Consider the following 64,030-nt stretch of genomic DNA (forward strand, 5'->3'; position numbering starts at 1 on the left):
ATAATTACTTCAAAGACTTCCGAAATCCCCCAACATTCTAGCTATTCCCATATGTTCCCCTAACAAATAATATACCTTTGGGCTGGAGAGATGGCTCAGTAGTTAAGAGCACTGTCTGCTCTTCCTCAAAGGTCATGAGTTCAATTCCCGGTGACCACATGGTGGCTCACAACCATCTATAATGTGAACTGATTCCTTCTTCTGGCAGATGTAAATGCAGATAAAACACTCATATACATAAAATAAATAAATCTTTTTAAAAAACAAATAGCACATCTTTATATTGCTTTTCTTTCTACTTTACTATCATTAAACTATGACATATTTTAAAACAGGTATGATCCTGAGCCTATAGTTAAAGCTGCTGAATGTGAAGAACTTTTATAGACAAGATGAGGTAAAAAGAGAGAGAGTGAGACAGAGAGACAAAGAGACAGAGAGACAGAGACAGAGACTCAGTATTCTGGGCTAAATGTTTCTCTCATAATAAATCAGTCTTTCAAAACTCTTGGTGACCTGTTTCTCTTTTTAAAAAAAAAAAAAACTCTTACAAAGGCAAGTTATATCAATGGAATAATAACAAGACTTTCCAATTGCAAAGATTCTTGCCTGAAGCCAAGTTTATCAGCTTGTCACTCTCATTTGCAATGTAAATGAGAGAGGGGTACATTGCTCATGTCTTATTGTTCTAAAACATACCCCATTGGTCACACATCATCTCTTTTGTGCTCTATCTATACTCCTATGCAGGCTTCCAAGCAGCTGTAGTAAAGAGAAAAAAAAAGCTTCAAGTATTGTGGTCTCTTCTTGCCTCACACTCCTTTACAATGTTCAATTTCTTACAGACACTGCAACACTAGTAAAGTACTGTTCTCAATGAGCCTAATGACTGAAAAAAAAAAAAAAAACCTCTTGCAATTCTTCAGAAACATTCAGCATTTGATGGCTTGATGAAATGGTTCAGTGGGTAGGTGACTTGCTGCCAAGACTGATGACCCAAGTTTAATCCCTGTGATAAACTCCTTAAAGTTGTCCTCTGACATCCACATGTGCACCATGACATACATATGCACACATGGAAATAACTGTAATAATGTTAATAAATAGGACCTTTCAGTGTTTCAGAAAGCCTAATAACAAGACAGAAATAACAAATGTGTGTGCATACACGTTGCTTAGATTTATCCCCATATAAGGCCTGAGAAAAGGCACCAAACTCACAAGTTTGTTGACAGATTCTGAAACTGCATCTATGACTTTTTCTATGTTTAGTTACACATTTAAATGCCAATCAAATAATAATCAGATAACAGAACAATAACTTAATAAAATTTAAGCCAAAAACAAAAATATGCTTAGTCTTCTGCTGGATGGAAGCTGATTAGGCTTTCTGAAACACTGAAAGTCACCTAACCTCTGAGCCATTTCACCAAGCCATCAAACATTGAATGTTTTTGAAGAATCACAAGAATTCTTTTCACTCATTAGACTAATCCTTCCATTGGCTTTATTTCTAAATATTTTAAATGTATATATAATTCTATATATAAATTTACTAGTATAAATCCTTCTCCCTGATGCTTTCGCAGGTCATCTCAGGCTCTACTAATTTCTTCCTTATAGGAATTTACAGTTCCTACCACTTCCTAGCATATGTTTTACTCCCATTTGACCACCAGTCCAATTTAGTACCTGTTTTCCTAAGTACTTTGAGGACAACTATCTATATTTAAGTAGGTATACAAACATAGTTTTGGGAATGGTGTGGTTTCTGAACAAAGGCTCACAGTGTTTTGAGTTTCCTGCTTTTAGTTCTTTGACCCACATGTCCTCTCTAGCCTAAAACTCCCTTTAATCCCGTCAGCACATGTACCATCCTCCCAACTATTCTGACATCACCATTACCTTTTCAATTGAGAGCCTACATGTATTACGAGACAAAAAATCCCTGCCTTTCTTGCTTTTTCTTAATCTGTTGTACCTGTCTCCACCATTCCTCCTTTGAACTCTGAAAATCTAAATTACATTTCTGTCTCAACAATTTCCACAAAGCTTTTCTTGTGAATAGCACCCTACACTGACCAATCTCATTCTTTCCCTCATTTTTCTAAGATGGCCACCCAGAAGTCAGCAAAGGAAATTCTCCACCCACTTAGGGGCATTTAGACCAGGGATTAGAAGAGGGGTGGTGGCTAAAAGCAAAGCAGCTAAAGACCCCCCAGGAGATACCCTTGGCGACAGGAGGAAAAGCCAAAAGAAGAGGGCAGCACCAGCTGGATACATTGGGCCTGTGCAGGCCACAGTCACAGGAAGTGCGTCCCCGCCCTGGCCTCAGACCGGAAGTGGGCGTTGCCGGGGTCTGGCTGTGAGGCGAAGTCGTCAGTGGGGAAAGCGTCTGGACTGAGGTAGGAACGAGAAAAGGCGGTAGGGTCTTGGCTTGGGTCAGCCCTTGGAAGCAGTTTGAGAGTGAGATACCTTCAAAGTAGTGTCTTACCTCACTCCCCAGCCTTAGCCCCGAACACCGACTGCGTCGGCGGCCGTCTACTCGACGGGCTGCCTAGCATCTTTACCTTGTTTTCAAGGTAACCTCCACCCCCTTGCCTGGTCCTTTTTGCTTGAATTTCCTCAAATATGGGGGGCTTTTTTGTAAAGGGAGAGAGATTACTACTTTACTGAGACTTGAGACTATTTTCAGAATTTAAAGTAGCTTCAGATTCTCACTTTGTCCAGTTCACTGCCGCCTAGTATGGGGAAAGGAATCAAGTCACCTGGTAACATTTTGATGGGGAAGATAAGAGACAGCTGAGTGATGGTTCTATGAATTCCAGAGTCCTTGTAATCAGTCTGTTCGCTAGGAAAGAATAGGTCAGCTCTCTTAAGTTGCTGAATATCTCACTCATCACTGTTTTATATAGCTTAAATTAAAAAAAAAAAAGTAATACTTGATTCTTCCTTCCAAACCTTTCTTATTTTTAAAAAAGTATGACATAACTGTAGTAGCGGTTCCATAAGGTCAGGATAGTTTAATCCAAACATGAAGAATAATTTATAGCTTCTCTGGTGATTTTCATTAACAAATGGGCTCTGCAGCAAAGTACTAAGCTAGAGTTTAGAGTTTAGCTGATTACCTGCATTTCCTAACAAAGGTTCTAATGCTGCTTATGTCATAGAATGGAGGAAGGACTGTAGAATTGTGTGAGAAGCCAAAGGAAAGCTTGCTTAGAGACAACAGCTTGTGTGTGCATCCAGTTTTCAGAAGATTCCTGTGGGAGAGGTTATATACAAAATTAGTTTTCCCGTAATAATAAGTGAACTAAATCAGTGTTAGTAGAGATTTCCAGTAAAAGAGAATTCAAACTCTGGGACATTTTCTCTTTTAATCTTTTTCATGTCTGTTTGTTTTCTTAGGTGTTCTCTGTGACTTCTTTGGGTTTTTTGGTTGGTTGGTTTTGTTTTGTTTTGTTTTGATTTGATTTGATTTGTGAGACATGGTTTCTCTGTGTAGCCTGGGCTGTCCTGGAACTCAGTCTGTAGACCAGGCTGGCCTCTAACTTAGATCTGCCTACCCCAACCTCAGCCTCCCGAGTGCTGGGATTGAAGGCATACACCACCACACTTAGCTCTCTGTAACCTCTTAAATCCTAACATTCATGTATGTTCCCTCGGTATAGTGAGGGACTCCAGTATACTGACTGGAGCAGTACTCATCTTGCCATTGTGTGATAGGAACAGAGTAAAACATCTCTGGAAAGGGAGAACAATGGGCTAGAGAGACAGCTCAGTGGTTAAGAGCACTGTCTGCTCTTCCAGAGGTTCTGAGTTCAGTTCTCAGCAACCACATGGTAGCTCCCAAACATCTATAATGTGATCTGATGCCCTCTTCTGGCATGCAGGTTTATATGCAGATAGAGCTCTCACAGACATAAAATATTTTTTTAAAAGGAAAAACATCAGTGTGACATTTTCTGATCATGATTAAGAAAAGTCATTAAGATTTATTTTTTGCCAGGCACAACTGTAATCCCAGCACTCTGGGAAGCCAGAGACCGGTGGATCTGTGTGAGTTCCAGGACAGCCTGGTCTATAAAGTGGGTCCAGGACAGCCAAGGCTACACAGAGAAACCCTATCTTGAACTGCCCCCCCCCCAAAATTTTTTTTTCTTTTTTTTATTTTATGTGTTTATGTGCATTTATAAGAGTGCAGCATGGGCATACAATGCCCACAGAGGCCAGAAGAAGGCATTTGAACCCCTGAAACTGGAGTTACAGGCAGCTGTAAGCTATGTAGGTGCTGGGAAACCCAGATCCTCTGTAAGAGCAGTCAGGGCTTGTAACCACTTAGCCATCTTTCCAGCTGGAAAGAAGAGCTTTAAAGTAGTTTATCCAGATGTTTAAATAATGGTATTTTAATGACCTCGACTTGACCCCTATTACTAATGTTAAATAGTATCAAACCCTAATAACAAATAAACAGAGTTGTAATATCACTTAAAATATATATGTTGTCACCTGAATATAGTTTGTCAGTAGTCATGTTTGACCTAGCTGTTTGTGGGCCCTAAAGTTTATTCCAAGAATGTGAGTTATGAGGTGATGCTAAAATTAGTCATAGAAATAAAGAATGCCTTAAAGAAGAGAAGTGTTTAGGAAAGAAGGTTGTGTCCTAAGGGTTTGCTTTATTGAACTTGGGCAGCTTCAGTTCCAGGAGTGACTCGTGGGCCGCCTTTTGATGCATCTCATTTCTGATTCTCTGAACCATGCTTTTTTCTCCAGCACTTGAACAGGACTTCTTTGCCATCAGCATGGAAGACACTTACAGTATGTACTACTTTCTCCTTTTAAAAAAATAATACATCAGTCATGTATAGTTTGATGCCTGACTAGAGTGTGTATGTTGTGAAAAATTCAGATTCCTCCCTGAAATTCTGAGAAAGGTCTTTGTGATGTTGAGGTACAAAATGTTCAAATTTTAAGTACAACACTTTAGTCTACAGCCATATTACCTTGAGGAAATGGTCTGAAACAAGATACTTTAAACTTAAGTAATTAGATGTGAGAACCAACTGTAATGGTATACATAAATCCTGGCTCATAGGAGCTGAGTCACAAGGATCACAGCCAGCATGGGCTTCACAGTCAAGAACATCAAAAGACAACAGGTCAGCGAAAGGGCTCAGACAAGCCATACAGGCCTGGCAGCTGTAGTTTGAGTTTCAGAAGTCATATAAAAGTAGGAGAGAAAACTAATGCTGTAAAGTTGTCCTCTGACCTACACACACGCATACACACACTATACACAGAATAAAAAATACAATATTTTTAAATACTGGGGATATAGCCCAGTGGTAGAATACTTGTATAGCATTCTTAAGACTCATAATTTTGTCATCAACACCAAGATATACATTAGATAGATAGATAAATAGATAGATAAATAGACAGACAGACACAGTGATTGATTAGATTGGTGACTAAGATAGGTAGATAGATAGACAGACATAATGATTAGATTGGTGACTAAGATAGGTTGATTGATTGATTGATAATTCTTTTAGAACAGTAAATTAGAGCTGACCTACATTGCCAGACCAAGAAAGCATTCATGGTAGTCCTCAAGATCAACTTTGACACATGTTCTATATGGGCTGACAGTATGTGTGAATTATAAGATACCTCCATTCTGCCAACTGCCAACATTTGCTAGTGATGGAATGGATTAAATGAAGGAAACTGATAAGAATTTCATCTGTGAATGTTCCCTGGGTGTTCTGAGCTTCAGAAATAAGAAAAGATTGCTGGCTAAGAGCTCAGTTGGCATAATAAGCGTGCCTGTCCTCTAGGACTTTTCTTCCCTATTTGTTCTGTCCTTCAGATCACCTTTCAGGCTGATTTGCATCACAACCATGGTTAGCAATTTATTCCATGTTTACCACTCTTCCAGTGAAACTGTCAGTTTCAGTTCCCCTGTGGTTTCTGATTTTCATTGCAGTCTCCTGTTTTATAAGCTTTTTATCAAAGGTGAATTATTTATCTTACTTTTATTCTTCAGGGGTTTCTAGAGTGTTTTATTAGGTTACCTTTTGTTCTCAGGATGTACTTAACCATTTAATTTTCCTTCCTTTGCCAGTCTTGTTAAGATTTGGGGCACAGCCTGGGCAGCTTAGACAGCCTAAAGGCAGCTTTGAATAACATGGTACAGATTCAGGGTTTTCTAGACATTATAGTCTGTGTTTACAGTTGTCTTAGCTGTGTGAGGTTCTGTCTTTGCAGTTTATTTTTATTTTAGCTGCTCAGTTTGGTAGTCATGAGATTAAGGATTGCTTTTTTCTCATCTGTGTTCCAAAACATGAAAAGTAAAATCACCTACCTGACAAAAGTAATGAGATCATTGTCAAGGAAACTAGGGTGGCCAATAGAACATACAGAAATAAAGCAGAGAACAGAGTGGGGGAAAGCTCAATTTATTAATACTTCATAGAATATTCAGTTGAAGCAATATTGATATCAATTTGTTAACTAGAAATAGACAAGGATGCTAATGAGATTATTTTCAACTTCTCCTATGGCCAGCTGGATTGGGTGAGTGGAGTTCGAAAGTACAATGGTCCACAGTGTTTATACTGGTATATTAACAATCCATTCCAACTTTAGTGGGTTGGGAAAGTGTGGTTGGAGTAGCTGGAGAATAGAAATAGCTCCAAATTGTTATTTTTAAGAAAGGAAAAGGGGCGGGCTGGAGAGATGGCTCAGAGGTTCAGAGTACTGACTGTTGTTCTTCCAAAGGTCCTGAGTTCAATTCCCAGCAGCCACATGGTGGCCCATAACCATCTATAATGATACATGATGCCCTCTTCTGGTGTGTAGGCACACATGTAGGCAGAATACTGTATAAATAATAAATAAATAAATCTTATAAAAACAAAGAAAAGGAAAAAATACTGTGGATGTCATTTAATAATTTTGTTTTATAATAAGAAAGAAAACCATATTCAGTCAAATGAATGAAACCGCAGTACACCATTGCGGGTTGTACCCACAAGAGTCAGTGATAACACAATTTTATTGTCTCATAGTTCCATTTCACTTTTAATCTTTTACTCACACTTTTTTTTGTTTTGGTTTGGTTTTGGGTTTGTTTTGTTAGTTTTGTTTTCTTCGAGACAGGGTTTCTTTGTGTAGTCCTGGCTGTCCTGCAATTCACTCTGTAGACCAGGCTGCCTTCAAACTCAGAGATCCACATGCCTCAACCTCCTAAATGCTGGGAGTAAAGGCGTGTGCTTCCAGCACCAGGCCAGTCTAACTGTTCTTTAGACTGCCTTGTTCTTATTTGTGGATGTATTGAAAACACTATGTGAAAGACTACTGCAATTTTACAAGGCCCTGTTATACTTTATACTTACTGTGGTTTTTCTCTTTCAGTCGACTCCCTGGACCCTGAAAAGTTATTACAGTGCCCCTATGATAAAAATCACCAGATCAGGGCCTGCAGGTTTCCTTATCATCTTATCAAGTGCAGAAAGGTAGGGTATTGTTTTTGTTATTTTCCCTTTAATGCCATCTTGAGTTCTCCTGAAGAACCAAGCTTCAGAAGCAACAAATCATTTAATATACATATTTTAACTGAATGCCAGACTATTTGGCAAGTCTGCCTTTGTTAAGTTTAATGTGTTTGTTTTATTCTTAGAAATATATAAAATTCTTATCTTTTATTTTCTTCCTCCTAACTAGCAACAAGACATTGCTTATAAACAGTGTTTATAGACAGTGTCTCTAGAGTCTTATCTTTTAGAAAACGAAGAAATCACTAATTTTTTTCCTTGTAATGAGAAATCCCTCTTACCTTATAAATCTGATGTGTTCGTTATTTCTTTTTAAACTATTTTTAGATTTATTTTATGCGTACGAGCATTTTGATTAAATGTGTATGTGCACCGTGTGTGTGCCTAGTGCCTGTGGAAGTCTGAAGAGTGGGTTAGATCCCTGGGACTGGAGTTAAAGGGTTATTATTATTAAAGGTTATGAGCACCCATATGGGTGCAATGAAACAAACCTGGGTCCTCTGAAAATGCAGCAAGTGTTTTTAACCCATGGACTATCTCTGCAGTCCCTCTATTACATTTTTTTTTCTGATCCACCACTGCCCCAGCACATCTTTTTTCTTAATTTTTATTTTTATTTTTTTCTTCACAATTTATTCATTATATATCCCAATTGTAGCCCCATCCCTCAACTCTCCCATAGTCCCACACTCCCTCCCTCTTCCCCACATCCCCTTCCCCTAGTCCACTGAAAGGGGGAGTTCTCCACCATTGCCATCTGCCCATAGCTTGTTAAGTCTCATCAGGACTGCCTGGATCCTCTTCCTCCATGGCCTGGCAAGGCTGCATCATTAGGGGTAAATTTCTTTTTTTAACTTTCTATTCTTTGGGAGATTCACACCATATAGCCCAGTCATACTCACCACCTCTCATCCACCCTTCTCACCCTTTACCCTTGCAAACCCTCCCCAAAATAAAACACATACAAACAAAATAAATAAATAAATAAGTAAACAAAACAAAGTATAGAAAACATCTTGTTGTGGAAGCTACAGTGTGTCACAGTGAGTCCTACAACATACCCTTCCGTCCATACGGCTTTAATAACAAATGTTCATTGCAACATCTTTTTATTTTTCATTTTTTTATTCATTCATTTATTTATTTTAGTTTTGCTTTTTTCAAGACAGAATTTTTCTATGAAGGTTTAGCTGTCCTGACTCACTTTGTAGCTGGCCTCGAACTTCACAGAGATCCACCTGCCTCTGCCTCCCTGAGTAAGGAGATACAGGTATACACCACAGTACCCAGTATTCTTATTTTTTTAAGATATTTTTTATGTGTATATCTGTCTGCCTGTGTGAGTTTATATGCACAGTGTGCACACGGGTGCCCATAAGGGCCAGAAGAGGGCATCAGAGCCCTAGTAACTGGAGTAAGCAGGCAGTTCTTAGCCACCATGTAGGTACTGGAACTGTACCTAGGTCAGTGGCAAGAGCAGTAAGCACTGTTAACCACTGAGCCATCTCTATTTTTTTAATTAGCATTTTCTTTCTAGTTACTTCTTTATAGACTTAGCGAATGTAACCTATTCTAGTTCTTTGTTAGTTAAAAAGTACTCGTACAGGGTTGTTAGAATACTGATGTTGGGGGCTGGAGAGATGGCTTAGCAGATAAGAGCACTGTCTGTTCTTCCAGAGGTCCTAAGTTCAATTCCCAGGAACAACATGGTGGCTCACAACCATCTATACTGGAATCTGATGCCCTCTTCTTCATGCAGGTACACATGCAGATAGAACACTCATACATAAAGTAAATAAATAAAATCTTAAAACAAAAAGAATACTGATGTCAAGGCTGTAGAGATGGCTCAGAGGTAAGAACAATTGCTGCTCTCCCAGAGGTCCTAAGTTCAGTTCCCACTACCCATATCAGTCATCTCACTGCCTGTGACTCCAAATATAGGAAATGCAGTGCCCTTTTCTGGCCCTCCACAGGCCACAGACACCTGTACTCATGTGCACATGTGTGCAAGCGCACACATACACACTATCAAAGTAAGATCTTTTTAAAATTTAAGATTTACATTTTATGTATATGTGTTTTGCCTGATGTACACCACATGCATACTTGGTGACTGAGACAGCTTTGTGAAAGAGCATCAGGTCTCCTTGGAACTGAAGTTATATATAGTTGTAACCTACCATGAGGGCACTGGGATTGAATCCACATCCTCTGCAAGAGCAGCTGTGCTCTTAACCTCTGAGCAGTCTCTTTAAAGAATACCATTGTCAGATACAGATACCAAAAGTTTAGTATTTAATCCAAATTACATATATTTATTACCTTAAATAATCGAGTCAGTCTCTAGCACCACATAAAAGCATGCCTATAATCCCAGCACTAAAGAGGTAGGGGCAGGAGAATCAGAAGTTCAAGGTTACCCTCAACTATATAGCACATTGGATGCCTAGGCTACATAAGACTGTCTCAAAACAAGGAAGCACACAAACCAAACAGTCATGGTGACACACGCCTGTAATCCAGACAGTTGTAATTAGAAAGTTGAGGCAGGATGGTCATGAGGTCAAGGACAGTTAAACTATAAAGTGACCTCCTGGAATACATAAGATCCTGTTTGGGGGCTGGAGCTATGGCCCAGAGGTTAAGAGTTCTGGTTATACTTCCAAAGGTCCTGAGTTTAATCCCCAGAAACCACATGTGGCTCATAACCATCTATAATGAGATCTGGTGCCTTCTTCTGGCCTGCAGGCACACATGCAAGCAGAATACTGTATAAATAATAAATCTAAAAAAAAAAAAAAAAAAGTTACCCTGTCTCAAAAAACTGAGGGGTGGGGGTGGAGAGATAACTCAGTGGTTAAGAGCACTTGTTCTTGCAGAAGGCCTAGGTTGGATTTCCAGCACCCACATGGTGGCTCACAGCCATCTGTAACTCCAGTTGCAGAGAATCTGACCCACTCTCCTGACAAGGCACAGATATGATGCATATACATTCATGCAAGCAAAACATCCATGTTTATAAATATATCGAAGTATTAGCTGGGCATGGTGGATTATGCCTTTAATCCTAGCACTCAGGAGGCAGAGATAATCTGTGATTTCAAGGCCAGCCTGGTCTAACAGTAAGTGCCACGGTAGCCAGGGCTACATAGATCCTGCTTCAAAAAAGAGGAGGGCTAGAAAGATGACCAACAGTTAAGAGCACCTCTGTTGCTTTTCCAGCGCACCCAAATTTACATCAGATGTCTTAGAGCTCCAGGAGAATACCTCATACACATTTAAAATAATTAAATAAAATATTTTAAGCTGGTTGTCCTAAGTAGGTATGGTGGTACATGCCTATGATCCTACCACTTGCAAAGCTAAGGCAGGAGGATTGCCATGAATTCAAGTCCATTCAGGGCTTTATAGTAAAACCCTCCCTCCAAAAAGCTTTGCATTCAATGTCTAAATGCCTTATATAAATAATGGAGAGTGTATCTCATAAATTTTATTTTTCTTTCTTTTTTTTTTTGAGGGGGGGAGGGGGCCAGGGGCTAGCCCTGGGGATTGAATCTAAGGCCTCTTACCACTGAGCTGTGTTGCCAGCCCTTAATTTGAAACAGATCTCACTAAGTTGCCCAAGGTTGAACTGTAGCCCAGGCCAACTTTGAACTTTCCATCCTTCTGCCTTAGCCTCCTTGTAGCTGATATCTTAGGCCTGAGCCACAGGCTGCTTTTGTTTGTGCTTGCTGGCTTGCTTGGCGTTTTGGAGGGGGCGGGCACTTCAGTTTTTGAAGTAGGACTTCTTGTAGCCAAGGCTGGTCTCAATTTGCTAGTTAAGGAGGACCTTTACCTGCAGGTCTCTCTCTGCCTTCCCTTCCCAAGTGCTGGGCTTGAAAGTCTGTCCCACTCTGCCCGGCTACAGAGTGCATATGTGCATATGGTATATGTAGTGGATGCGCATGTGTGTGCACCAGAGGAGGCGAGAAGAGGGCATAGAGTGCTCTCAGATGTCACTCAGCCTTGTTCCTTTGAGACAGGGTCTCTTCCTGAACCTGGGGTTTATGGTTTTTGTTTTTGGTTTTGTTTTTGGTTTTGTTTGTTGGTGGTGGTTTTGTTTTTTTGCTTTTGTCAACTAGACCGGCAGTCAGCAAACTACCTTCTGTCTTTGCTCCCTACCAGTGCTGGCATTACAGGCATGCAAGACAACACCCAGCTCATTACTGGGTGCAGGGATCCAAACTAAGGTCCTTATGATGGGCCAGACCCATACAGGTTTCTTAGTCCTGCATTTTTCCAGCCTGCTTCTCACTAGTTTTACATCTTGAGTTTTGTTTGTAATTCACCGTTAAAACTTTGTTTATTGAAAGTTTTTCTCATATATTTTGATCATGTTCTCCAACCTTCCTACCCACCCAACTTTATGTTCTTTTTCTCTTTAAAACAATAACAAAACATTTTAGTATATGTTTGCACATATGTGTGTGCCACAGTGTACATGTGAAATAGAACAACCTGCAAGAATCAAGCCTCTTCCACCATGTAGGTCCTGGATATTAAACTCAGGTTGTTAGACTTGAGCCATCTCTTTACCCCTCTTTTTTGTTTTTTCTTTAATGTGTGTATGTGTGTGTACCCACAGAGACCAGAAGAGTGTCAGATTGCCTAGAGCTGGAGTTACAGACAGTTGTCAGGTTTCCAGTCAGTGTTCTTAACTCCTGAGCCATCTCTCTAGATCTCTCTAGGCCCTTTTTATTTTCTTTTTAATTTCTTACTTGCTGGTACGTTTGCCATGACATTTTGGTGATAATAAATCCTTTGTTTAGGTTTAAAACAAGGTACTGGCTTACAAAGTAAATATCATTTGGGCTTTTACTAAGTGAAATAGCTGAAATAAAAGTTAAGCTGCTCCCCAGCCAGTGGTGATGCATGCCTTTGATTTCAGCCTTTGGGAGACAGAGGCAGTCTGGTCTACAGAGCAGAGTTCCAGGACAGCACCAGCTCCACAGAGAAACCTTGTCTCAAAAAATAAAAAGTTAAGTTGTTCAGGGCCTCATTTCAGGCATCGTTACTTTAAATCAGTGTCCCTGTGTTGTTCTGAAAAATCATTAGCTTATCTCTGCAGCTCCCTTACAACAGCTATTTCCCAGCACTGTCGCATTGCGAAAGCCAGGCACTGCTGCAGTGCCCATTGTTGGTCCTGAGTGTCAGCTTTCAAAGACACCCAGAGAGCTCCAGCACTTCAGGCTGTGCTTTCTGATAAACAGGGAGAAGAGATGGTTCATATTGACTGCTTTGCTTTTTATAAGCCACTAAAATCCCATTGTGTACTGTTATCCCTACAGTCATAAACAAAAGGTTTGCATTTTTGAAGATACTGAGATAGTAGCTGCATGGTCTGTATGGGTGATAAATAAATCCCTCTTAGGTTTCTGTGATGACTGTCTCTACCATGGCTGAGTGTACCCACCATAGCTGTGACATAAACTTGCAGAAAGAGTTCAGGGAGCCATTTATAGAAAAAGGCTGGGCTAGTTTTCTTGAATTTTATGAGATCCCAAGAATTGATGGATCCCTAAATTTTGATTCCACAGAATCATCCTGATGTCGCAAACAAATTGGCTACTTGTCCCTTCAATGCTCGGCACCAGGTTCCCCGGGCTGAAATCAGTCATCATATCTCAAGCTGTGATGACAAGAGCTGTATTGAGCAGGATGTGGGTAAGCCTGACTAACTACTACAGTATCCCAGGACTTGGGGTTAGCCAGTCAGTTTGGAATCACAATACATCATTGGCTTGCTTTCTGGCTTTTGCCATTCAGAAGAACATTTTTCTGCCTTTGAGATGATGATGTGGCTATGTCATTGTAGCAGTGGGTTGTTAGTGTCTGTATAAGTCAGACTGTTTTCTCTTCTGAACAGCCTGATTGATTTTATTACAATAAATCATCTAAAATGATTTTAGGAGATGGAGCTCAGTGGGTCGAGTACTGACCTTGCATGGATAAAGCACTGAGTTCCATATCCTGTACCACAAAAATCATGGGCATAGTGGCATTGACTCGTAATCACAGTACTCAAGAAGATCTGAAGTTTAAGGTCAACTTTGAGTCTGAAGCCAGCCAGAAACATTAGACCTTGTCTCAGTAAATAGATAATCCTGCTATTGTCATGAGTAAGGTAACAGTCTTTGTGTCTGTTTCTTGTCCTGTCAGCTTTCATCCTATCCATATTTAGAAACAGAGACTCAATAAGCCAGTAGAATACCCTGAAGTCTTTAAAGGCCTTAAATACCCTAAGCAGAATAACCCAGCAGGTTCACTACCCCACCCTCTATGTAGCAAATCTCTGTTGTCTTACAGTCAACCAAACCAGGAACCTTGGACAAGAGACTCTGGCTGAGAGCACATGGCAGTGCCCTCCTTGTGATGAAGACTGGGATAAAGGTGAGATGCCTCTACATTTTTTTCTTTACATGTTTAAATCTCAAATCATTTGCTTAAGATAGAAGGAAGATTTTCTTTTTTATGAACATGCCATGTTGTTCAGAATGCCTTATTTTTATTGGGTCCCAAAATGAGCACATTTGTATCACTGTGCTGATACTTAGAACAGCCCATCTCCCTTGATTGCAAGAAGCGCTTCTTTACATCTGTTTTCCCCATAAATTGTGTTGCACCATCTATGCACATTTATTATTATTAATGGCTCTGGTGTTTATATCCTTCACTGTTAAATTCCTGCTTCTGTATCACTTGGGTGGGGCACTCAATCAATTTTTACTTACACCCCCCAAAACTTAGCTGTATTATTTCCCATCTGACAAGTTCAACTAACATGGATTGGTGTTTTATCTAGTAGTATCACAAATTATTTTGCTTCCTTTGGCAGATTTATGGGAACAAACTAGCACCCCATTTGTCTGGGGCACAGCCAGTTTCTGTGGCAACAACAGGTAAATTCAGTGGTCTTACACTCATCACTACCTCCCCAAATCCAAGTGTGTGACAAAAACTAATAGAACTGAGCGTGGTGGTGCTTGTCTTTAATCCCAGCACTCCGGACAGGGGCAGGAGGATCTCTTGAGTTTGAAACCAGCCTGGTCTAATAAGTGAGTTTCAGGACAACCAAGGCTACACAGAGAAACCCTGTCGGATGGATGGATGGATGGATGGATGGATGGATGGATGGATGGCTAGTCAGTCAGTCAGTCTTGGGTGTGAGACACCATGACCAAGGCAACTGTTATAAAGAACAATATTTAATTGGGGGTGGCTTACAGTTTCAGAGGCTTAGTCCATTATCGTCATGGCAGGAAGCATGGCAGTATTGAGGCAGACATAATGCTGGAGGAGCCAAGAATTCTTCATTTCGATCCAAAGGCAGCCAGGAAGAGACTGAAATTTTACACTGGCTGGAGCTTAAGCCTAGGAAACCTCAAAGCACCCCCGCCCCGCAGTGACACCCCCCCTCCAACAAGGCCATACTATACTCCTATAGTGCCATTCTCTGTGGACCAAGCATTCAAACACAGCAATCTATAGGGGCCAAACCTATTCAAAGGATCACGTAAATAAATAAATAATAATGCAGGCCACCATCTTTCCTTGATGAAGATTCTTGGTAACAAATATTGTTTGGAGAGGGGTTCTTATTTGTGTGTGTGTGTCTGTCTGTCTGTTTGTGTGTTCTTTGGAGGCCAGAAGAGGTTGTCAGATACCCTTGAGCTGGAGAAATAGGCAGTTTTGAGTCACCTGACGTGGGAACTGGGAAGCAAGCTGCAGTACTCTGTAAGAGCAGCAAGTGCTCTTAATTGTTAAGCCTTACTTGTTCTTTGATTCATAAAGACATGGACTTAAAACTTCAACTATAATAATACTGCTTTATAATCTAATAAGAAAAGCAATAGTGCCTTATATTTCAATTCTTATATTTCTTGGTGTTCCTGTATTCCAATTGTTTGGGGTTTTGTTTTACTAGGTTTGTGTTATTTCAAGACTGAAAAAAAGTTATCCAGTTATACCACTTAGACTGTTGTAATCCTAGATAACCAATGCTTGGGGTATGGAACAAACCTTATGGCTGGTGAGACAGGTTAGTGAGTACAGGCATTTGCAGCCAAGCCTGACCACCCGACTTTGGTCTCCAAGGCCCACATAGTGAAAGAAGAGAACAGATTCATGAAAGTTGTTCTCTGACCTCTGTATACATGCTGTTAGGTGCACAATCTTTCACAAACTGCCACACAAATATGTTTTTCAAAATTAAAAGAGGACTGGAGGCCATGTGGTGGCACATGCTTTTAATCCCAGCACTTTGAAGACAGAGGCAGGTAGATCTCTGAGTTTGTGGCCAGCCTGGTCTTCAGAGCAAGTTCCAGGACATCCAGGGATGCACAGAGAAACCTTCTGTCTCAAAAGGTAGGGATGACTTGAGGGGTTAAGAGCATTTGTTGCTCTTTGAAAGACCTGAATTTGGTTCCCAGTACCCACATCAGACAACCCACAACTGCTTATAACTAGCTCCATGACATCCATATCCTCTTCTAGGCTCTGTGGACACCCACACACATGTGCACATACACTTGTAAATTTTTTTAAATCCTGAAAGTTCTTTGAGATTAGGAAATCCAGAGTGTGTATCTAATGAGTAAGAAAGAAAATAAATCTCTTTTTAGTACTTATATTTTGTATCCAATTTAGAATTGTAAGATTTTGCATTGCACCAACTTTCAAACCATAGAAGATCAAGTTTCAAATGCAAATGATACTATTTCAGGGTTATAGAATGAAGGAATAAAATGGTATACTTTTCTTTTTCCCAAAATCAAATACCTAATTTTGTATTTTATTTTTATTGTTTTTAATTATGTGTATGTAGATATGTGCACATGAGTGGTAGTGCCCAGAGGCCAGAGGTGTCCAATCTCCTGGCGGTGGAACTACATACAGGTGGTTGTGAACCGCTTCATGTAGGTGTTGGAAATCAAACTCAGGTCCTCTGGAAGAGCAGTACATGCTCTTAACTGCTGAGCCATCTCTCCAGCACTCATAAAATGCTTTAAATTGTAGGGGCTCGGTACTTAGAGAATTGGCTGCTTTTCTGGAGGACTCAGGTTGGATTCTCAGAACCACATACTGTCTCCCAGTTGTCAGTAACTCCAGCGCCAGAGTAATCCAACACCCTCCACTGCCCTTTGTAGGCATTAGACACACAAGTGTTGCATAGACATACATGTGGACAAAACATCCATACACATGAAAATGATAATTTATGAAGAGATCTGTTGCCGCTGAGCATGGTGGGACACATCTTTAATCCCAGCACTCACACTCAGGAGGCAAAGGCTGTTAAATAGTGAGTTCCAGCCAAGAATAGACAGACCCTGTCTTGTTTGGACAAGTGGGATTTTATCACAATACCGACCAGTAGATGGCATTAAAGTTTGTCTCAGTTTCTATAAAATGTAAATGTAAGGAGCTGAGGAAATGGCTCAGTGGTTAAGAGCACTGACTTCTCTTCCAGAGAACCCAGGTTTGAATCTCAGCACCCACATGACAGCTCATGGCTCTCTGTAACTCTAGTTCCAGGGGAATCCAACACTCTCATGCTAACACACATGCAGGCAAAGCACCAGTGCACATAAAAAAATTTTAAATGACTCTTTTTAAAATGTAAATGTAAAACTCCATCTTTTGTTGTTTTGGTTTTGATATTTTTGTTTTGTTTTGTTTTGTTTGAGACAGAGATTCTCTATGTAACCCTGGCTATCCTGGAATTGGCTTTATAGATCAGGCTAGCCTTGAACTCAGATCTGCCTGCCTCTGCTTCTTCGTGCTGAGTGTTGGGATTAAAGGTGTGTGCCACCACACTCATAACTCCATCTTAATGTACATATAGAATTAGGAACATTCCAGAGAAATGGTAATCAGTGTAATTGTAAGAATGGTTTGGTTTGGTTTGGCTTTTGTTTTTTCAAGACAGAGTTTCTCTGTAGTCCTGGCTATCCTGGAACTCGTTCTGTAAACCAGGCCTCAAACTCACAAAGATCCACCTGCCTCTGCTTTCCAAGAGTTGGGATTAAAGCGTGCACCACCACTGCCAGCAGGAATATTTTGATAGACTTATGTTCATATTTCAGATGAGTGGTGGTAGTTTACCCACTTAAAAACATTTTGATTGCCATATGTATGTGTGTGCCTGCCTGCCTAAGAATATTGGTATGATGGCATCAGATTATTCCCTTTTCTTTTTCAGTCCTGCAAACAACATAGTTATGGAACATAAGAGTAACCTGGCTTCAGGCATGCGAGTTCCCAAGTCTCTGCCCTATGTTCTGCCATGGAAAAACAGTAAGTGAAATAAATGTCAAAGTATTCTTGCTCTCTTCATTGTGACAGAAACAATTGGTTTGATTAATTAGATAGCGTTCAGCCTGATGCTAAAGTAAGTATGACTCTGTAAATTTTGTGTTCAAAGCACCTCACTTACCTCAGGCTACTCCTAGGCCTGGTTGCAAACAAGAAATTAAGAATAACTTGAAACTACTGCTCTTCTAGAGGATCTGAGTTTGGTTTCCAGCATCCAAGTCAAGAGATTCACAACATCCTATGAACACGATTTACAGGTGATCCAACTTCTCTGGCGCCTGTTCTCATATTACATACTGCCACACTAAGACACATGTGCATTATGCATTAAAGTAATTTTAAAAATAAAAAAATAATAAAAATATTTTAAAAGATGAGATACAAGTATACAGAAACAAAACAGGTATTTTCCTGCCATGGAGTAATCACTGGTATCAAAGTACTCTAAGTAGATGTCAGGTCCATTAAAGGGGCTAAGACAAGGTCATCTCATTATCAAGTCATTAATTTAAAAATCAGAAGATCAGAAAAAACTGTATTTCAGGAACCTAAAAGAAAATGGGTAGAGAAGGAGAAAACAGTGCTAAGAACAGCATAGGGAATGGAATTCAGATATATTCTGTAAACATTTGAGCCTATACTGGGCAAATAGGTATTAAGTTCACATAATTCTTCCCTGTTTAAAAAAAAAAATCCACAATTGGGGGGTTGCAAAGATGGCTCAGTTAAGAATACTTGCTGCTCTTGCAGAGAACCCAAGTTAGGTTCCCAGCACCCACACACCAGCTCACAATTACCTGTAACTGCATTTCCAGGGAACCAAATAATCTCTTTTCACCTCCACAGACACCAGACACACATGTGGTACACATATGTATATACAGACCATACACATAAATTTTTTTAATTAAAAAAAAATAGCAGTAAGGTCTGCTCATGCCCTTCATGTGCCATTTCCCAGGATCCAGCAATTCCCGCAACCCCATAGGCAGCAGCCATCAGAGACTACCAGTTCCTTTCCTCCTGGGTCCCTCTGGGCAAACCCAGCAGTGGTGAGGTCTGTCCCATGCCCTCTGCACACCATTTTTGGGTCCTAGATCTACCTTTAATCCCAGAGGCTGTCAGCAATCAGGGCCTACCAGCCAGGTCCTTGCAGGCAATCCAGCAGTGGTATAGTCTTCATCCTGTTCTCCATAGGCTAGTTCCCAGGCCCCAGCCATACCTGCAATCTCAGAGGCCTACTGCTATCAGGGACCACCAGGCCTGCCAACACCAAGAACAACCAGATGGCTAAATGCCAGCATAAGAACATGCTCAACAAAACTGGTGGGCAGTATAGCACCACCAGAACCCAGCTATCCTACTACAACAAGCCCTGGACAGCCTAAGAAACCTAAAGTACAAGAAAATGGCCATAAATCTAATATTATGAAGATGATAGAGGCCTTTAAAGAGGAAATTAATAAATCCCTCAAAGAAATACAAGAAAATGCCATCAAACAGGTGAAGGAAATGAATAAATCCCTTAAATATAGAAAAATACAAGCAAATAAGAGAAGGAAATGAATAAAACTAACTGTTCAAGACCTGAAAATGGAAATAGAAGCAATAAAGAAACACAAACTGAGGCAGTCCTGGCGATGGAAAAGCTACAAAAGAGAACAGGAACTACAGATGTAAGCATCGCCAACAGAATACAAGAGATGGAAGAGAGACTCTCAGGCACAGAAGATTCAATTGAAAAAAAAAATCAATACATCAGTCAAAGAAAATGTTAAATCTAAAAAGTTTCTAACACAAAACATCCAGGAATTTTGGCCCACTATGAAAAAAGCCAAACCTTAGAATAACAGTAACAGAAGAAGATTCCCAGCTCAAAGGCCCAGAAAATATCTTCAACAAAATCGTAAACAAAAGTTCCCTAACTTACAGAAAGAAATGCTTATAAATATACAAGAAGCTTCCAGAACACCAAAGAGGTTGGGCCAAAAAAGAAAATCTTCCCATCACATAATAATCAAAACACTAAATCTACAGAACAAAGAAAACTAGAATCTTCAAGGGATAAGGGAAAAGTACCATATAAAGGCAGGCCTATTAAAATTACCCAGACTTCTCAACAGAGACTTTAAAAGTTAGAAGGACCTGAGCAAATACTTTGCAGACCCTAAGAGAGCACAGATGTCAGCCCAAACTACTATATCCATCAAAACTTTGAATCACCATAGATGGAGAAAACATGACAAAACCAAGTTTAAACAATCTTTCCACTAACTCAGCCCTACCGAGGACTCTAGAAGTAAAAGTCCCAACACACACTAACTGCACCCAAGAAAACACAGGAAATAATTTCACACAAGCAAAACCCAAAATATATCAACATCAAAATTACAGCAATCAACAGTCATTGGTCATTAATATCTCTCAACAGCAGTGGACTCAGCTCCTCACAGGCTAGCCAAGTAGATGTGAAAACAAAATCCATCATTGTGCTGCATAAAAGAAACACACCTCAGCAACAAAGATAAGCATTACCTCAGAATAAAGGGATGGGAAAAATTTTCCAAGCAAACTGACCCAAGAAACAAGCAGGTGTAGCCATTCTATTATCTAATAAAATAGACTTTCAACTAAAAATAATCAGAAGAGATGGGGAAGGACACTTCATATTCATCAAAGGAAAAGTCCACCTAGAGGACATCTCACTTTTGAATATCCATGTCCCAAATGCAAGGTCACCCACATTCTTAAAAGAAACATTACTAAAGCTTAAATCACACATTAATAATGGGAGACTTCAGCAGCCCACTCTCACCAATGGACAGATCAGTGAGATGGAAATTAAACAGAGAAATAATGAAACTGACTGGCTTTTTAATTAAATGGACCTAACAGATATCTACAGAACATTTCACCCAAACACAAAAGAATATGCCTTCTTCTTAGCAACACACAGAGCCTTCTCCGAAGTTGGCCATATACTCAGTCACAAAGCAAGCCTCAGCACCTTGAACGCTTGTTCAAGATTGAAATAATCCCTTGTACCTTATCAAACCACCATGGACTAAAGCTGGACATCAGCAACAACAGAAAGCCTACAAACTGAAATGGGGAGGTGGTGCATGCCTATGATCCCAAGACTCTGTGAGTCCAAAGCCAGCCTGTTTTGGTCTACAAAGTAAGTCCGGGACAGCCAAGGCTACACAGAGAGACCCTATCTTGGAAGAAAAAAAAAAAAAAAAAGCTTACAAACTCATGGAAACTAAACAGCTCTCTACTCAGTGACCATTGAGTTAAGGAAGAAATAAAGAAAAAAATTAAAGCCCTTTTAGAATTCAATGAAAATGAGCATACCCAGACTTATGGGATACAGTGAAAACAGTGCTAAGAGGAAAGTTCATAACACTCAGCACCTTCATAAAGAAATTGAAGAGATCTCATACAAGCAACTTTACAGCACATCTGAAAGCTCTCGAACAAAAAGAAGCAAGGACACCAAAGAGGAGTAAATGGCAGGAAATAATCCAGCTAAGGGCCAAAATCAATAAACTTGGAAACAGAATACAAAGAATCAACCAAGAGCTGGTTCTTTGAGAAAAATCAACAAGATAGACAAACCCTTACACAAACTAATTAAAAGGCAGAGAGAGTGTCCAAATTAACAAAATCAGAAATGAAAAGGGAAAAATAAATAACAGCCACTGAGGAAATCCAAAGAATCATTAGGTCCTCCTTCAAAAGCCTGTCTTCCACAAAACTGGAAAATCTAAATGAACAATTTTTTTTTTTGATAGGCTCCACTTACCAAAGTTAAGTCAAGATCAGGTTAACAATTTAAATAGTTTTATAATCCCTAAGGAAATAGAAGCAGTCATTAAAAGTCTCCCAACCAACAAAAGCCCAGGGCCAGATAATTTTAGGGCAGAATTCTACCAGAAAAGCTAACATGAATACTCCACAAACTATTCCACAAAATAGAAACAAAACGAACATTGCCAAACTCATTCTGTGAGGCCACAGTCATCCTGATATGTAAACCACACAAAGATTCAACCAAGAAAGAGAATTTCATATCAATATCCCTCATGGACATTGATGCAAAAATTACTCAACAAAATACTCGCAGACCGAATCCAAGAATACATAAAAAACATGATCAAGTAGGCTTCATCCTTGGGATGCAGGGATGGCTCAACATATGAAAATCCATCAATGTAATCAACCATATAAACAAACTGAAAGGAAAAAAAACCCACATGATCATTTCATTAGATGCTGAAAAAGCCTTTGACAAAATCCAACACCCCCTCTTCATGATAAAATCTTGGAAAGGTTAGGGAGACAAGGCCCATACCTAAACATAATAAAGACAAAAAACAGCAAGTCAATAGCCAACATCAAATTAAATGAAGAGAAACTTAAAACAATTCCATGAAAACCAAGGGCAAGACAAGGCTGTCCATTTTCTGTATCTCTTCAGCATAGTTCTTGAAGTTCTAGCTAGAGCAATAAGACAAAGGAGAACAAGGTGATACAAATTGGAAAGAAGTCAAATTATCTGTATTCACAAGTGATATGATAGTAAACATATGTGACCTCGAAATTCTACCAGAGAACTCCTACAGCTGATAAACACTTTCAGCAAAGTAGCTGAATACAAAATTTAAAAAATCAGTAGCCCCACTTTATACAAATGATAAACAGGCTGAGAACAAAATTAGGAAAACAGCACCTTTTACCATTTTCACCATATCCACAAATAATATAAAATATTATAACTAACCAAGCAAGTGAAAGACCTATATGACAAAAACTTCAAGTCTCTGAAGAAAGAAATTGAAGAAGATAACAGAAAATGGAAAGATCTCCCATGCTCATGGATCAGTAGGATTAACATATTTAAAATGGCCATCTTACCAATAGAAATCTACAGAGTCAATGCAATTCCCATCAGAATTCCAACACAATTCTTTACAGACCTTGAAAGAGCGATTTTCAACTACATATGGAAAAATTAAAAACCCAGGGTAGCAAAACAATCCTGTAGAAGAAAAGAACTTCTGGAGTTATCACCATCCCTGATTTCAAGTTTCTCTACAAAGCAATAGTAATTAAAAACCACATGGTATTGGCATAAAAACCAGACAAGTTGATCAATGGAATCAAATTGAAGACCTAGAAAATAAACCCACAAACCTACAGACACTTGATTTTTGACAAAGAAGCCAAAACCATACAGTGGAAAAAAAGAAAGAGCATCTTTGACAAATAATGCTGGTCTAACTGGATGTCTGCATATAGAAGAATTCAAGTAGTTCCATATTTATCACCCTGCACAAAACTTAACTCCAGGTGGATCAAAGACCTCAACATAAAGTTGAATACACTAAATCTAATAGAAGAAAAAGTGGGAAATAGCCTTAAACTCATTGGTACAGGAGACAACTTCCTGAACAAAACACCAACAGGTCAACAGTTAAAAAATAGGACCTCATGAAACTGAAAAGCTTCTGTAAAGCAAAGGACACTGTCAGTAGAACAAAGGACACTGTCAGCAGTCTGTACATTGGGAAAAGATCTTCAAACCTATATCTGACAGAGGGCTAATATTCAAAATATATAAAGACCTCAAGAAATTAAACACCAATAAACCAAATAATCCAATTTAAAAATGGGGTACAAAGCCAAAGAGAGAATAATAAACAGGAATATCTTATGGCTGAGAAGCACTTAAAGAAATGGTCAGCGTCTTTAGTCAGGGAAATGCAAATCAAAATGACTCAGATTCCATCTTACACCAGTCAGAATGGCTAAGATCAAAAACTCCAAGTGACAGCAGGTGTGGTGAGAATGTGGAGCAAGAGGAACACTCCTCCATTGCTGGTAAGAGTAAAAACTTGTACAACAACTTTGGAAATCAATCTTGTGCTTTCTCAGAAAATTGGGAATAGTTTTATAGTTCTACCTCAAGATGTAGCTATACCTCTCCTAGGCATATGCCTAAAAGATGCTCCACCATACCACAAGGACATTTGCTCAACTATGTTCATAGCAGCTTTATTCATAATATTCAGAAACTGGAAACAATGAAAGAATGGATAAAGAAAATGTGGTACATTTACACAATGGAATACTGCTTAGCTATTAAAATCAAGGACATCATTAAATTTACAGGTAAATGGATGGAACTAGAAAATATCCTGAGTAGGTAACCCAGACTCAGAAAGACACACATGGTATGTACTCACTTATAAGTGGATATAAGCCATATAATATAGGATAACCATACTATAATCCACAGACCCAAAAAAGCTAAGTAAGAAGGAAGGAAAGATGCTTGAATCTCACTCAGAAAAAGAAATAAAATAGATATCAGAAGTGGATGAAGAGAGAGAACTGGGTGGGAGAGAATGTGCAGGGGAGAACAAGTGGGAAGAGCAGGGCTATGAGAAAGAAGGGAAACAGATGAGGGTACATCTCTAGGACAAGCTAGAGACCTGTGATGGAGTAGGCTCCTGTAAGGATATGGTGGTGTGACTCCTATCAGTATGTGTGTGGGGGGGGGAGATATGGAGACTGAAGTGGCCACCTCCTGTGTCCAGGCAGGACTTCCATTGAAAGGAAGGGGACACCAACCCACACACAAAATTTTCAACCCAAAATTTACCTTGCCTACAAGATATGCAGGAATAAAGATGGAGCAGAGATTGAGAGAATGGCCAAACAATGACTGGCCCAACTTGAAACCCACCCCCTGGGAGAAAGCCAACCCCTGAACACTATTGATGCTTGCACACAGGACCTGCCTAGCATAACTGTCCTCTAAGAGGCAGCAGTGATTCAAAACAGATGCTGAGACCCACAGCCAAACATTAGATGGAGCTCAGAGAATCTTGTGGAAGAGTTGGGGGAAGGATAGAAGGACCCAGAAGGCATTCCACAAAAGACCAACAGAGTCAACTAATCTATGCACATGAGGGCTCACAGAGACCGACCACCAACCAAAGAGCAGGCATGGACTGGACCTAGGACCCCTACACATATGTAGCTGATGGGCAGCTTGCTCTACATGAGGATCCCCTAACAACTGGAACTGGGGCCATCTCTCACATGGACTCTGTCACCTGCTTTTGGACCACTGGCCTTCAGCTGGGCTGCCGTGTCTGACTCAGTGGACGAGGATCCTCTTAGTCCTGATGAGACCTGATGTGCCAGGGAAGGGGGCCAGGCTTCCCTTTTCTGAGGAGAAGGGGAGGGGGAAAACAGAGAAAGAGGGTGGACGGGTAGGAGGGAGAGGAGAGGAGGGGGGCCCTCGATCTGGATGTAAAGTAAATAAGTAAAATTCTTATAAAAAGAAAGAAATTTCTATATTGAGAATACCCAAGATAGGGTCCAGGAGATGGCTCATCAGGTACAAGCACTTACCATGTAAATCTGACAACCTGCTTTTGATTCTTGAGCACATGGGAAAAAGGGAAAAAGCTCCTTCTCCTACATCATATATACATACATATGTATACAACATATACACACATAATAATTATTGTTCAAGATTTAATGAAACAGATACCTAAGAAAGTATGATCTTTATTTAATCCAGACTTTCTAATATTACTCCTGCATCCAAACTTCCTTGAATTCTCTTTATTTCAGTCTCTGTTACTTTTTGAATTAAATTTTGAGTAAGTAGAAAGGATTCATCTTAACGAGGCTAGAGACATGGCTCTGCAGTTAAGAGCACCTGCCGCTCTGGCAGTGTTTTGGTTCCCAGCACCTACATCAAGCAGCTCACACCTGCCTATAATTCTAGTTCCAGGGGACCTAATGCCCTCCTCTATGTTCCATGGGCACCTGCAAACAGGTGGTGCACATAAACTCACATAGGCACACATGCATACACATAAATCTTTTTTAAAAAACAAAGTAGTAAAACAATTTAATTTAAATATTTTCATTTCCCAAAAGTGAGATCACTAAATAATCACCAAAAGGCTTGATATAGCCAGCCATGATAGCACATACCTGTAATCCCAGCACTTGAGAAGCAGAGACGGTAAGATCAGGATTTCAGCCTGTGAGATTGTCTCAGAAAAAGAAAAAAATGGGCAAAAGACTTTTCTTTTTCCATGATTCTCAATGAAATCCCATCACTAATTTTGAATTCTGCTTTAAGATTACTACCCCATATATACTAGGAATAAGTATTGTATTTATGCCAGGCAATAGTGGCATAAATTTAATTTCAGCACTTGGGAGGCAGAGGCAGGCGGATCTCCAAATTAGAAGCCAGCCTGCTCTACAGAGTGACTTGCTTGACAGCTAGGGCTACACAGAGAAACCCTGGATTGGAAAAAAAAAAAAAAAAAAAAGGAATTTGTGTTAAATAAGAGCTGAGGGTAGAATGAGTTTCGTTGACATGATGAATTTATTTTGAAATGTTTGTTCTTACAGATGGAAATGCACAGTAACTGAACATCTTTCTCAAGTAAGTATTTGTTTCATTTCACTATCTTTTCAGATGGTAGCAAGATTTAACTGGACATAAAGCAATTTGAGTCCAATTTTCTGTCAGATTATGATACCAAAATAAAGCTTTGTATGTGTTTTTTATGTATATAGCCTCTATTATCGTTTTACAGGCTAATAAGCATTTACTACTTAAATTAGAATTCTGTTACCATGCTAAGGTCTTTTCCCTAATGTTAGTACACATTGCCTGTTTTGTTTTGTTTTTTACATCAAAGTTGCATTCTAAATTTGCCCTGCCTCTAATAGTGGACTGAGATTAATCAAACAGCTCTGCTTCACTGCTCTGCAATTCTTTCTCTGTGCTGGACAGTTTAGTCATCATTTTTTAAAAATCTATACTCTTTAATTGAGCATTTAAAATTTTGGGGTCTCAAGAGTCTTGCACTGTTGATATTATCTAGTAGGGTTTTTTTTTTGTGCAGAAACTCACAAAAATCTCCTTTTTCCAGATGAAACCTTTCCTGGAGGTTCTTCTGTGGTAGAGCTAAGCTTGGCTGCCTTGCCTGAGGTTGCCTACCCCTACTTCTGGTGGGATAGGACTTTAGGAAGGCTGGGATAGGATTCTGTCCTTCAGTGGATAGTTTTCAAATGAATGAATAATTGATCCCCATCTAAACAGTGAAGTACATGAATCTGTGGTGGGGTTTGTTTTGTACCCTACCTAATGTTTCTTCTGCAAAAAAAGTGGAAAAGCTAAGTGGAAACACCCAGCCAGCCATAATGTCACAGTTTTTAATCCCAGCGCTCAAGCGAGTCAGAAGCAGGAGGATCTCTTGAGTTCAAGGCCAGCCTGATCTACATAGCAAGCTCCAGTACAGTCAGGACTACATAGATACCTGTCTCAGAAAAAAAAAAAAAAAAAAAGTAAGTTCCAGGAGTGGTGATACACACCTTTATCTCAGCACTAGCGAGGCAGAAGCAGGTGGATCTCTGTGAGTTCAAGGGCTTTGTCTACATAGTGAGTTCCAAGACAGCCAGAGGTACATAGTGAGACCCTGTCTCAAAAAAAAAAAGAAGGAAAGAAAGGTCTACAAAGCAAGTTCCGGACAGCCAGGGCTATTACACAGAGAAACCCTGCTTGAAAAATCAGAGGGGAAAAAAGGTTTTAAATGTTAAAAAATAATAATAGAAAAAAGGAAACACCCTTTAGTCATTAGCAATAAGATTAATAAGTTTCTTCTAGCAATTGGCCACTTTTAGTAGGTTTTGACCCCCCTCTGAGACATAATTTCTCTGTATAGCCCTGGCTGCTCTGTAGACCAGGCTAGCCTCAGACTCAAAGCTCTAAGGTGTGTGACACCATACTCAGCTTGGTAGGTTCTGACTTTAAGTTGTTAACTATATCTGGAAACAAGAAAATGAAATTTGGCCCCAGAAGAAAGATACACTGAGGTGAATCAGAAGGAATACACTGAATATACCTGGATAAATGGTGAACTTTGAATTATTATCTTAATATGTTGCATAAGATGTCTGATGATCATATAGTATATCTAGTATATGCAATATATCTAGTAAATGAGAAAGGCAGCTCTATAATGAAAACCTGGAAGAAGCTTCTCATAAGATGAAGACAAGGTATTTCCTCCCACTCAGCACCCCCTTCCCTTTGAGACAAGGTCTGTTGTTGTTCATGTAAACTTAGCTGTCCTGGGACTATACCAAGCTGACCTCCAACTCATGGAACTCCCTCTTCCTCTGTCTCCTGAGTGCTAGGTTAAAGGCACGTGGTATCACACCTGGCTTGTACTTGGCTTTTTAACTTCACTTTTACACAGTGATGAAATTTTTTCTTTTTTAAAAAATATTTATCATGTATATGAATGCTAGCTCTATTTGCATGTACACCCAAATGCCAGAAGAGGGAATCAGATCACACTGTAGATATGACCACCATGTAGTTGTTGGGAATTGAACTCAGGACCTCTGGAAGACCAGACAGTACTCTTAACCACTGAGCCATTCTCTTCAGCCCGAATTTCTTTTTCTGTATAAATGCCTTTCTTATTTAAGACAGCATCTAGATTATGTAGGCCAAGGCTGACCTCAAACTCAAGGTTCTCCTGCCTCATTCAGCCTTCATGGGAACTGGGGTTACAGTTATACACAACCACACACAGTTCTTCCTTGGTCCTCTTAATAAAAAGCAGCATTGTTTTTATGAAACCTGTTGCAAATTTTTCAAGATTTTGGTTTTGGTGTTTTGTTGTTGTTTTGTTTTTTGTTGTTTTCATTGTTGTTGGTTTTTCAAGACAAGGTTTCTCTGTGTAGCCATGGCTTTCCTGGAACTCCCACTACCTCCTGAATGCCGGGATTAAAGGCATGGGCTACCACTGCCCAGCTCAAACTTTTAATAAAAGAAATAGATATAAAAGATATAAAAGAAATAGAAGACATGATTTCCCTTAAGGACCAAGTATGAAAAGCTGGGTGCGATAGCACAAACCAGTAATCCCAGCACTTGGGAAGTGAAGACAAGAGGACCCAGGACTTCAAGATCAGCCTGAGCTATGTAGTTTAAGGACAACCTAGTTTTTATGAAACTCTCTCAGACAAGGGAAGGTGGTGAAAGGGTAAAGGTACTTTGCTTCCAAACCTGAGGGCCTGAGCTTGGTCCTTGGGAGCCACATGATAGAAGAAAGAACCAACTCCCAAAAATTGTCCTCTATGCTCTGTGTAAGCATACACACACACAAATAGAATTTTTAAGTTTTTATTAGATTTATTACTTTGTGAATGTTTTGCCTGCATGTAAATATGTCTACCATATACATGCTTGGTGCCCAGGAAGGTCAGAAGAGGGCATCAGATTCCCCAGAAATGGAGTTACGGATGGTTGTGAACCACCTTGTGAGTGTTGGGAATCGAACCTGGGTTCTCTACAAAAGCAACAAATGCTCTTTAACTGCTGAGCCATCTTTCCAGCCTGGATGGATGTAATTTTTAAAAGTTTTTATACATACATACACTCATACATATCAATATTGTTGAATTAATGAGTAATAGAGTATTTAAGAGGAAAAATAACAGTAAGTTTATTAGAATTCATTCAAGAATTGTTCAAAGTACTTGATTGGCAGAGAGTCAGTTCTCATTTATGAAACTGCTGATGTAAGAAATGTTCAAAGATGGCTGTGAGGAATGTCATCAATTCACTTAGCCAGTCTCCATGTACATGTACAGGGCCAGCAGGCACTCCACGTCCTGCCATTACAACAGTGAATCTCTGGAACAGCCTTGTAAGATCTTGAGGGTTACAGTTGTGTTGATGTTGTTAGATGTAGTTGGTACTTCTGTCACTGGAAGGAAGTAAAACTTTTTCTCATTTCCTTGCAGATGCCAGACTGTGGAAGACTCTTGCTTATTCCTGCTACCCAAGGGTTCTTCTTTTTTCTCTTTATCTAATTATAGAACAGTAAACTGTCTGTGACTTTCAAACTGGCAAGTACTTTTTTTTAACTGCTGAGACTGACTCCTCAATTATTTGGTGCCAGAACCTTCTATATTTATTGCTGAAGTAGACTGCTTGATACTTTGGTTAAATACCTGCTGCCCCAAATAAATCACTTCACATTCTAGTTAATGAAGCATAATGATGTGAAGCTACCATACAAGGTTCAGCTAACATAGACAGAAAACTTGGGTTAGAAAAAGTATGCATTTGTGTTCTCTGGCATATGTGGACCAAATTCTTTTAGGCGTTTAAAAAACATTCGGGAAGTAGAGGCAGGAGCATCTCTGAATTAAGGCCAGCCTGATCTTCAGAGCAAGTTCCAAGACAGCCAGGGATACACAGAAAACCCCTGTATGGGATGGGGACAAAAACTGGGCTTTTTCTGAACATCTGTTCATCCAATTCTTTGAGATGGCAATAGGTTATATACAGCAAAACTCCTCATTTAGCTATCTTGCTGCTTGAATGTTTCCAGCAGAGGATGGGTTTTTGGGTTTGTTTTTTTTTTTTTTTTTTTTTTAATCTCCCTGTGTTCTAGCTAGAAAATGTACTATGAAGCTAGCTGTGGATTCTATAGGAACAAAGGGAGGCTCAGATGGATAATTGGAGAAGGCATAGGCTTTCCACCTGTCAAATTTGATTTGGCTTGGGAGTGTAAAGCTGCAGTCACTGCCTTGCAATGCCTTGCAATTTAGATTTCTAAAATGCACAAAGCTCTGGTTATCCGAGCACCTTGTAGGCTCTTAAAAGGAAACGTTAATCTCATTTTACTTCTGAGAGTTTTGGGTTTGTTGTTGTTGTTCTGTCTGGTAATGGTTGTATTTTTTTTTTTTTTAAGACAGGGTTCCTCTGTGTAGCCCTGGCTGGTCTGGAACTCATTTTGTAGACCAGGCTGGCCTCAAACTCACAGAGGTCTGCCTGCTTCTGCCTCCCAAGTGCTGGGATTAAAGATACAGGCTACCACCTCCTGTAAACTGAACTTCTATTTGCCTGCTTCAGTTGTTGTCTGGGAGACTTACTGCCTACTTCTGTTAACCTAGGTCTAGTCTTGGCAACTTCGAGCCTCCATTCAATCTAACCTAGGCCTAGAATGTTTTCAGCCTCTGAGACTTAGTGCTTAATAAACTCACTCATCCCTGTTCTTTCTGAGCTCTGGGCTGGCTGGTTCTACTCAGCTGTTCTGGCTCAAACTTTTCTCCCAGCTGACTTACTCAATCTGGCTTTTCTCCTTAGTGTATTACAGATGGTTGTTAGCCACCAGGTGGTTGCTAGGAATTTAACTCAGGACCTCTGGAAGAGCAGCCAGTGCTCTTAACTTCTGAGCCATCTCTCCAGCCTCACTGACAAATAATTCTAAGTGCTCTTGTAGGCTTGTTTGCATGTAACAGATGAGGAGCGTGAGTGTCTCCTGAGGACTTGCTGCTTCCAAAACTTTTACATAATGCACTTTTCTCTCCTAATGAACAGAACTTCATTCTATTTCCAACCTCTGAAAATTTTTTAAGGTCAGCACCAGCATAGTAGTATTTCTTCCTATGAAGTGAATAACTATAAATTTATTATATAAATATATAATAATGTTTATTTATTTATTCACTTCCTGTGAAGTAAATAACTATAATATTTCTTCTGTAGAGGATGGTAATGCATTGAGAAGTAATGAGAACCACCCATGTGCCCTTAGAGTCTAGAGATATGTTTGCTCACTAGTGCAAGCCCAATTTAAAAGTATTCACATTAGTAGGAAGTGTAACTCCTTTGATTTTATTGTTTTGGTGACTGTAAAACAAAAGTGCACACTACACTCCAGCTAGGAACTCTGAACTAGTTTTGGAAAATAACAGATATGAGTTTAATTACAATATAGTTGAACAAAGAAATTCAAAAGAAAATAGTTCCAGCTGTAGGGGCTTATGTAAACCAGCCTTGGCAGGCTGAGGCAGGAAGATTGCCCTCATGCTTGAGCCCAACCTGAGCTACATAATGAGTTCTGAAACAAAAGCAAAGAGAAGGGAAGAAAAGGAAAAAGAGGAGGGCTAAACAGTAACTTTTCTGTATAAGAAAGCTTTTTGTATAATTCTTCAAAATAAAATTTTGAAAAATACTAGCTTGTGGGCTGAATATGTGGCTTCTTTGGTAGAGTGCTTGCTTAGCATGCCAAAACTCTAGTTAGATGCCCAGCACTGCATACTTGTGTTTTGTTTTTGTGATTTGGGGCCTTGCTATGTAAGCTTCAAACTCTCTGTTTCTGTGCCAACTCTCCCAGGTATAAGATTACAGCAGAAGTACACACCACCATCAGCCCGTGTATACTGTTCTGACTTGATTTGGCTTTTTGATGCAGTATCTCACTTCTCAGTACATGTATCACATGGTACATGTGACCCTATCTCAAAAAAAGGGGAGGGATCTAGTTTGCATTTTGAAATTTTTCTTTTGTTTTGAGTTTTATTGATCTGTGTTTGTCTGTATGTATATGCCACATGTATGCAGACAGCCAGTGAGGCCAGAAAAGGGCATTGGATCCCATGAAGCTGGAGTTGCAGATGGTTAGAAGCCACCCAGTACAGCTGCTGTGTCCATTGTTCTCAGCAAGTGCTGTCTCCAGCCCTGGAGTTTGCTGTCTTAGAAGACTCTTCACTCCTTAAAACTTGTTCTGTGCATAGCGCTTGATGTAGAGGAATGCTGCATGTGTTAATTTGGGCAGTTCACAAAATAGTCACGCTTACTGTTTTGTTTTTGGTATCAGTAGCCTACATTTTATCTTTCTTTTTTCCTTTGAGATTGTATTTTACATTTCTCCCTTCCATATACTCCTCCCCACTCAACTTCAAATTCATGGCATGTTTTTTTCATCAGCAGTTACTGCATGCATATATATGTGTTTGTATATACCTAACCTGGTGAGTCCATATGATGTTGCTTTTTTTGTATGGTTTCAGGACTGACAGTTTGGCATTAGACAACCAATTGGTGTGTTCTTCACTGAGGAAAAAACACCTCTCCTACTCCCAGCTTTATTTAGTTGCTGTAGTTCTTTATGTGGGGTTGAGATCTCCTGGGCTTTTCCCCTATGCAGTTGGTACATTCATTGGTATCCTCCTTGTTCAGCATATGTTTTCAAAGTCATGTTGGTGAGACTTTACAGGTATAGTTTCTGATGTCATTTTCCTTAGCAAACTAATAATTAAAACTACCTTCCTGCCTGGTTTCACAGGCTGTAACAGACTACTTATAGTTTTTATTGGGCTAGAATTCACACATCTAGTTTTGTTTGTTGGAAATGTTTGGAGATCCCAAAAACTGGTCCAAAGAATTGGCTCTTATCTTTACTGCTAATCAGTGTGTATCTCTGGGACCTTCTTGCCTCAGAATATCCTTGTCAGAGGATAATGTGAAGAATGGGAAGAAGGCAAATAGTTAAATATTTTGCCTCAATTTTCATTAAAAACATGTTATGATTAAAATTAGAGTGGGGCTGGAAAAGATGGCTCAGTGGTTAAGAACACCAACAGCTCTTAGAGAGGACCTGGATTCAAGTTCCAGCACCCACATGACAATTGCCACCTACAAGTCCAGTCTCAGGATCTGAGGTCCTCTTCTGCCTGCCTTAGGCACTGAATGCACACAGTATACAGACAAACATGCAATCAAAATACCCATACATGTAAGACTTTTAAACAAAATGTTCTTAAAAATTCATAGCTGTTTAAAATAGTTTATAAAAGTTAGAAGTATTTTAACAGCTTACCTAAAGGGCTAGACTCGAGGTTCTGCTCTTTGATCTTACGCAGAGTTTTGTGTTCTGCTGCAGTCAGGGCATTTGCTTTCTCAAAGGCTTTCTCTGAAGGGTTCTAAAAGTGCCATTGTGATTTGCAAATGTTCTCTGCAGGAATAAACAAGTACAGATGATAAGTGATACTTAGCTCTCCTGGTAGCTGTACCTGAGCTGAAGAGGGAATATATTTAAATTTAACTTGAAATTATTCCCTGAAGTAGTACCCTCTCACTGGAGAGGCAGACAGTAGTCGCAATATCTACTACACAGGCAGAAGCTGAAAGGAGACATTTTACTTTTTTAGAGACAGGATCTCATATATCTAAGGCTTGCCTCTCAAATTCAGCGGTAGCCAGTGATGACCTTCAGCTTTTGATCTTCCTCTTGCCTCTACCTTTCAAGTGCTAGGATTACAAATGTTTATCACCACACCCAGCTACTTTTACCATTCTGTTCTGCTTTATTTTGTTTTGTTGGGTTTTTTGTTTTGTTTTGTTTTGTTTGAGACTGAATTTCTCTCTATGTAGCCCTGACTGTCCTGGAACTCACTCTAGAGCAGGCTGGCCTTAAACTCACAGAGATCCACTTGCCTCTGACTCCCAAGTACTGGAATTGAAGGAGTGCGCTACTACTGCCCAGCTACTTCTACCAATCTTCAGAAGGTAAATTATGATTATGGCAATGCATAAACTGTATGAGGGGATGCTAAATATCAAACCCCAGGCTCTGAGCATGCTAGGCAAGCATTCTACCACTGAGTATACTCCCAGCCCTATGTACTGCTTGTATATTTCCTTGCTTACTAGTTCTTGAGGAATTAATTAGATGACTTGGTTTTTTGTTTGTTTCTTTAGTTAGAGCCCTCTGTGTAAGCCTCAAATTCTCCAACTTCTGCATCAGCCTCTCCCAGTTGTGGGATCATAGCAGAAATGTGCACCGTCAGCTCCTATGTGGTATTTGTTTGGGTTCTGATTTTAAATAGTACACTAGTGTGTACCCCAGACTGGCCTAAAAATCTTTATATATCCCAAGATGGCCTCTAACTGTCTTGAACATTTTGTGTCTAGTTCTGGAGTCCTACCTATATTGGTATGTATAACCATATCCAGTCACATACCAAGATCTGGCAAACCTGTGTATAAACACAGTGTTGTCCATTTACATGGCAGTTCTGCCTGCTACAGCTCTTACATTGCAGGAACAGCACCCTCAGTCACAACCCTAGAGAACTGAGATTGGTCAGCAGAGTTGTGTTTTGTTTACATTATTTAAAGGCTGTTTTAAGCTGGGTGTAATCTACATACATGCATGCTCAGCATTTTGGAAGTGATATAATAATTTTTAATATGGGGGGAGAGGCAGTGAGACAGGTTTCCTATGTGTAGCTGTGGCTGTCCTGGAACTTGCTATGTAGCAAGTTCTTTTAAAGTAAAAATAGGAACCAGGACTGAAGCTCAGTTGGTAAAGCGCTTACTTAGCATGTGCTAAACACTGCTTCAGTCACCAGCATCTCACGGTGATGCCGGTAGTCACAGTACTTCTCTACTCTGTTTTTGACATGTTTTAGCACAGTTTAAAAAAAAAAAAAAAAAGTCCTGAAGGATATACATTTGTCAGAGGTGGCAGGGAGTCAGAAGCTAAAGGTCATTCTTGGCTACATAGTAAGTAGTTCTGGCTGTCCTAGAACTTGCTGTGTAGACCAGCCTAGCCTGGAACTCAAAAAGATCTGCCTACCTCTGCTACCTCTCCCAACAGACTCCATTCCCAACTCCCAAAATTAAAGGTGTTTGCCCACATCTAGTTGAGACTCTGTTTCTAAACTGTCACTCCAAGTATGCTTTTCTAGTTCATCTGTTGTGGTTCTGTTTGCTCAGACTTGGCTTGGAGCAGTTCTTCAACAGTTCTTGTATCGGTTGTCTCCGGATCGTCATAACAGAGGTATACATTGAAAAGAATGGGAAATCTAGATCAAGATAAGAAGCTCCTTTGAGATGTCCTTTTATTGATTGGAGGTTTTTGTAACAGGAGTTGCTTTAGCTTTCCCAAGTGTCTGAAAAATAAGCATTGCTATGGTCTACCTGGTATATAACTGTGATGGAGATAGAGCCTGCATGCATGTGAAGCATGATGTTTTTAAAAGCAAAGAGAATGATGAACAGGTCTGAGTAGTGGTTCTCTTTTAAGGAGCCAGCATGGTGGGATTAAGGAAAAATGCAGATTGTTATTATCCTATCTGTTTGATAAATTCCAGTGGGGGGGATTCCTTGGGATTTTATTGTTTTCTCAGGGCTGGGGCTTGAATCTACTCTGTCCCTAGCCCTTTTCAGTGTTTATTATGCTTCATGGAAGATGTACTAAGTACTACAGGAGTGTTTTTTAAATGTTAAAATAGAATATTTGCTGGAGACAAACATCACCTAGGTGAAAAGCTTAAATTTGATCTTTGCTAAGAATATAGTTTCTTAATAGTGAGTTACATCAGAACTTCAGATTTCTAGTAGCTAACTGCTTTGGGCTTCTGTACCATTCTGCTTCCTTAATTTTTGATTCTGCACTCAATTTCCCTCTCAAGCTGTTTTTCTCTGAGCTCATTTCTATGTCTGTCTACTTAGATTCCATTATCAATTACTCCTTAATTCCCTTGACCCCTTTGTACCTTTACTGTCTGCTTCACTAATTCCGAAGGCAAGAGAAGGCCTAGCTCTTCTATCTATTTCTCATAGGATTGGCATAGAAAATACCAATGCCCCACCTGACACACCACTGCTGAGATATGATTTCTAATCTCAGACTCATTCCTGTTTGGCTTCTCACCATTGCAGCCTTGTTTTGTTTTGTTTTGTTTTGTTTTGTTTTGTTTTGTTTTGTTTGAGATAGAGTCTCGCTATGTAGCCTCGAAATTTAAGGGCAGTCTTCCTGCCTCAGCCTGAATGCTAGGATTGTTATGTGTGAACTAACATGTCAGTGCTTTCTTCAGACCAGAGAAATAGTTTCAAGCGTGACATTTCCTATCACAAGCATTATAGAAAACAACTGAGGGAGTAGACCGCTGAACACAAATATAAATGACACATTAAAGAAGGTCCAGGGACTGGAGAGATGACAGCTGTTAAAAGCACTCTTTGAGCCCCTGTAGGGTGGCACATGCCTTTAAATCCAGCACTTGGGAGGCATAGGCAGGTGGATATCTGAGTTTAAAGCCACACAGTCTATAGAGGGAATTCCAGGAGAGCCAAAGATACTTAAAGAAATCTGTCTCGAAAAACCAAAACTCAACAACCATCTGTTAACCCCAGTTCCAGGGGAAACTGATGCCGTCTTGGGGCCTCCCCACACCAGGCACACATATGGTTTGCACACATGCATGCAGCAACCACTCATACACATAATAAATATAAATAAATATTAAAAAAAAATAAGACAGCTCATCAGGTAACCAAAATTAGGTCTCCAGTACCCATATGATAGCAAAAAAAAGACATAAATTCCAGTCTAGTCTTGGTGGCACATGCTTTTGATCCCAGCTGGACGCAAATATAAATGACACATTAAAGAAGGGCCAGGGGGCCGGAGAGATGACAGCTATTAAAAGCACTCTTTGAGCCCCTGTAGGGTGGCACATGCCTTTGATCCCAGCACTTGGAAGGCAGAGGCAGTTGGATCTCTGGGTTTGAGGCCAGCCTGGTCTACATAGTGAGTTTCAGGACAGCCAGGGCTACCGAGGGAAACCCTGTCAAAAAAAAAAAAAAAAAAAAAAAAGCAGGTGTAGAGGTGCACTCCTGTAAGCCTAGCACTTGAGAGGTAAAGGCAAAAAGAAGTTCAAGGCCAATCTGAACTGTATGAACCCTGTCTAAAAAAATTGTTTCATATTTTACTTTACCCAAAAGTAAAAGCTTTTTTAGCATTTAGTATGTGGCAAATACTGCACAAAATTTTATCCACTTAGTAGATTTAGTACAACACATTTAGTTAAATTGGATACTCTTGGGTTTTTGTTTTTTTTTTGAGGGGGGGTTGTTTTGCTTGTTTGTTTTTTTGTTTGTTTGTTTTTAAAGATTTATTTATTTTATGTAGATTAGTGTTCTGTCTGCATGTATACATGCACACCAGAAAAGGGCATCACATCCCTGTGTAGATGGTTGGGAGCCACCAGATGGGTACTGGGAATTGAAATCAGGTCCTCTGGAAGAGCAGACAGTGCTCTTAACCTCTGAGCCATCTCTCCAGCCCTTTGTATTGGTTTTTCGAGACAGGGTTTCTCTGTGTAGTTGTGGCTGTCATGGACTCGTTTTGTAGACCAGGCTGGACTCAAACTCATAGAGATCTTCCTGCCTCTGCCTCTGCCTCTGCCTCCACATCCGCCTCCACCTACCCAAGTGCTAGGATTACAGGCATGCACCACCTAGCCTAAATTGGGTACTCTTAGATCCCCATTGGTAGATAAGGAAAGTGAGGATCACAGAATTCACAAGATTTAGTCAGAGTTGCTTGGTTAGTGTATAGAGAAAACAAAATTGTAATCATTGTCTACAGTTCCAAAAGCCAGTACTCCTTTTTTTTTTTTTTTTTTTTTAAATCACGGGTCATTCACTTGTATCCCAGCCATAGCCTCCTCCCTCTTTCCCTTCCAATCCCACCCTCCCTTCTTCATCTCCTCCCTGCCCTCTTCCAAGTCCATTGATCGGTGAGGTCCTCCTTCTCTTCCATCTGACCTAGCCTATCAGGTATTTTCAGGACTGGCTGCAATGTCCTTATCTGTGGCCTAGCAAGGCTGCTTCTCCCTCTGGGGGGGAGGGGGAGATCAATGAGCCAGTCACTAAGTTCATGTCAGAAATAATCCTTGTTCCCCATACTAAGGAACCCACTTGGATACTGAGCTGCCATGGGCTATATCCGAGCAGGGGTTTTAGGTTATCTCCATGCATGGTCTCTTAACCCCACTACATATTACACTTTTCCCACCCTGGTCATGGTCTAACCATGGAGAACTCAGTGTTCCTAAAGAGTTCTTTAATGACCATGCTGTCAGGAGCTAGAGAGTTGGCTCGCTTGTTAAGAGCACTTGTTAGTACAGAGGAAATGAGTTTGATTCCCAGCACCCACATGGAGGCTAACCACCTTCTAGGGAACCAGGCATGTGCACAGACATCAGTACTCCTACACATTAAGATAAATCTAATGACCATACCATCCACAGGTCTTGTTTTCTAAAATATACTTGTTCCTGATGCTTTCTACCTGGTCTAATATCTTCAAATTCCAGCTCAAATGTTATTGCCTCATTTACTTCCAAACTCACTCTCAGTCTACATTCTTATCTATTCATGCTTTTTTGTTTTTGTTTTTAATGTAGCTGTTGGCTGGCCTGGAACTCGCAGAGCTCCATCAGCCTCTGCTGTCCAAGTGCTAGGATTGGAAGTCTGTACCACCACACTCGGGCTTATATATACTTTAGCAACATTTATTGAGTTGTGTGTAATTCACTTCTAAATGCCTGTGTCAGCCACTGTTTAGAAGCAAACAGAAACCACACTTGACATTTTAAGGACAAAAAGGAAGAATTGGGGTATTTGACAGAACCATCTGCGTAGCTAGCTGTATGTTGTACCTTTTAGGAATAACACTCAGGACACCACCAGGCTAAGCCACCGAGAGCCTGCAGCCCCTGGTGCCTGGGGAGATGACAACATAGCTACAACCCACAGAATACTTGCCATCGTGGTTTTTTACATAGTTACTAGTGCAGACTTGAGAGCTGGTCATTATCAGATTAATGTATTTGATAAGGGTAAAAGGAAGGTTGGTATTCAGTGTATTGGGCATTCAAGTTTGCTTTCAGATATGTGGGTTCTCAGTGTTTTGAAAGATGAACTAGAAGTCTAGGATGTCAAATGTGGTAGCGTACGTCTTTAATCCAGCACGCCAGAGGTGGGATCGAGTGGTCTTAAGAGTTTGAGGCTAGCCTGATCTACATAGCAAGATCAAGGACAGCCAGCCTTATATAGACCCTGTTTCAAATAAATTAATATAATTATTTAATTTAATCTAATTAATTAATTATTTTAATTAATGGATCAGTGGCTCAGCAGTTAAGAGCAATGGCTGCTTTTCCAAAGGACCTAGCTTTGTCTCCTAGCATCCACATCATGGCTAATGGCTGTAATTCCATGCCTTCATTTGACTTCCAGGGAAGCAGGGGCAGATCTGTCACTATGTCAGGTCAGATACAGACTTCTAAATCACAGAGAAGCTTCTGTGTTCCCTAATTGTCCAATTTGGGGTTCTTGTTAATCTGTTCCCAGGAGTTTAGGAAGGTGATTCTTTGAAGAACCATCACTAATTTAAGAGCTGTAAGGCTCATCAAAAAAAAGGAGAGAGAGAAGAAACAAGTGAGGTCTGTTATAACAATGTGCTATGCTATCAGCTAGGCCAGAGACTAAATGAGGCTTCTTTCTGCTGGGTCCCCGCAGCCCCCTCTAGGCTATTTGAGGCGCTTGTTATGCTTTTGGCCTAGTTTTTTCTGTCAAGACTTACCCTTCATTCTCTTCTGTGAAATGAATTGCATTTCCAAACATTATTTACACATGAACTTTCCAGATAGTAGCCAAGGGTTTGTTTGCCAGTACTGTGCATTTTGTTGTTTCTCTCAAAATAAGAGACACCAGAAAACACTGGTGTTGGAAGTTGTTTGTGGTCTTTTTCTCCTCTGCTAAAATGCTTGCTTCTTGTGCTGCAAAGCTTGATATTGACTCCAGTTTCGTCTCTGGATCTTTCCCCTCTCTACTTTCTGCTTTGTACAAGCCTCCCCCGAAAACTGCAAAATCACCAGCGCCTGTGTGTCAGTTCATGTTGCCTTCAGCTAAACCTTTGCACAGAAATGTTACAGGATAGGAAATAAATTAACACGTAATACACTCTCCTGAGTGCCTATACACAGCCCAGGGCTGCCTGTCCTTGCTACAGGAAAATAACTGAGAGGGTTTAGTTCTTGGGCAAAAATGATACCAACCCCACTGTGAGAGCTATGGCTGCAAAGTGGGATATGCACATGAAGATGTGTTTTAGTTATAGCCCTCTCCTCAGGCCTTTTATAGTCAGAGACCGTGTTCTGGAAACATATTCAGCTATCTATCACCTCCATCATAATTGCTGTGGATGCTTATTTTAAGATGCATATTCCTGGGCTTATGTCCAGATCCTGAATTAGAGTATGTGGAAGCCGCACACAGGAATCCGCTTCTCACAGTATACAGCTCATGGTATAGCCAAAAGGCTTTCTAAAGTCACTACAAAAAGACTTTTTAGGAGTTCACAAGATAATTACAGCTTTAGTTTTTAAGAACTTAGGAGTCCTTTAAAAGTCCACAGACATGGTCTGGAGAAATGGAAGACCTGAGTTCGGTACCCTATAACTCTCCACCTATAACTCTAGTTTCAAGAAATTCTATACTTCTTGTCTTCCCAAATACCAGAGCTCATGAACACGGGCCCACACACATGAATAATTAAAAGAAAATTCCTTTAAAGTTCACTTATAGGAAGCTATAGGATAGCTCAGCAGTTAAAAGTACTGGCTGATCTACCAGAGGACCCAGGTTTGATTCCCAGCATCTACATGGTGGCTAATGACTAATTTCCAATTCCAGGAGATCCAGTACCCTCTTCTGGCCTCCTTGAGCACCAGACATGAAAGTGGTGAACAGCCAGGCATAGTGGCATCCAACTTTAATCCCAGTCCTTGGGAGGAAGGGGCAAGCAAATCTTTGCATCTGAGGCCTGGGGTATACAGCAAGTCCCAGGCAACCAGTGCTACATAGAGAAACTCCCAAAAGAAGCAAAAAACAAAAACACTTTTTTTTTCAGGCAGGGTTTCTCTGTGTAGCCCTGGCTGTCCTAGAACTCACTATGTAGACCAAGTCAGCCTTGAACTCAGACATACTAAATTTTATGAAAAATCCATAGACTAACCTCATGTAAAAAGTATAGTGTAGTAGTAACTACAAATAAAATTGCAGTGCTGTGTCCTCAGATCCTTCTTAAGGGGTTTGGAGTTTTTGTTGTTTTCTTTGAGGCATCCCTGGCCCAAGCCTTGAATTTAGTTACCTGAAGAAAATGAATTTCTAGTTCCCATGCCTTCATCTCCATTGTGCTGATGTTACAAGAGTAAACCACTACACCTGTTTTATGTTGTGCTAGGAATTGAACCCATGGTTTCATGCATGCTAGGTACTCCACCAACTCAGCAATGTCTCCAGGCCAGATCCTTTAAAGGCTTAAGGAAGACAGAGCACCAAAGTCCTTAAGAAATAAGCACTCTAGTGAGAGAGATGGCTCAGTGGATAAGAACACGTACTGCCTGCCTCAAGGTGGCATGGGTGCAGGAGAGATGCTTTCGCCCCACCGTTCACCCCTTGCCACCTGTGGCAGGTGGGAGAGTTGGCTCTGTCCCTCACTGACTACAGCACTCAGAAGATCAGGCCCTGCACCTTACCTGGCAGCACAGAAGAGCTAGCCCTGGTGTCAAAGACATGGGTGAGTGAGCAAGGGGCATGGGTGAGTTGGCCCTGCCCCTTCCTGACTGGTATCGAGTGAGCTGGCCAACTGGGGCAGTGCTGAGAACTTGCCCTGGTAGCACAGATGCGGGAGAGCTGGTGGGCTGACCAGCTCAGCTACCACCCAGATCCAGGGCTTTGAGTTGGCTCAACCCAATATCTATCCCATCTATGAACTGCTGGAGTTCATGAGGGGCTGGTCCTGCAAATCCAAAGTCATATGATTCCCCATAACATAGGGCAACAACAGGATATCCCAAGAGAAGTCCCAGTGAAGATCCAGTATTAATAGAAGCCAAGGGGGGCTGGAGAGATGGCTCAGTGGTTAAGAGCACTGTCTGCTCTTCGAAAGGACTTGGGTTCAATTCCCAGCACCCACATGGCAGCGCACAACTGTCTATACCACCAATTCCAAGATTCTGACACCTTCACATTCATGCACATAAAAAATAAAATTAAATAAATTATTAAAAAAAATAGAAGCCAAGGCCTCAAAGCAAACCAATAACTCATTGCAATGAACATTTGCAAGACAAAATAGTATATACTGTAGACAAAATGTTACATACTGTGGGATACACTATGACACACTACAGCTTCCATAGCAAGGTAATTTTTTTTTTTTTTTTTTTTTTTTTTTTTTTTTTTTTGGTGGGGCGGTTGCCAGGGTAGAGGGTGAATATGAAAGGATGGGAAGATAAGTGGAGTGGGGATGCATGATGTGAAATTCACAGAGTCAATAAAAGGTTAAATTTTTCAAAAGAGCATACACTGCTCTTCCTGAGGACCCTAGTTCAATTCCCAGCACCTGTGTCAGGTAGTTCACAACCACCTGCAACTCTGACACCTCTGGCCTCTGTGGTCATCTGCACTCACACGCATATCCCCTACACACTCACATACCGTTAGCATTCTTTTTATTTAAAAAGTACTTGGTATGGGCTGGAGAGACAGCTCAGCGGTTAAGAGCACTGGCTGTTCTTCCAGAGGTCCTGAGTTCAATTCCCAGCAACCACATGGTGGCTCACAACCATCTGTAATGGAATATGATTCCCTCTTCTGGTGTGCACAAAAACAGAACATTCATGTATGTAAAATAAATAAATCTTTTTTTTAAAAAGTGCTTGGTAAACTAAAGACATTACAGAAATGACATGATGTGCATATAGCATGAGAATTGTCACAGCATTGTCTTAAATCCTCTTTGATTCTTTCCTTTTAAAGCAAAAGTTTGACAGATAATTAAAGGGTGTATGTGAAGTCAAAGGAGGCATCCAGAAAATAAAAAAGGACTGCTTTTCAACACAGCTAGATTGCAGAGTCAACTGGGGATGGAGATATTTCTACATCTAATGCAAATTTTTTTCCAGCCCTGTGAACAGCATGGATTGCTATTCTACAACAGATCAATTTTGAACATGTATATTAATGCTGTCCTTGTTTCACCAATGAAGAATTTATTTCCAAATTCACATATGACTTTCCCTTCTGAAGATGTAGCCAAAGAGCTTTATGGAATAGCTAGTCCAGTTTCCAGTGCACTGAGCAACTTAATGTGTTCTAGTGGTGATGCCTCTGCCAAACAAGCTAGGACCGTGAACAGTAGATAACACCCCCAGATCCATCTGTTTGACTCAGGTAGGGGGACAGAGAGCAAAGTGAAGGCAGCACCTACTTCCTACCCATGGATCCTGTGGTCTGTTTCATCTACACAGCTGCTTTCTGATGGCAGTAGGAGGGTGTAATTGTATGATAGATACTTTTTTGGGTTTTACTTGCAGTTCCTGGATTATAGCTCCATCCCCAAGGGAAGGCTATAAAAATTAGAATTACTTTTTCCCCCAAAACAGGTTATAAGAACTGTAATCTTTCCCTGCCTTTCTGTCTTGGAGCTGGCCAGGAATAAATTCTCTGGCCTGCCCTTTACCTCATTCCAGAAAGGTCTGCCCATACCTGGAAGGTGGAATGTTTTAGAGGCCAAGAAGACTTCAGAAGCAGACAGGCCTTGATGTGTGTCCTCACTTAGTCTTGTTAGGGTTGGAAACACCATCAGGTAAATCATAAGACCACAAAGGATGGAGCTTGGAAAGCTTGAGGAGGAACTGATCAGATTTCTGGACGATAACAAACCTGGAGAACAGTATGTAACACCTGGGGCATGGAAACTCTGCACCGCTTCAACTATGCCTCAGTCTTCTGAGTTATCTTTGTATTCTGTAATATTCCTTTTGACAAACTAGTATGTTTCCCAGAGTTTGAGGAGCCTCTCAAGCATATTAATCAACTCAGAAATGGAGGTTGTAGGAACCTCCTTTATCAGCAGTTGGTCAAAATCCAGCCAAAGGATTGCAGCTGGCATCTTATGGCCAGCCTTAGGACTGAGCCCATGACCCTCTACCTGATGCTGTTTCCAGAGAACATCCAAATTAATTTGAATTAGGCCTAGCTAGCCAATGCCTTTGAAAATTTCTTGCTTAGTGTGCAAAGAACCCACACACAGATATGCAGTTAGTATCAAGAGTGCTCTGTCTTGAAGTTTCCTAAAATAGAGTTAAACCCCACCCCGGGGGGAGGGAGGGAACCTGAATAAGGAATTGGGAAGCTCTTTATCCAGCCTCAAGAGGAAAAGAAGAAGAAAAAAACCTTTTAGGTGAAAAAGGGCAGCCTGTCAGGGAAAAACCTAGTCTTCCTGAAAAGATAGCTCCCAAGAAGGAAAAAGAACTAATTCTAAAAAGAAGAATTTAACCCTGTAACAAAGGTGTAGTTCTGGGCTGGAGAGATGCTCAGTCGTTAAAAGCACTGGTTGCTCTTCCATGGGACTCAAGTGTGAGTCCCAGCACCCACATGGTGGTTCACAGCACCTCTAACTTCAGTTCCAGGGGCTCTGTTACTCTCTCCTGACTTTCAAGGGCACCAAGCACTCCTGTGGTATACATATACATTCAAATAAAAAAACACAATTTAAAAATCTTTAAAAAATGAGTGAAGTGCTGAGACATCGTTGTGAAGTTCCTCGATGTCCAGCAGGTGGCATTCAACTCCAAGTGGCCTGAGACTGCATTGGAAATGACCATGGAGAAGTAGCCAATGAGAGAGAGACATAAGCAGGGTACACCTGCTACTTTGCAGTGTGTTTGTACTAACATGCCTATACCTTATTTCTCTTCCTTTTCTTAGAAATGTTGCCCTGTTAGGCTGGGGCCATAGCTTAGTTGGTAGAGCTCTTAATTAGCATACATAAAACCCTGGGTTCAATCCCCAACACCCCATAAGCTATACATGATGACTCATGCCTGTAATCCTACCACTTGGGAGGTGGAGACAAGATCAAAGTTCAAGGTCATTCTTGGCTAAAGGCTAAGTGAAATCTTCTGTTTAAAGGATGGAAGGAGGGCTGGAGAGATGGCTCAGAGGTTAAGATCACTGGCTGCTCTTCCAAAGGTCCTGAGTTCAATTCTCAGCAACCACATGGTGGCTCATAACCATCTATAATGAGATCTGGTATTGTCGTCTGGCCTGCAGGTATACCTGCAGAACACTGTATGCTTAATAAATACATCTTAAAAAAAAAAGAGAGAGAGAGGGAACGAAGAGGAGAGGGAGGGAGCAGCAAAAAGAAATTGGGATACTGCAAGACCAATCAGCTTCTGATATCTAGCTAAGGAGGGGCAAATAACACCCAAGAAATCAGAGGAAGTAAGGCCTAGTGATCCGTCCATGTTACCCTAGCATTTGAGAAGTAAAGACAGGAGGCTCTGGAGTTCAAGGTCAGTTTGGGCTATGTTAGACTTTCAAAATAAAAAGGGCCGGTCACTAAAGGGCACTTGCTTCCAAACCTTGGCAACCTGAATTTGATCCTTGGGACACATGTTTGAAGGAAAGAAGCTACTCCCATAAATTGCTCTCCCAACTCCACACAATGTGTCATGGTATCCCCACATCCAAATACATATGTACATATATACATACACAATAAAAAATTTAATATCTTTTGAAATCTGGAGCTGGACACGGTTCAGTGGTTAAGAGTACTTGTAGCTCTTAACTGGGGACCAGGTACCCACATGACAGCTCACAACTATCTCTAATTCAGTTCTAGGAAATCTGACACCCTCTTCTAAACTCTGTCTTATACATGGTACACATGCATGCATCCAGACAAAACACTTTTTAAAAGAAATCTGTGGTGAAGAAAGTAACCATAGAGACAATTTGAAAAACTTTTCTGAAGCACAGACTGTGGGCTGTCCACAGAGTCTAGGTTAGCATCGAGGTATTATCTCTCCTGACAATCTGAAAATACCAGTACTTGTGTGTCTGTGTGTGTGTGTGTGTGTGTGTGTGTGTGTGTGTGTGACACATGATGCATGTATGGGGGTGTGTTCCTTCCTCAACAAAAGCCAGTGTCGTCTTTTTTTTTTTTTCATTTGTGTGCATGGGGTGCACGCATGCCATGGTACATGAGGAAGTCAGATAACTATTTGTAGGAATTGGCTCTTCTTCCACCATGTGGGTCCTAAAGTTTGAACTCAAGCTATCAGGCTTGGCAGCCTACAGTGCCAAGATCTTTTAATTGTTTAAGAATAGCATACAAGTAGCTGGATGGTGGTGGCACACACCTTTAATCCTAGCACTCAGGAGGCAGAGGCAGGTGGATCTCTGAGTTCAAGGCCATCCTAGTCTACAGAGAGAATTCCAGGACAGCCAAGGCTACACAGAGAGAAACCCTGTCTTGAAAAACCAAAAAAGAAGAGGAGAAGGAGTCAGGGAGGCTGGAAAGATGGCTCAGTAGTTAAGAGTACTGGCTGCTCTTCTTGAGAACCTGAGTTCGGCTGGGCCTTGTGGCTCACGCCTGGGATCCCAGCACTGTGGGAAGCACAGGCAGGCTGATGTCTGTTTGAGGACAGCCTGGTCTACAAAGCAAGTCCAGGACACCCAAGGCTACACAGAGAAACCCTGTCTCAAAAATCATAAGTAAATACATAATAAATAAATAAATAAATAAATAAATAAATAAAGTGAAAATAACCTGAGTTCAATTCCCAGCATCCACATAGCAGCTCATAACTGCCTGTAACTTCAGTTCCAGGGAATCCAACACAAAACACTAATGCACATAAAATAAAAATTAAGAGGAGGAAGAAGAGAAGCAGGTACCCTATGTTAAGTGCTGAGAACAGAGTGTTCAGGGAGATTCCAGTATGACAAATAATAATAATACTTCTTATCACTATCCTGGGAAATCTTCAGCCTCAAGGAAGAAAATATGCTCAGAATGATTGTCTTTCTCATTCAGTGTCAAAGGGAATGTCAAGCTGGACACAGTGGCAGCACACCTGTAATCCCAGCAGTTGGGGGAGGCAGAGACAGCCAGATCTCTGTGAGTGCAAGGCCAGCCTGGTCTACAAAGTGTATCCAGGACAGCCAGGGCTACACAGAGATACCCTGTCTCAAAAAAGAAAGGGGAGGGATGTCAGTTTTACCAGCTGTTTTGGTGTGCTCTGATCTTTTTATGGGAGGGGCAGTCAATGTAATAATGTGAGGCAAAATAAGTTTTTTTTCCAACTGTATTTTTATTGCAGCATTCACATAGTAACCACTGTGGGATAAGGAAAAGTGGTGCATAACCAATTTTACAGTCACAAAAATGGTTAACTTTCCCATGGATGTAAATACTCATTTTGTTCAGTGAGTGCACAACTCTATGCCACCTCACCTGTTTTTCACAGAATGGAAAGGTTAAGAACACGTTTGAGCACTGTCTCATACATAAACACAACCCTCAACTCTGTAGGCCATACTAGAATGCTGTCCTGTTCACAAGACTGTCATAATCGTAGACTCCCAGTCACTGCTACTTTTCACCCAGGCTTGAATTTCATCCCCATGTTAAATCCAACAAAATAATAAAAACTAGTGTCCTGGCCAGTCTTGCTGATACATGGGATGCAGGTAGAGGAGTTCAAAGACAGCTGGGCTATGTAGAGACCCCATCTCAAAACACCCTAGCATCCAATACTGCACATTCTCTTCATGTCTTTTCTGGATGCTTACTACATCTAGTTCTCACATGCCAGAAAAGCCTCCTGTCATTGGCCATGCATTCCTGCTGTATGATCTTTCCAGGCTGCTAGCATTCCAACAGGTTGGCATTCTCTTTTAACAATCAGGTTTTAAGCTAGTTACTTTCTGTGTATTTTCAATGATGGTCTGGGCCTCTCTTCTTTCTCTGCACACAAAGACATCTTAAGCTCCAGATGTAAAAGTGAGGCAAAATAGGTTTAAGAGATGAACCTTACTTTCAAGGAATGTATAATAATCTAAACTAGAATTCAGAAGCAGCTGGAATATAACTTAGTTGGTAGAATGTTTACTTAGAATGCATGGAGCCCTGAGTTAGGTCCTCCATTACCAAATTACTGGTCTGGTCTTGGTGACTTGTGCCTGTAATCCCAGCACTCAGGGAGGTTGAAGCAAGAAGATCAAAGTGACAGTCAAAATAGGCAAGGTTCTTCCATGATACCTAAGATCCTGACTAAAATAATTTAAGAGCAAAGTAGCTTGGAGGTTCTGGCTCCGTTTGTCTCAAGAAGTTGCAGTCAAGATGCTGTAATTCCAGCATTCTAGGGGCCAAAACAAGAGAATTACTATTAGGTTCAAGGCCAGCCTAGTCAACATGTAGAATTCCAGCCCAGCCAGGGCGAAAGTTTGTCTCAAAAACAGAAGGGCTGGGGCTAGAGAGATGGCTCAGTGGTTAAGAGTCATGGAAAAATGGAAATAAAAGTAATCTTTACCTTTTAGAACCTGGGCTAGTAGAAGAGACACGTGCTGTGATTTGTGCTGGGTAAAAATCACTGACATCTGTGCAGAGCGCTGGCTTATGAAGCATACTTCATCACATTCAGAAAGAGCACTGCAGATTGCGCATGGATTTCAGTCTTCCCAGCATTGCACAGAGTGTATATTACTTTCAACGAGTCTTGGAAAAGTCTCTTTAATACTAGGATTCCAGGCATGTATCACCATACCAAGTTGTGGCCTATCTATTAAATGATAAGAATCAGCATTCAAACTCAAGTCTTCTTTCTAATTTAGCAGACATATTTTCTATGCAAAATAAAGGCATATTGATACCAGCAACCCCAAACAGTCAACAATAAGAATTCTGTGTATGCCAGGTGTAATGGCACATGCCTTTAATCCCAGCACTCTGGGAGGCAGAGGCAGGGGACTGATGTGAGTTTGACATGGGCCTGGTCTACAAAGTGAGTCCAGGACAGCCAAGGCTACATACATACATGTATGTATGTATATACTCACAGCTTACACAGTGTGCCTTTAATCCTAGAACTCTGGAGGCAAGCAGATCTTGATGAATTCCAGGATAGCCAGGGCTACACACCCCATCTCAAAAAACAAACAGAAAAGTCAGGGTCCAGGTTGGGCTGGACCAATGGCAATGGCTCAGTGGTTAAGAGCACTTGCTGCCCTTCCAGAAGACCCATGTTTGTTCCCAACACTCACATGGTGGCTCAGTCATATCCGTCTGTAACTCCTGTTCTAGGGGATCCAGTGCCCTCTCCTGAACTCAGTACCAGGCATGCACATGTGCTGCACATAAACACATGCAAGCAAAACACTTATACACATAAAAAAAATCTTTAAAAAATTCTACATTTTCATAAAAATATAGTTGCTTCTGTCATATGTACTTTCAGATGCATTCAGTTTCTGTACTTCATAGGAACTCTATAAATGCCCTGGGCAATTAAGTCTGTGCAGTCCATACTGCAAGGGCAAGACTTGAGAAGAACGAGACTGTTGACAGTTTAGATGAGCAAAGGACCCTTGTGCAGGATTTCAGTGGATGATTGTGCATTCCAGACCCTGGAATCACAGGGGCAATACTGACAATAAATTGAGACAACACTGAGTCCTCTATCTACATGATGAGCTGAAAAGTACATTAGACAGCAGGAAAAAGAAAACAGGTGGGGGCCTCCGTGTCAGTTTACCTGTTCAAAGCCATGGTAACAGTGGCCATACCCTCCCTTCTTTTGAGATGGTATGGCCAAGGCTGGCCTGAAGCTCATAGCCTAAAACTTAGCCTCCCAAGTGCTGGATTATGCTCAGCTCACTCTCCTTTTCTAGAAACATGTTCCAACATTCCAAGATCTCTGCTCTTCCACCTTGCATACCAAGATGAACAGTTTAATGAACAGAACAAAAATAAAAGCATCTTTGCCGTAAGATCAAAGTGCCGCCACTTTGGTAATATAAGTAGCCATGGCAAGAGGATGCCAGGCTGGATAAAATCACCTGGAAATGGGCCTCTCCCCAGGAGTGACCAGTAAATGGGATGCTAACCAAAGCAAATTAAGAGGTGCTATGGGGTCAGTCAGGATCCAGCAGCCTGGAATAGAACCATCAGAAAAAAGCTATTGTCTGATTTGCCTCCTGGACTTCCTGCTCTCAAACACCCACCCCTTCCAACATGCACATCCAATCTCCTGGCTTTTACTCTGCCTTCCCAATCCCAAAGTGAAGAAGCTGTGCCCACCACAGGACAGCAGACCATTGAAGATTTCCAGTGAGAAGAAAGATCACCCAGCCCTGCCACAGTCACAGGAGGCCTTTAAAGAGTCACAGGAGAAGGATGTTTCTCAACTTTAACTTAAAAATCTCATCAGTTCCAAGATCCTCATCTCTCTCAATCCCACTCACTTCTGGTTCTGCTCTTTCAGAGTATCTGGAGGTTTCTGGCTGTAGTGAGCAACAGTTGGGTGGGAAGGACTGTTTATCTGAAGGTGTGAGTCTTCTAAGCGTGTCCTAGTGGTTTTGTGCCTGGGGGAGAATTCAGCAGACTGGGTGTGGCTGAGAGTCTGGGATGAAAAATCTCCAGTTCGAGCTTTTGGTCTTTTTTGTTTGGGTGGGAGGTGTTTTAGAAGAACAGGGTCTCACTGACTAGACTAAGCTGGTTTTGAACCTGCAGTGATCCTTCAGTCTGTGCCTCCCAAGTCCTGGAATTATAGATGTCACACAAGGCTTCCAAACTCACTTTTGCTGTGATCGCCACACACCCAGCCCTTCCAGCCCAGCCCTTACCCTCATTAGGGACCTGTTTCCTACTCCCTGCTGACTACCATTCGCAGTCCTGGCTTCCAGTTCCAGTGCCCCGCCTTCGTCCACACTCTCCACTGGCAAGCTGACTGAACTGTTGGCTGGGAACTGAGCTCAAAGCGGAAATGGGCAGTTGGGAAGTGTGATTTATGTTTCTGACTTCACCACAGGCTGGAGCCCAAAACACTGACCCTCCTCCAAATGCCCTTTTGGCAAATTTCCTCTCCCTCAAAAACCTCAGGCTCTTCTAGCTGGTCATAGGTCATCAACTAAACCATCTCATGAACAATCCTAGCTACATGGTGACCTTCCATGCCTCCAGCTCCTGCCCATTACAGACAAGGAAGAATGCATTGTCTTTTACAAATCACCACTGGGAGGCAGAGGCTCCTATCAGCCCCAAACAGTAGGGAAGTCCCTCTGCTATCTAATTTCCTTCTCTCTTGCTATTGAACAAATAGCTGGTGAAAACAAAAGGGAATTTTCTGCCTCAAAATCTACTCCCAGTTTCTTTGCAAATTTACAAGTGTCCCTAATCTGATAACGGTTTCCATCTCTAAAGACTTCTCATAAGGCCTTATATGGCGGTGCACACCTGTAATGCCAGCATTGGCTGGCCAAAGCAGGAGAATCTTGAGTTTGTGGCCAGCCAGAGCTACACAGTGAGATCCTATTTTAAAATATCAGGGCAACTGTGGAGAAGGTTGCTAGCAAGGTACCACATTTCCCTACTCAGTAGCATGGTATGGACATCTAGTGCTCATTCCTCGAGGACTGGAAACCATACCCACCACACCCCAAAAGCCTAGATCCTACCGGGATACAAAAGTCCCTTAACTCCTAGTGATGTTCCTTCACCATTTAGAAAGTCCTACTGGGGCCTAACTTCATCTTTTCCTTTTTTTTTTTTTTTTCCTTTTATCCCTGGCTTTTTTGGAACTCATGGTGTAAACCAGGCTGGCCTCAAACTCACAGAGATCTGCCTCCGCAGTGGTGATACTAAAGGCTTATGCCACCAAGCTTTTAAAGATAGCTCATCAATCAAATGTCCTTGTTAACTCTGGAGGACTGTTGAGAATCTTAAATGAGAAAATCAAGGCAGACTTGGTGGCTCACACCTCTAAATCCAGCCTATATGAGGCTGAGGCAGGAAAAATATCTATTAATTTGTGGGCCAGTCTCAGCTACATAATGATGCTCTTTCTGAGCCTGGCGTGGTAGAACATGTTTATATACCAGCATTTGGGAAGTAGGAGCAGAAAGGTCAGGAGTTTAAGGCCATCGTCAGCTACAAAAAGAGTCTGGGGCAATCCAGAACTGTAAGCCTTAAAAACATGGTGTCACACATCTTTAGTGCCAGCACTCAAGAGGCAGAGGCAGGTGGATCTCATGAGTTCCAGGCCAGCCAAGACTACATAATCTCAAAAAACAAAAACAGAAAACTACAGGATTAATTTGGAATATACCAACTGCTGCCTTGTAGGGTTATCTTGGGGTTAAACTAGGTAATATTTGTAAACTGCTTAGTTTCCTAAATAGTATTTAATAACCTTGGCTGTTCCTACCCCCATAATATCTCAATTATAGAGGACCTGGGAATTTGTCCTTACCAGATGTTCAGAGCTGTAATTTCAGCCTCCTTAAACTGGATGCTTACATTCAAGCTTTTAGTTTTTGAAGTCTCGATGTCAAATGAATGAGTGGACCATCCTCCATTCACTTCTGGAGTCTGGTCTGGCTGACCTGGCTTTCCTCACCACCCCCTACAAAACCCTGAGTGCATCCTGGTTACTAAGAATTTGTTTGTTCCTGGCCCCTCACAAGGACTCCATCCCTGATTTTCTTGAGTTTCTACAAAAGAATCTGAATGTATTGGAGTGAGATGGAACCCAATGCTCAGCTGGCTTAATCACTCTCACTTAGGAAGGATAAACTTCAGAGCCAAAGAAGGAGAATCTTGCTCAAATTGAACTTCTAATGTAAGTGCCTAGATCCATCCCAGTGGTTCATGTCTGCTCCCAAGGATAGAAGAACTCTCATTCCCCTTCTTCCTTTCTTTCTGTAGACAAAATAAATCAGTATTTTAACTACCTGAAACATAAGCAAGGGCTGGACAAGAGCCCCAGAAAGTCCTGTACTTGGAACTTTTCTTCCTTCTTTCTTCCAGGTGTCCCCAAACTTTGGTTCCTGACCATGCACTCCTCTCCTGACACCTCCTGTACAGGCCTCCGTGCTAACCTATATATCATCTGCACAGCACTCTACGATAAATGCACTGTTTTCTTGGTTTAATTTGCAGTGTGTATGTGAATGTGACATTTGTGCATCTGTGAGTGCTCACATGTGCAAGTGCACACATATGCGGAGGCCTGAGGTTGGCTTCTGGTGTCTTCCTCAGTTGCTTTCCACCTTATGTACGGAAGCAAGGTCTCTGTCTGTCACTGAACTCAAAGCTCGATGTTTAATCATCTAGCCAGCTTTCTCTAGGGATTATCTGGCTTTCCCTCCCGAAGGCTGGGGTAGGAGAGAGGCCGCCATGTCTACCTGTGGCTATAGCCTTTATGCAGGTAGTGGGGATCTCATCCCGTCCTCACGCTGTACAGTGGGTAAGGGGATCCACTTCCATACTTGCATAGGAAGCACTTTGCCCTCAACTCCCCAACCCCACCTTTGGTTTTTGAGTCAGGGTCTCACTAGGTATCCTGGGCAACCTGGGACTCAGCAATCCCCTGCCTCAGCCTCTTGAATTCTGGAATTACAGGCATGCACTAAAATGTCAAGCTATGTATTTGTTTTTTAAAAAATGGGTTTGAGGGTGCTTTTAATCTGAAGCAACAACATACTAAGCTCAGAATTTGAAGCCAGCCTGGTCTACAATCATGAGCCAAGGCTGCAGAGTAAAACTCTGAAAAAATAAAAAATAAATAAAAAAGGTTTTTTGAGAATATACTGATATTTTTCACTTTGTTCCAGAGGATCTGACACCCTCTACCATCCCCAGGCAACCACACACAGACCCATACACAAAATAAATAATAAAAAATAAAAAATTTCTAAAAATGATTAATGGTCTCTTTGGCAGTGTTTAATTAGAATCTCTATCTCTCCAAGGAGTGGACACTGTTGTGGGCATACCAGAGTGTCAGAGTCTATGAGGATCACCACCCTATAAGAGTATTGCTTATACCGTTCTGGGACACTCCAAACACCCAAAAGCCAAGCTGAAAGTTGGTTTCTTCCAGCTTGCTTGAGTTGGAGTCCGCTTTTCTATTCACTTTAAGCACATTAATTACCCTCTGTACCTCAGTTCCTTCCTCTTGTGGGATAGACAAGAGGACATCCCTCATACAGGGACAGTACCAACCAAGTTAATATACAGAGAGCTCTTTGAGTACACACTATGCCAAAAGTATGAGCTGTCATTGTTGCAGAGTCAATGGTTTCAGGAAACTGTGTCTGCAGTCCCACCCCATGCAGACCGGGGCCATGTGGCCAGTTCCCTGTATCTTCATGGGCTCTTACTACCCCTCTCCAAACCCGCCCACATGGTCCCTTTCCCTTTGCAGTTTCACCCTTCTTCAGTTCCGTTTTGCCCCTCTAGGCCACAAACCCGGGTGTTGGGGGATGCAAAAGGGAAGAGAGGGAAAAGCCTGGCTATTTTAGGGCAGGGGAACTATTGGAGGGACTGGAAAGGAGGGAAGCAGGGAGTGGACCTAGAGTTGAGAGGCTCCTTATTGGGAAAGGTCCTGTCTGATTCTGAGAGACAGAGGCCAGGCCTTGGCACCAGGCCAAATCCAAAGAGCAGGCTCCAAGCTTTAGTATTAAGGCTAGCACTAGAGAAGGACCTAGATGGCCATTTGCTTTGGACCTTTCCCCAGACAGTCCCCTGCCCCATTCTACACCTGATAACTAAACCACAACTATTAAAGTAGCTAGAACTAGGAGTTGCAACTCCTAATGGGGAGGAGCTCCTATTTCTAGGCCATTAAGATCAAACACTGCTCCAAAAATGGTTTTCTCCAGGATACTTCCCCCCTGGTGTCCAACAACTGACTAAGCATTCCTACAGGAGTTAAGCCAGTTCTGGGGAGACTGCCGGGGAAGGGGGGCCCAAGGGTGAGTAACAGTTCCCATGGGGATGGGGTGCCCATGACTAATCAATGAGAGAGTAAGAAAGAAAAGTTACATTCCTTGACTTGTAGGGCAGTGGATTGGAGGTGGGAGGTGGGGCAGGGGCAGACTGAGGCAAAGACATCCAACTAGGGACACAAAGAGGGAATCTAGGCTAGGCTGAGCTGGACTAGTGGATCTTTTCTGGCCTGCACACCACATGCCAAGCCAAAGGAGAAGCAAGCCCAGGTAACCACACACCTCGGTCAGTGCTTTCCCTCCTTGGCGAAAGTGCTCCTCCCTCAGTTCAGGGCGACTGGCTTTGAATGGGGTGAAGGAAGAATACAGAGGCATCTCACTAGCATTCTTCAGTCCCTGACTCACCTACTCAGGGGTCCCCTTGCCCAGAAAACCATGCATGAAAAACTCTACTGTGCAAGGCTGACAGCCACACTGGGAGTAATAAGAGCGGAAATGAGCTGGGAGCCAAGGTGCTGAAGCAAGGAAGGAAGCCAGTCTGCCACCACAAAGGATGCAGGAAAGAGAGGGAACAAACAGCCAAGTGCTTCCTGCCCAGGCAGCCTCCAGCCCCCTCCACCCTCTGCAGACATCTCAGTGCCCTAGTAAAGACAGGGTTAGCCAGGCTCAGGGGCTCACACCTGTAATCCTAGCACTTGGAAGGCAAAAGTAGGAGGATTCAGCCTGGGCTCCATAGTAACTTCCAGGCCAAACAAAGCTGCATAGCTAAAGCCAGTCTCAAAACCAAACATAAATAAATAGGAAGCATCCAGCCTTCATGACAGGAGCCTGGCTATTCTCCCAGAAGTACCTACATCCACTACTAGAAAATTGCTCTCACCCAAACCTGTGTCCTCCACCAAAGGGACCCATTCCTGTTTCTCTATGGCCCTCTGGTTGTCTGTGGTTGAAAGAAGGTTAAGTGAAGGAAGGGCTGGCTGATGGGAAAACAGAGTAGATGTGAGAACAGATAATCCTCATCTCAAACCTACTCATCTGCCATACCTCTGAGAAAGCAGAGGAGCTCAGATCACCGCCAACTTCGGCCTGTAGAACACAGATACCCCATCCCAGTAAACATGAGCATGTACACTTCAGAGGACGAGCATGCGTGTCTATGTATGTGAGTGTAAAACACATACATGGGTTACCAGTTTATATACACATTCATGCTACACAGGAACCTCTCCCAAGCTGGCTGGCACAGAGAACACTGTCATGGAGAGATGAAAAAACCTGGCCATCTGGGTCCCACAGGTTGGTCCAGCTTTGGCTCTTCTCCAGGCTTAAAACTCTTTCCTTACTCCTCTGGGACTACAGTGTGCAGGATGCAGCAGAACAGTAGACAGGAGGCACGTAGGGTGCTCTGGCCTGCAGCCTGCTTCCTGTGAAATTCTGTCAGCTGCCTGGGTTTCTGGAGCCCTGCCCCACTCCCTGAGGTGATCACATGGAAAATGTCCAGCTGTGGTTTCTTGAAGAGATGAGCTCAGCCAGTCTGAGTGGGACTGGGGGCTTGGACTCAGCGTAAGACTTTCCACCTCAGATCTACCCTTCTTCCCACCCCCAAACACCACCCCTGGGATTCAGGAGTAGGAAAAGGGCCAAAGGGACAATTGCATCACTGTCTCAGCCTTGGTTTCGCGGGGGAGGGGTTTCTGAGCAGAGAGCAGGATACACCTCTAGTCTGTTTTGTTCCTGCCTGCTAGGGAAGGACCTAAAGAGACCAGGGAAAGAGACTGGCCTGGATGCGATAAGTTGGGAGAAGAGTGACCAGGAATCTGTGCCCAAGAGATGGTGGTCAGAAGGGCAGAAGACTCAACAAAGAATAAGATCTACTCAAGAACCTAAACATGACAAACGATGTAGAAAATTGGGCTCTTAGGGGAGAGCAGGGAATTTAGGAATGAAGTAAACCAGGTGGCCTATTTCCGGCTTCCTCAGAAATGCAGCTGCCTCTCAGTGACCAGTGGAGAGTTTCTCACCAACTGCCAAAGAGGATTTGAACATTTTTTTTCAGGTAGTTTCCAAAGTCTATCTACGCACACTCCAGGACTCCACACCAGCCTTCCTCCGTGTTCCTTTTCCCTTTCCTCCCTCTTCCTTTCTTCCCCTTTCTTCTCCTCTCTTCCACAATCTTTTAGGACCTTTCTTCTCACTTCTGCTTCATACACCACTCCTTTGCTCTCCCTCCCTAGTCATTCTTCCTTTTCTCTAAGCCCTACTTCCACCCACCAACCAAGAAATGGTTGGTAGGTTGTATGCGCAACCACAGAGCTTTGTATGTGCAATCAAGTAGTCAAATAAAAGACTTCATTGACTGTCCCTTGCACACTTTGGGGGTTCACAGGGTGGGGTTACAGGTTTTGAGCTGGAAATAATACAGTCACAGGCTTGTTAAGGTGGCACAGATGCCCAAAATTAGTAGCATGAAATTGCAGATTATGAGACCCTCTTTTTTCTCTTCTCTTTGATGACAGGGTCCTGCCATGTAGCCACATAATTTCTTTCTCCAGATGTTTTTCTCTGATAGATTCCCTGTCTTCCAAAGAGTCCCCATCTGGTGATAACTTCCTTTTGCCCTTCTTTTTTTCACCCCCTGCACCTCTTTTTCTTCCCTTCCTCCTTACCCACCTTTCTTACAACTTCTGTAAGCAGTTGGTTTGGGATTGGGCAGTACCGTTGAGACCTCAAGCTGTAGAGGTATGGACCACTGTGGTAGCCTGAGCTGGAAGGAAGTGACCTAAGTGAAAGCCTGACTTTCTAGAGATAGAAGTCAACTCAGCTTTCCCTCCCCCGGATCCAGCTCTGCACCTGACTCCTCCAGTTGTCTTCTCAGGTACTGGAAATTGAGCCCAGGGTTTTGCACATGCTATTATCACTCTAACTACTGAGATATATTCTTCAGTCCTCCAAGGACATCTCCATCACACACCTCCGGTGTATCTTGGAGACTTAGAGACCCTAAGCCTGTCCTCTATCTCCATAATTAGGTTATGCAGAATCCACTAGCTAAAAGTTGATCTGAACCTGAAACAGGAAGATACTCAGCCTGTAAGCTAGGGGAAAGCTGTTGAAAAAAGGGATCTGAGCCAAAGGGTCAGGAGGTTTATCCTCTTCCAAAGACTGAGGTGGGGGGAGGTATGGATGCTGGCTCTTTGCTGTATATTTTGGTGGTGGTGGTGGATTTGGGGGTTTTGGTTGGTTTGTTTTTAAGCCAGGATCTTACTATGTAACCTTTGCTGGTCTGGAACTCAACAGAGTTCTGCCTGCCTCTGCCTCCTAATGATACCAGCAAGCCCAAAGTCTGCAACAGAGGAGGCAAGAAGTCCAACAAATCCTGGCGGAACAGAAAGAAACCAGCCAGGCAGGGTGGCCACCCCTGTAATCATAGCACTCAGGAGGCAGAGGCAGGCAAATCTCTGTGAGTTCGAGGCTAGCCTGGTCTATAAAGCAATTCCAGACGGCCAGAGCTACACAGAGAAACCCTGTCTCAGAAGAAAGAAAGGAAAGAGAGAGAGAGAGAGAGAGAGAGAGAGAAAGAAAGAAAAAGAAAGAGAAATAAATAAAGAAAAGAAAGAAAAGCTACTGTCAATTGCAAGTTTGGAAAATATACAACACTATTCTCTTGTATATTATTATCTCATTTGTAAGTCACAATTTTGTAATCCAGTTGTTTTTTTTTTTTTAAGACTTTTGTGAGATTTAGGTTGTACCTCAGCTGCTGGGTGTTTGACAAGCATGCACAAGGCACTGGGTCCAACCTTCAGCACCATAAAAAGATCTTCAGCGGCTGGAGGATCAGTTGAGCCTAGGAATTTGAGGCCAGTCTGAGAAACTTAGTGATATCCCATTGTACTAAATTATATCTACTATTATATACTATGTATGCAGGTATACATTTATTCCGTATATTTGAGGGTATACTATATACGCATGTGATGAAACATTTGTCTAATCTATATGATGCTCTAGATTTGGTCCTGGGGAAAAAAATTAAAGGCAACATCAGACAGCGATCTAGCAAGTCCTCTAACTGGGAATAACTGAAGGAAATGAAATATTTGTGTTGAAAAGTATCTGTATTCTTGTGTTGTAGCATTGTTCACAATAGTCAACAAAAAAAAAAATTTTGGCTTATATGTGCACATGGATTATACTTAAGCCATAAAAAGAATGAAGTGATACGTTGGATCTAGCACAGATAATCCTGTCCTAAAGGACATCATGTGGAGTAAAATAAGCCAGGTGCTGAAAAACAAATGTCACATGATGTCATTCATATATGGACTGTAAACAAGTCAATCTGATAATAGAAAAGAGAGTGGTACCAAAGATTGGAAGAATTACCAGAAGGAGATGTTAGCCAAAGGATACATGATTTTAGTTAGAATCAACTTCAGGACCTATGTATGCAACGTGACTCTAGGGTTTTTGTTTCGATTTATTTTGGGGGTTTCTTTGTTTCTTTGTTTGTTGTTGCTGTTTTTTGTTTTTTGAGACAGTGTCTCACTATGTAGCCCTGGCTGACCTGGAACTCACAGTGTAGACAAGGCTGGCCTGGAACTTACTATGTAGACCAGCTTGGCTTGAAACTCATAGAGAGCCTCCTGTCTCTGCTTTGTAACTATTGGGATTAAAGTCATGTGCCTCCATGCTAATCAAAGTGAGTAGAGTTAACCATGGTGTGTTGCCCCTTGGCAACTATAAAAAGAGAGTTCCTTCACCACCAAGTAACTATGTGAGGTAATGCTCTTGTTAATTAGCTAGATTTAACTCTTTCCCAATGTTCTTTAAAATACTGCACATGATTTTTTAAATTCGATGTTATTTGTGAATTTTTATTTTTCTTTATTGATGTATGTGCTTTTTTTGGTTTGGTTTTTTGTTTGTTTGCTTGTTTTGAGACAAAGTTTCTCTGTGTAGCCTTGGCCGTCCTGGACTTGCTTTGTAAACTAAGCTTGCCTCAAACTCACGGAGGTCCACCTGCCTCTGCCTCCCTGAGTGCTGGGATCACAGGTATGTGCTCACACCCAGCTGTGAGTGAGTATTCGGCTGGGTGTGGTGGTGCACAGCTTTAACCCCACTCAGAGGCGGAGGCAGAGGCAGGTGGGTCTCTGAGTTTGAGGCCAGCATGAGTTCCAGGACAGCCAAGACTTTTTTTTTATGCTTGCAAACTATATTTGTTTTGTTTGTTTGTTTGTTTGTTTTTATAATAATTTTTATTTTTTTATATTAATCACAGGTTGTTTACTTTGTATCCCAGCCGTAGCCCCCTCCCTCATTCCCTCCCAATCCCACCATCCCTCCCTCATCTCCTCCCTGCCCCTTTCCAAGTCCACTGAGAGGGGAGGACCTCCTCCCCTTCCATCTGACCCTAGCTTATCAGGTCTCTTCAGGACTGACAGCCAAGACTTTTACACGCACAAACAAACAAACAAACTTGTCTTGAAAAAAATAAATAAATAAACAAGTTTTTAAAAATTAAAAAAAAAGAAAAACCAAAAAGAAAGAAAGAAACACCCAGTGTATGCCTTTGTATTTCACATGTACATATATGCACAAATACATGGAAAATAAATAATCTTATAAAGCTTGACTCTGCCTCCAGCTATTGTTCCAGCAGAAAAGGAGGGGCGCACACACACACACACACACACAAAGACTGCCTCAGGAATTCTAGCCAAGATGCTTTCTGTGTTACCCTTGCTGCAGCAGACACCTGGAACCCTCGTGAGGTCTCCAACCCCATGACTCAGCGCTGTTAGGTAGCACTCACTGGTGGGTAAGGAGGTCTACCTACTCTTAGCCTTGCTCGTGCTTCCTAGAAAACAAATGTGCTCATTGTGAAGTGGTGATGGACAAGGAGGAATCTGCAGCCAAGGAAGGGGTGTGTGTGTTTGGGGTGAGTAGAGAGATGAGGAGAGCCAAAGGTCTAGTGATCTCGGGAGGAATTGTTCCTGGAAAGCAAGCAGATGATTATGGTGGACCCTCTATTCCACTCTATGGTAGGTGTTGAGGACAGAGTGTATACCATGCTCCCACCCCCACCACACACACACACCACACACACACCCCCACACATACACACACCACATACACACACACACACCACACACACACCACACATACACACACACACCACACACACACACCCACACATACACACACACACCACATACACACACACACACCACATACACATACACACCACACACACATCACACACATACACATCACATACACACACCACATACACACCACACACACACCACACACACACACACACCACAAACACACCACATACACATACACACCACACACACATCACACATATACACACACCACACATATACACACACCACACATATACACACACCACACACACACACACACACACACCACACACGCACCACACACACCACACACACACACCACACACACACACAACACTCTCTTACCAAATCCAAGATACTGTTATCTCTAGAGAACCAGAAAGATCTGTAGCTACTGAAATGGCTGTGTTTGGGGCACAATCTCTGGCTTTCTTGTCATTCTTCCTGACTGGGCCGTGCCCATGTTTCAACTTCCTGTCATGGCTGGTAATCCCTCCAGAGAGAGCAAGAATGGCAGGCAGACGTGTGGAAGTAGGAGGGAACTCCTGGCTCATCCACAACCCCTTGCAGCCTCAATCGGATGTACACTGGAAATCCTGATGCTCCAGGTCCCTCCCTGATGGGCTCCAGATGTGCTCACATCTGGGAAGGCCATCCCAGGAAGCTGACACTCCCACTTACAGCTCCTACCCCAATGGGTCTCTTCTTTCAGCTTCCAGGCCTTCAGCTGAGAAGGATCAGTCACCCCTTTCCTCTCCAGAGGTAGGAACTATGAGAAGGGGGGGGGGGCAATGAGGGAAATAAATGGGGGTTGGGGAAGAGAGTAAATCAAAGGAGGTCAATGTTTAGGACACTCCTGAGGATCTTATTTTCCTTTCAACTTCCTATCTGAGTTATTAAATTTTGCTCTAGAGCTCTAGAGTCCCAACAGACTGGGAAAGAAAAGAAAGAAAAACTGAAGAAAGTTGGAAAGAGAAGGTACCTAGTGAGAGTGGAGGTATTCTTTCCATTGACCAACTTGTACCAGAACTGGTACTTTTCACCACAGTGTCCTATCTCTATCAGTGCCCACCGCCTAATCTCCATCTCTTGGTCTCTGCCCAATCCAGACAAGTTTGGTATCTGGAGAGCCATCCAGTCACTCAGTCACTAGGTTCAGAGTTCCACACCCCCAAGAAGACCTAAGCATTTATCTCCCAGGGCTGCTCTTGTCACCCTAGTGAACACTTTTCATCACCACCTCCTACATTCTGAGCAAAGCGGGGGTGGGAAGGAGAGTGCAATCTGGGTTTATTTTACCTCTGGGACATGAGGAGGGGTTTCTCCCAGGGCAGACGGGTGGGAGTGGTAAGTGGTGACTCACAGACGATGGAGCCATCAGTTCCCCTAAACAGAGACCTGAGTCAGGGCAGTGACAAAGCCTCGGTTCAGAGGGCTTGCTCTTGTACTTTCCCACTTCCCTCTCTTAAGACAGCAATGCCCAACTTCAGCAGGCTCTGCCCCAGGCTTCTGCTGGAAGCGGGCTCCCACTCTACTTCTGAAGACATGACACCCATGCACTTTCACCCTCTTCACAGATGTCTCTCCTTCCACTGAGGTCCTGTTCCTGTGCATCACTCCAGTTCAGGACAGGGGATCAACCCTCTCTTCTGTCTCCTTTTCCACTGAACTGTGGGGTTTTGGTCTTTTGGTTTGTTTTTTTTTTTTTGAGACAAGGTTTCTCTGTGTAGCCCTGGCTGTCCTGAAACTCGATCTGTAGACCAGGCTGGCCTTGAACTCACAGCGATCCAACTGCCTCTGCCTCCCAAGTGGCTGGGATTAAAGGTGTGCCACCACCACCACCCCTAGGTTATGGGTTTTTCAAGACAAGGTTTCACTACATGGGCTACGCAGGCCTGGAACTCACAATCCTCCCGTCTCAGCTTTCCCAGTGCTGGGATTACACGCATGTGCCACTAAATCCAGCTAGTGAGAGGTTTGTTTCTTGAGGACCTCAGTCCCCTTTATCCAGCCAAGCTTTCTACAGGCCCCACAAGGTGGAAGTCTACTTCTTAAATTCAAAGCACCCAGCCTCAATGCTCTCATTTTCCAGGCATTTGAAAGAAGAAGCTGCTAAGAGTCTTGCCCCAGAGAAGTCATGCTCACACACACAAACCTTTCCCTCCAGTTTCAGAGGATTAATGGTTTGTATATACAGGCCCCTCTCACCCTGCCCCCAAGGACAGCAGATCTAAATTAAGACATCTGCTCCCCTGTAGAAGCCCAGCTTTGTAGAGGGCTAACAATGGGAAGAGCAAGCCTCAGAATGCACTGGCATGCCTGGCTTCTCCTCTGCCCTTTTCTTTCTGTGTTGCTAGCCACTCCTCTGAGCCTCTGTTTCCTAACAGTAAAATTAGGACAATCATACCTTCAGTGCTGGCTGGGCCTTTGGGAAGATTAAA

The 64,030-nt window shown here is 41.8% G+C and overlaps 1 protein-coding gene across 1 annotated transcript; it reads left to right on the forward strand.

Moving 5' to 3' along the window:
- Nucleotides 1–2,333: 2,333 nt before the first annotated feature.
- Nucleotides 2,334–29,882, forward strand: Gtsf1 (gametocyte specific factor 1). The gene is made up of 9 exons (XM_021652077.1): nucleotides 2,334–2,405; nucleotides 4,774–4,818; nucleotides 7,420–7,520; nucleotides 13,139–13,265; nucleotides 13,908–13,991; nucleotides 14,437–14,500; nucleotides 17,803–17,897; nucleotides 26,367–26,400; nucleotides 29,781–29,882. The coding sequence occupies exons 2-8, from the start codon at nucleotides 4,803–4,805 to the stop codon at nucleotides 26,381–26,383; spliced, it is 504 nt and encodes a 167-aa protein (XP_021507752.1). The 5' UTR covers nucleotides 2,334–2,405; nucleotides 4,774–4,802; the 3' UTR covers nucleotides 26,384–26,400; nucleotides 29,781–29,882.
- Nucleotides 29,883–64,030: the final 34,148 nt, after the last annotated feature.

Source organism: Meriones unguiculatus, chromosome 8 (genome assembly GCF_030254825.1).
Source record: "Meriones unguiculatus strain TT.TT164.6M chromosome 8, Bangor_MerUng_6.1, whole genome shotgun sequence".
Classification (NCBI taxonomy): Eukaryota; Metazoa; Chordata; class Mammalia; order Rodentia; family Muridae; genus Meriones; species Meriones unguiculatus.

Bases quoted from the DNA above. Each gene is read 5' to 3' on its own strand.
- Gtsf1 (XM_021652077.1), top strand. The intron at 13,992-14,436 runs GTGAGATGCCTC...TTCCTTTGGCAG, and splicing joins TGATGAAGACTGGGATAAAG to ATTTATGGGAACAAACTAGC. The intron at 14,501-17,802 runs GTAAATTCAGTG...TTTCTTTTTCAG, and splicing joins AGTTTCTGTGGCAACAACAG to TCCTGCAAACAACATAGTTA.